We start from the raw sequence: 72,089 nt of genomic DNA on the forward strand, positions 1-72,089 counted from the left end.
AGAGTGGGATTGAAGAGAGTGTGGGAGTTTGTTCCAAATGTGGGAAAAAAAGAGGAATGAAAGAGTGAAGGTGAGCAGTGATTCTTTATTTTGGTAGTTTTACCAGAAGGGGATTGGGGGACCTTGAACATTCTGCAGAATTATAGGGGGGACAGAGCAGGGGATGCAAGGCCATAGAGGAGTCGGTAGAAGACCACTGACCTGCCTCCGGTGAGAGAGTGAAAGACCCAAAGACTCAGCTTCATCGTGGGAGATACCAATGATCCTAAAAGCTTAAGATTCCACAACGTGAAGCCGAGACAGGAGCACCAGCTGTGAGGAGAGAGCAGTACTCCATCAAGCTGCAGATGAAAGCTTTGTATGTGGTTAAGAGTTCAGGTGTGCCAAGGAAGGACTTTGCACTATGGAGGATGCCCAGCCAGGGACTGGCTTTGGAGACCAGCTTGGAAACGAGCCGTCCTTTTCGAGAGACACAGTGAGAGTGTGAGATTTATCAGGATTGAAAGACATGTTCCAAGTGTTTGGTCAGCTTGTGATTTTATCCCGGTCTGCAGAGTGAAGAGGCTACTGCCTGACAATCTGAGGAATGACAGATGGTATGGCAGAGGGTGCGGTCATCAGCAAAGATATAAATAGGATTTTCCAGCGAGTGTCAGACATTGATTATCATCATCACACCATTTTAAAGCCTTTTTCCCTGAGTAGGTGGTCAGCTTTTTGCGTGCTCCAAACATGGTACCCTTTCTTGTGGCAATGTTTTTACGGCCGGATGCCCTTCCTGACGCCAACCCTTTCGTCGCCTTCGACACGCAGGGATAATTACCAGTATACTGGTGCTCATTTCACTGACCTTGGAAGGATGACAGGCTAAGTCAACCCCCCTGATGTTAATTCAGTGGCCAGCAGGGCTCGAAGTTATGATCCCGAGGATCCCAAGCCACCACCCCAACCACTAAACCAACACCAGGCTGGCAGAGATTATTGATGAAGATAAGAAAAAGCACTGAGCCCAGAACACTGCCTTGAGGAACTCCAGCCTGGACAGGAAGAGTTGATGAGAGAATTCCACGAAGGGCCACATGTTGACTACGACAGGAGAGGAAGCCCGTGAGCCATGAGTGGATACCATAAGAAGAGAGTTTGGTGAGATTGCCTTGGATACCATAAGAAGATAGCTTGGTGAGCAGTGCAGGGTGCCAGACTATGTTGAAAACTTGTGATATGTCTCAGGAGATGGCTGTGATCTCGTGTCTGGCATTGAGGACATCCATCCATTGTTGGGAAAGCAGAAGCAGCATGTCCAGGGTAGAATGACCTGGTCTGAATCCAAAATGATGATCGGAAATCAAGCCATTGGAGAAGAGGAAGGATTTAATGTTAGAAGCGATGATGGATTCTATAACCTTGCTGATGATTGGGAGTAGCTGGGTGTTGGCTTAGTGGTTTGGGTGATGGCTTGGGATCCTAGGGTCCCAAGTTCAAGCCCCTATTGGCCACTGAATTAATACACCAGGGGGTTGACTTACCCTTCCGAGGTCGGCAAAATGAGTACCAGTGTGTACTGGTTGAGGGGCACTGTATCAGCGACACAATCACGCTTCCAAGAAATGATAGCTACCCCGGCGGCTCAGCTGCCATACGCAAGAAGATGATTGGCAGCAGGCTGATTGGTCTGCAGTTGAAGGGATCTGTTTGTGCATCTTTTATGTGAAGCTGTAAAGTGGTAATGTTTCCTGATTTCCGAATGGATGGCAGATGACTGAGCAAATGAGAGGGTGAATAGAACAGAGTGTGTGCAAGAGCAGCAGAGCAAGTTTTTAGTACACGTGGGCTGACGCTGTCTCGTCCGCTTGCAGAATCAGTGGGTTATCCATGGTCAGAGCAAGACTAGGAGAAGGAAAAATCTGATGTAACATTAATGGGCTGGAGAAGCTCATCATAGAGGTCATGGAACCCTTGATGGAGCAAATGCCATCAAAAGGCAGATAAGCTAGTATTAGCCAACAGCAACCGTTAAACTACACCCATACCATGGGGCAGGGCCAGATTACGATTTTGTAGGGCCCTGGGCTGCAGATACTGTGAGGCCCCCAGTGATAATAATTAACAAAAGCACGCAAATCGAATTTCGGATTCTTGAAATCAGTTTATTCAACTTCTACAACATAACGTCAACATGAGGCCCGCGTAGATGGGTGCAAGTGTAACACAACAAAAAGAGAAGAGATATTGTGATATTTTCAAAACTAAAATAAGTTTTTGAAATATCAAATTTATTTGACAAGACTTGACAAAATTTAAATTCAAACATTTGCTTTGCGTAATTTCTTGGTAACAAATTTCTCCAAAACATCAGTAAATTGTAAATTTTTGAGAACATCCTTTTCAATTGCCATGACAGCGAGTCTGTCAAGTCGTTCTTGTGTCATTGTTGACCTGAGTGCATTCTTTATATGTTTCAGCCTGGAGAAACTTCTCTCTCCAGTCTCTCGCATTAGTTATCATTAAACACAAGTCAATCCGTCGTGCTATTTAAACATTAGGGAATGAAGAAGTTAATCCATTTTTTTTTTTTTAGCACAAGGGTGTAGATATCAGAAGCTTGCGGTGTTTCATGCTTGTCCCTGAATTCATCAAAGTGCCCAACAATGTTTTTAAAGTGAACAATTTCTGGCACAAATTCAGGCTCGATGTCATCTGAGTGTAAATCTTCTGAAACTTGGCTGCTGTTGTTAAAATGTCTTCGTCGTTCATTGTTGGAAATTCGACCAGGAAACCAAACAATGAATGAACATTTTTATATGCTTCAATGCGATGAGAAAGAGCTGAGCATAACTTATCTACGATGGGTAAGATACGTTTCCACCTTAAACTTCTGGCTTCCTCGCAAAGCACCATCTTCAGCATTACCATCATTGATTTGTTTTCTTCTCCTATGCTCTCGTTTTTGTTCGTCGTGGTATTCCGTATTGTCTACTTCGGTTTTTGCTTGATTTTCAAACACTTCAAACTGATTCCGCAGTGACATCAAAAACTCCAGTAGTGATGCAAGAAGTTTAATAGCTGATTGAAGCTCCAGTGTTTCATGCTGATGTGATTTTCTGACTTGATTGAACCTCTCTAGTATGACAACCCAGAAGTCTGCCAAGAGAACTGTTTTCACTTTTGATAGCTGCTTGAGTATAGCTTTTGCCTCATAATGTGTGTCAACCATCTGATTTACATTTTCTGAGATTAACTTTGTATAAGACCAAAAAATGAAACTGCTCCAGTGCAGCTTTCCACAGCACATACACCTACCAAATTAAGTGAGTGTGCAGCACATGGAATGTAATGGACAAGATGATTGATGCCGAGAATATGTGCCTGAAGCCCTTTGTAGCATCCTGACATGCTTGATGCATTTTCATAAGACTGTCCTCTTAAATTAGCGACATCAATTCCAATTTGTTCAAAGAATTCCAAGACAATGTAGGCAAGAGCTTCTCCAGTGTGACTTGCAATGGGAATGAAAGCAACAAAACGTTCAACCACCTTATGATCTGATTTTCTAACATAGCGAATAATCACAGTCAGCTGATCACGGTGTGGTACTGTATGTCTGGCGTTGAATCAACACTTTGAGAAAAGTATTTAGCTTCCTTGATTTCTTTTACAACAGTTTTCAATACTTCGTTTCCCATAATCTCCATGACTTCCTCACATATTGTTGAAGATAGATATGAAGCTTTTCCTCGTCCTTGATTACCATATTTTGCTATATGAGAACTAAGAAAAGGATCATACTCAGCAATTAATTCAAGAATCCCAAGGTCGTTGCCATTCTGTTGAGAATTGAATACTTCTGTATCACCACGCATACTTATACTTTCATTCTGCATTTACAAACGAAGTAACTTTTCACAGTAAATTAATTTCACTTAATCTCTGGAGGCCCTCAGTTGGTGGAGGCCCCTGGGCTGCAGCCCATAAAACCCATGCCTTAATACAGCACTGCCATGGGGAAGAGGGTGGGCACACTGTTTTCTGAAGTCGTGGAAGGCTTGTTCCTTATCTGGTGGATTACATTGCGGTCAAAGTTGTGCCCCAACCACTTTTGTAACATATTTTCTTGGTACAAGTGAGCACAAGTTTCTGGTTTTCAGTGTTTATCCATTGCATTTTTTTTTTAAGTGACATTATAAGCCAGAAAAATTCCATGCTCCAGAATGCAGATTTGATTAAACTGGGAATCGAACTCAGATCCAGGTACCTCAAAGGCAACACACCATGCCTGAACTATTGTTACGAATCTGGCTGCCATGAGCACTCAACATTCAGGTCCCCGTAGCTCAGTTATTTCGTTAAGTAAATGTGGATAGATAGCTCCCTTTCCCCTATGTCGAATGGGAATTAAGTGTACGTGCGCTGCGAAGTTATTTTATAGATAGCATTTTTACCCCAACAACAACAACCCTCTGCTCGCGGTATTGTCTGCACTCTTCGCGTGCTCGCCGGCATGCGGGCGTGTGCGTGGGCGGAATTCCATGCCCCAGGCAGTGTGGATTTTGCACCAAATATGGTCAGGAAGCGTTTTGCTCTGGCTTGGCCCCAAATATGGGCACAGAGCGCTTCGTTCTGGCTTCGTGCCAAATAAGGGTATGCGTCATTTTCCGCCCAATGGGCGACGCGCGGACCAAAGCCGGGGCGGTCCTTTTCAAGAAGGCGGAGCCGCGACACGTCGTCCACCCAATGGGAGCAGGCGACGGGGGAGCGGACCCTGCCCCCAAAACGACGGAAAATGATTGATGATTGCGTCCCGTCTGCTCAAGCGCGGTTTTGTCTGGGTCTGTGGCTGACTGCATCCCACGCATCTGAGGCATCTCGTCTGGCGCATTACAACAAGCGGTCGACCATCTCATCATGGGAGATCACCTCGTCTCGCCTCCTCTGGGTTCGGCTGCCCTGGTCCGTCCTTAGGTGCCTGGTGCTCCTGGAAGGTGCGGTCGTCCAGCCGCGCGAACGCGGCCAGGTAGCCAGCCACGTTCTCTTCCCTCAGCTCGTCTTCCCTCCCGAGCTGAAGGGGCAATAAAGACCTCGAGGTCCATCTCTTTCTGGGGTATTTGTTTGTGCGTGTATGTGTCCGTGGGCCCTATCTTGAAGTAGAATTGTTCAAGGAATTGCTTGTACATTTGATTCCCTTCTTTATTCGGATAACTCTGCCCTTACATGCTCCCCTCATCCCCCGATTACTGTAAATAAATTTCCCTATTGTTGAATGTCCCAGCTTGTTCCCTGTCATTTCTTTTATTGACTTAGCACGGTGCGTGTTGAGAAATAGCGAGGCAGTAAATTGTTCATTTGGACCGACAGGCCTCGGTAACCATCCGCTCGGGTTACACACGGTTCGGGCACGGTAACGGCTCGTTCCGCTCGAGGTCTGTCGAGGGTGTGAATTCCCCGGTAGCTTTGCCGCGTGAGTACTTAGGTATATTGAAGTTTGGCAATTAACCCTACCCCACGCGGTCAAATTATTGGCGATTCATAGTCCTGTAAGGGACCCGTGCCTTTCGGACTTATCCGAGGGTCACGACCTAAATTCCGGGTGTTCGGTGGAGACAACTCTACTGCTCCCCCTAGCGGTCATGCTCACCACCGAGACCCGGCCCCACAACACGATATCCAACCAGTCTACCTTTCAATTAAAGAATAAAATACAACATTTTGAAATTTTTAGAGTTAAGGTTATTTCACTGCTTTGTATTTTTCATGCTAAGTCCAGAGGTAATAAATAATGGATTTTTCTTGTTTAAATAAGCAAAGAATATTAATAATAAATAATTATCACAACTGGAATGTTCTGTTAATAATTCTAAAAAATGAACACAAAAAATATCAATCAGAGATGGCAGACCCTCGCCAGGACTTGTTTTGTGTGGCATTTGTGCGGTTTTGTGTGGTGTATTTTGTGTGGCATTTGTGTACTGGTGTGTTTCATAATTAATGAGACATAATTACAACTGCCACTTTATACAGTAACTGCTGGCAGTTATCATAACCAAGACGTCTCGCTTTGATGCAAGCCTGCTTTGATCGGACACCTGACCCTGACCCATGATGTTTACTATTATTATTATTATTATTATTATTATTATTATTATTATTATTATTATTCAATTTAATTCAGAATGGGATTTAAAAAAATTCAAATCAAATGGGAGACCAAATAGGTACAGTCCTGCATTGGAATAATCAGAAGGAACCAAAGCAAGCAAAAAGCAAAGATGAAGTCATCAGGAGGAACCTGGATAGGATTCGCATTTCAGATGCTACTCCTCCACCCTCAAACCCATCCAGGCACAGCCAAGTGAACCGCACACAAAAAAAACAAAATAATAATCAAAACAAACCCAGATCAAAAAAATAAATAATTCTGGCTGCCAGACCATGTGTCTGATCAAGTTGAAATTTAAAACAAGTATTCCACAACACTACTAGATCGTAATTGTGAAGTTTCACATCGATTGATTAAGCGGTTCCAGAGAAAACATAATTTAATATTTTTTTCTTAAATCCAATATGGCTGCCAAACCATGTGACGTATCAATTATTCCTTAACAAACTTGTAAACTCATGGCTTGGGGAACATTTGTGTGAAGTTGATCTTCCCCTTGATATGTTCAGCCGTTCTGGAGAAGATTTTTTATCGGTTTTACGGTAAATACAATGGGGCTGCCAAACCATGTTACCTATGACGTCATACGTGTGAACCCTTCGTTCCTCATAGATAGGGGTAATATGTGTCAAGTTTCACCGAAACCTGTTCAGCCAATTCAGGAAAGAAGATTTGTGAAGGTTAAAAAAAAAATAAAAAAAACATGGCTGCCGAATCACGTGACCGATGACATCATCAAAACATTTTCTGTGGACAATTTTATCCCAAGATGACCCTCAAATTTTTCATACTGCTCAGATGTAGCGTTCTACATAAGCAATTATGACATCATAACGAAGGCACCACGTAACTTTTATAAAGCATGTCACAAATAGCATTTGATTACAAAACTGTGATTACCCTCGTCAAAGCAGAGGGTATTGCATTTGGGTCCATTTGTCTGTTTGTCACTTGGCAAAAAAAAATTCCCCCCAAGTATATTGGTCTGTAGCGTTTGTCTGTCTGTCTGTCTGTCTGTCTGTATGTCTAACGCGATTTTTGGCCACAGTTTTCAAGCAATCGTTCTGAATTTTTTTGTGTATATAGTTGACTGGTCAAGGACAGCAACACTTAATTTTGGTGAAGATCCGAATCCGTATGTGAGAATTTTTAAATTTTTAACCGATTATAATTCACCATTGAGAGGGAACGGCCAAAAATGATATATAGCACAATATCTCAAAAGATTATGGATGGATTCGGACGACACTTTGTGGACATTTTGGGTGTGTGACAAGGGACTAATTGATTCGATTTTTGTGAAGATCCAAATCCGGATCCAGATACGAGAATTTTTTCGAGCGATTCTTCACCATTGAGAGATCGGGTCAAAAACGATATATAGCACAATACGTCTAATGGTTATGGATGGATTCCACAGAAACTTTTTGGACAGGTTGAGTGTGTGAAAAAAGACTAATTGATTCTATTTGGTGAAGATTCGAATCCAAATCCAGATACGATAATTTTTTTAAACTGATTCGAGACCGTTGAAAGATTTGGACAAAAACTATGTGTAGCATGATATCTCCAAAAGTTGTGGACGACTTTAAAAAAAAAAAAATAGGTGGAAGAGTGACAGATGACAACAACAAGCTGATTCGATTTTGTTTCAGGTCCAGATTCAGATCTGGCCTCGGAGTGGGATACAAAATGTCAACTGTTCAGCCTGGTGGAGGCTTTTCTTTTACCTCGCTCTTCCCAGTCCTGTTCCGTTTTGCCAGGTGTAGCTGTACGAGTGATTTTTTGTTTGTTCGTTTGTCTACACAGAACTTTGGTGTTTTTCTCCACCACCACTTGTCGGATCGCGACGAAATTTTCACCACAGGAGCAACTACTCATGTAGCATGTTTTAATTGTAATTATGACGTCATATGTCACGGGGTGTGGCAGCCATGTTGGAAAAATGGAAACACTTTGGTCCTCTGTATTTCCGGAACCAGAGCAAGGAAAAAATTTAAACTTGGCAATGGCAAGTACTCCTCATGGGGAATAGGTGATTTTTTTTATGACATCATAGTTACCTTCGTTATGATGCCATCTTTGCATATATGTAGAACGCTACATCTGATCAGTATGAACATTTTTGAGGGTTATCTTGGGATAAAATGGTCCACAGAAAAATAATTGATGATGACATCGGTCACGTGATTTGGGAGCCATTTTGTTTTTTTAAACCTTCGAGAATCTTCTTCTCTGAAGTGGCTGAACACATCGAGGGAAAAACTTTACACGTATGACCGCCTATCCATGAGGAACAAAAGGTTCACACATATGACATCATATATCACATGGTTTTGCAGCCATATGAGATTTACCCTTAAACTTATTAAAAAAAAACTTCTCCAAAACAGCTGGACAGATCGAGGGGAAACTTCACACAAATACTCCCCAAGTGATGGGTGTTCAAGTTTCTTAAGGAAAAATTGATAGGTCACATGGCTTGGCAGCCATATTGGATTGAAGAAAAATATTAAATTATGTTTTTTCTGGAACCACTTTATCAATCAGCATGAAACTTCACAATTATGATCTAATCGTGATGGGGAATATATGTTTTAAATTTCGACTTGTTTGGACACATGGTCTGGAAGCCAGAATTATTTTTTGGGGGGATCTGCGTGTTTTTTTTTTTAATAAGGCCCACTTGGCTGTGCCTGGATGGATTTGAAGGTGGAGGAGAAGCAGTTAAAATGTGAATCCAATCCAGGTTCCTCCTGATGACTTCATCTTCTCTTTTTGCTTGTTTGAGTTCCTTCTGATTACTCCAATGCAGGACTATACCTATTTGGTCTTCCATTTGAATTGAATTGAATTGATTTTAATCCCATTCTGAATTAAATTGAATTAATAATAAAAATCGTCATGGGCCAGGGTCAGGTGTCTAATCAAAGCGGAGTTGCATCAAAGCGGTATGTCTTGGTACCCGGTCATCACTACCAGCAGTTATAAAGTGGCAGTTCTAATTATATCTCTTCTAAATTATGTAACACTAATACACAAATGCCACACAAAACTACATAAACACCACACTAAACAAGTCCTGGTGAGGGTCTGCAAACTCTGATTGCTCTCTTTTTAATTTTTTTTTTTAATAAATGTGGTTGTTTTAATGTGTAGATGTAGAAAAGGAAATGAAGAAGCCAACATAATGCAATCGGGTTTCCACTCCTCATGATGCTGGATCCCACGTTCAAATCCCATATGTGGTGTCGATTTGTCCATGTGTCCTTGTGTCTTGTAATCTGTCGAAGAGTACGATATCCATTTATGTTCTTGTCCTTCATTCAATATACAGTATATGCACAAGTTCATCCATAAACTTCAAACTGCAAAAATTGTGGTTCTTCATAAGGTTTTGCTGGTCAGGCTGAAAAAGCGAATCAGAACTGCTTGTACGAGAAGAGGAAAGCATTATCAGAGAAGTTGAAAATTGTAAACAGTACAAAGAAAAATGTCATGGTTGCCCTTTGTAACTGAAGACAGTCATTCAAAGGTCAGGTCAGGTATGGGAGCATGTGCCAGAACAGCGCGTCGCTGCGTCCACTTTCCGCCGGTACTCCAGAGGCCTCCGTCTGGCCATCCCCCAGGCAGATGCCAGGCCCATCCCCATCTCCTTGAGATGATGGTCAACCTGCTGTAACCATGAGGCACGTGGTCGGCCCACTGGCCTCCTCCACTCATGAGACTCCCTCGCTGAGAGAATCTGGTGAGCAGGATCAGCGTCAGGAAAACGAGCCACATGTCCATACAGCCGCAGCTGACGCTCACGGACCATGCAGGTAACAAATCTCATCCGAGTCTCTCTCAGCAACCGCTCGTTGGACACAAAATCCGACCAGCGATAGCCAAGGATTCTCCGAAGAGACCTGGTACCAAAGGAATTAAGTCTCCGTCTCAGATCCTTGGTCAAAGTCCAAGTCTCGCACCCATAGAGCAAGACTGGAAGTACCAAGGACCTGAAGACTCGGACTTTCGTCCTCCCGCACAGGTACCGGCAACGCCACACCCCATGATCCAGTGAATCCATGACTCCCCAGGCCCGACCCAGACGTCTATTGACCTCCGGCTCACAACCTGCGGAGACATGAATATCACTGCCAAGGTAAGTGAATCTATCCACGACCTCAACATCCTCACCACAAACAGACACAGACAGGACAGCAGCATCCAAGATGTCACCGAAAGCCTGGATCTTTGTTTTGACCCAAGAAATCCGTAATCCCAACGGCTCCGACTCCTCATTCAGTACCTCGAGGGCCCCCAAGAGGATGTCTAAAGTCTCCGCAAAGATGACTGCATCATCTGCAAAATCAAGGTCCGAGATCTTGACATTGCCAAACGATGCACCGCAACTTGATCTCTCCGACATCCTCCCAAAAATCCAGTCCATACAAGTGCTGAAAAGTGTGGGGGCAAGTACACATCCCTGACGAACTCCAGTAACAACTGGAAATAAGTCAGAGGCGGTACCACCACACTTCACAGCACTCTCAGTACCAGAGTAGAGTTCAGACATCAGATCGATCAGTTTCGGTGGCACCCCACGAAGACCAAGAATCCTCCAGAGGACATCCCGATTCACTGAATCGAACGCTTTACAGAGATCAACATAGGCTGCAAGCAGCCCCTGCCGAAACTCTCGTCTGCGTTTGGTGAGTACACGAAGTGCAAGGATACGGTCAATCGTTGATCTCTTTGGTGTAAAGCCTGACTGCTCTGGACGCTGGTGCTCAAGCAGATGGTGGCGAACCCTATCAAGAATTATCCGAGCAAAGACCTTGCCCGGCACTGAGAGCAGCGTCACCCCTCGGTAGTTGTTGCAGTCTTGGCGATCACCCTTCCCTTTCCAGAGAGGGACAACAAGGCCCCTCTTCCAGTCAGTTGGGATGATGCCTGTGTTCCAGGCAGAGCACAAAACTGCATGCAACGACGCGAGTGCAGCATTTCCACCAGCCTTGAGAAGTTCGGCATGGATGCCACAGATCCCTGGAGCTTTGCCCCGTTTCAACTGGTTCACCGCAGCCCGTGTTTCCACAAGCGATGGTGGACCACAGTTGATTCGAGGGTCAGCAACAGGGATTGTAACACCCTTGACGTCCAACTCGACAGCTGGGGGATCAGCCTGGTACAACCGCTCGAAGTAACCGGCCCAGCGGGCCTTCACTTCAGACTCCTCTGTCAAGAGCCTACCACTCTCTGCTCGAACTGCAGTGCTCCGAGGGATGGGCTTGGATGAACGTAATGCGCGAATTCCCCTGTAAGCGGGACGAGAATCACCTGTCCACAGGTGATGCTCTACCCCTCACAGATTCCTCGCACATAGGCCTCCTTGTCCACCCTCAGTGCACGTACAGTTTTACGCCTCAGCTCCCTGAACAGCTCGGCTCTGCCATTCAGCCTGGCCCTGCGACTCTGGTCAATGGTATCCAGTGTCCCTTGAGAGACAAAATTCTTCTTTGCCCTGCGGTGAACTCCAAGGCATCCACCGGCAACATCAAGGACGGTGGTCTTGAAGGTGTTCCACAACTCTTCAGGACCCCCAAAGCACCCAGACCCCCAAGTGTCCACTCAGCCTGTTCGCAAACTCCTCAGCTACTCTCTCATCCCTGAGCTTGGCAACATCCAGCCTAGGCTGGGATGGTACCATTCTCCAGGATTTAAGGTGCAGCTTTAGAGTTGCTACAACAAGCCTGTGGTCAGTATTGAGGAACTGAGCACTCCGGTAGACCCTGCAGTTCTGGATCATCCTCCAGCGACCGTCAATGAGGACATGGTCAATCTCCTTTGCCACACCGCCAGCGTTGGAATACCAAGTCCAGCGATGAGCTTGCGGGCGCTGAAACCATGAACCAGCCACCCTAAGTCCATGACTTCTTGCAAAGTCAAGGAACTTAGTGCTATTCTGGTTCATAGTTCCTGACCCATGGGGACCAACACACACCTCATAACCGTCCCTATCAGTTCCAGTCGATGCATTGAAATCCCCCAAGACTAGAAGTGTATCTCGTCTGGGGCACTGATCAACCACAGACTCGAGTGTGGCGTAGAATGCATCCTTCACGGTGAGATCACTCGCCTCAGTCGGAGCATAAATAGAGACCAGGGAAATGACACCTAAGGAGTGACGAATCCTTAATCTCATAATACGCTCGTTGACCGGTGTTACCTCAATTATCATTGGGGTCAGCTTATTGGACACAGCTACAGCAACTCCTTGGGTATGGTAACCATCAGAGCGACCAGACCAATAGTAGGTGTAACCACCCACCATTATCTCGCCGCAATCCGGTCTCCGAACCTCAGAGAGAGCTGCAATCCCGATGTCCAAACGCTTGAGCTCAGATGATAACAGAGACAGGTGATCATCCTCTCTTAGGGATAGGACATTCCAGGCACCCACCCGAAGGGACCGCCTCAGGTTAACCCAAGGAGACCGCCGTCTGGTGGACGACACCTCAGCACCACTCCGACACACTCTCCCGCAATCTGACCCAGGGATGTTACCCCGTGGTTTCCCTCCTATCAAAGATTGGGGGTCCCGAAGGCTTTGCCCCAATCCCATCATCCGGTGAGCTGCCCTGCGAAGGGAAGCTGCATAGGAGGTACTCCCACGGAGTGGGTTTTCAGATTTTTTTGCGTTTTTGCGTTTTTGTGTTTTGCGGAATGAAGCGTTTTACGGTGGCTGGAGTGCAAATCCTGCCACCAACCTCCTAATAAGAAGTAACCCAACTGCAGGAGGACGTCCGCAGACACAGTTGGGCACTAGATATGGATGGCCGTTGGCTCACAAGGAGCTCCTCCGCCCTTTGACAGGTTTTGTTTTTAATCCTGCTGGGTGTCCATATCCAAACACCCTCCTCACCAGAAAACCTGGTGGGGGAGACGGTTTAGTCGCCGACAACCCGACCATGGAACAGGTTAGTACAGGTTTACATGGTACCTGTAGCAGGTCACAGATCGAACCTGACCTGACTTAAGGTTCAAATTTTCAAATGTAATTTGAAAGTAATCAAATCAAATGTAATCAAATGTAATTCAAAGGTGGCATGTGAACATCCTGATAACATCAATTTGTTGATGGTGGAGGAGCCACTCTCCAGCCAAAAAAAACACTCTGAGATAGTAAGCAATGTAACCTGATGTCATGAGATTGGCAAGAACAACAAACTCCTTGCTCTGTGTCGAGACAATAATCTGTAATTTGTTCAAGGTACCAGGGATAACTCACCTATCCTTGAGGATATACACCATGGGATCTGAAACGTCCACCAACTATTAGTGTTCGTTTAAGTGTCCTCGTGCCTAACATCCTTTTGATGGACTGCACACACATTGATGCCTCATCTGACATGAAAACACGAAGACAACAGTTTATAGCAGGATTGAGATTCAAACCCAGGTGAGACAGCTCAGAGATACAGTAGGTACGCTACCTCAAGGCTATGTTGTCAGCTCTATACAAATAAAAATACGGTGTAAATTAGAATGGCACTCAGTAGAATGCATACCTCCGCCAGGCTGAACAGTTTTTGTTTTGTTTCCCACGGAGAGGCTGGATCTGCATCCGCACCTTGAACCAAAATATAATCAGCTTGTTCTTGTCACACACCCAACTCATCCACCAAGTTTTGTAAAAACCTCTCCACAACAACTTTTTTATTCCGTATTTTATACCAAAATGTCTGTTTCAATTTGATTTGAGATGTCATGCTATATATCGTTTTTGGCCCTGTCTCTCAATTGTGAAGAATTATTTAAAATTATAGTATCCGGATCCGGTCTTCACCAAAATCTAATCATTTCATCCTCGTAACACATCCAACATGTCCCCAAAGTTTACTACGAATCCGTCCATAACTTTTTGAGATATCCTGCTCACAAGCAAACAAACAGGAGTGAACACATAACCGACATCCACCTTCGGTGGTGGAGGTACATAGGTAACGCGTTGAAAACTTCAACATTACATTGAGCGTAAACTGGAAGTCCCGAGATATACAGAATGCATGTCAGAACAACAATGAAAACAAATCAGAACACATCAAAGAAAAACACTTGAGAACCAGAAAGGCTCGACCCGGTGCCAAGAATTCACACAAAGTACCGCATTTTATACCAAAATGTCTGTTTCAATAATAATCATCGTTTTCAGGTGCAACACAGTTGCGTTGAAATAGTTATCATGTCCAATAGATATCTGTGATCAGTTGGTGTCCATGCAACTAACATACGTGACTGCAGAACACACACGAGAAAACGACTTCAACAACAAACAAGCTGCTTTTGTAAAGTGATTTGGGCACATTTCCAATTGAAAGAGGAAGCTTGTGTGACCTCACCCACACTGAGAATAACAAGTTTATGAGCTGCACAAACACAAAGTAATCCACAACTCCCATTAAAAAAAACCCATTCCTTTCATTCCGTAAAGGTGCACAGGGCTGCTGAGGCAGTTTCATTGGCAAGGATTGCAGTCCTGGACGAGTCACCACTCTGAAGCAGGTTACCCCAAATAGTTATTACCCCAGTACATTGGTACTCGTTTCACCGACCTTGGAAGGATGACAGGCTGAGTCAACCCCACCTGGTGTTAATTCAACAGTTGACAGGGGCTTAAACTTTGGACTCTAAGGTCCCAAGCCAGCCACCTTTACAACTAAGACAACAACAGGCTCCACAACTCCTATATAAAGGATTTACTTCTGAAATTTGCAGCCGATTTTGGCCAGTGGAAGCCGAGAAACAAAATTTTGGTCCCTGTGTTAAAGTTGCATCTAGAGAAACTGTCCCACATAAAGGGAGGGGCGCTTTGTGCCTCCCTTGATATAACTCTGAAATTCATGTTGTTTCATATGCAGCCTGTGGTTGCTGGTTGCATCATTTTCTGGAAGTGAGGCTATGCCACTGATGCAGTGCCCCTGTTACCAGGAAGCTGGTACTTATTTTGTCAACCTCAGAAGGATGACAGGCTGAGTCTAAACCACCTAGTGGGATTTCAAACACATGACAGTGGTTTGAACTCAAGACCCGAAGATCTTAAGCCAGCTACCTTAACCATTAAGCCAACACCAAGCTTATTCTGCAATTAATACATTTAAGTGACAAGACCGGGCGCAGTGGCGTGCGCCTGTAATCCGGCTACTCGGAGGCTTGGGTTGGAGGATCGCTTGAGGACGGGTGCTCTGCGCTGGGCCGCGCTATGAGAGGGTGTAGGGCAGCCCGGAATCATGGTGAAACCCAATCCTTATCCCTGTGTCGTAAGAGGTGACCAGGGTTGCGTCAGGAAGGGCATCTGGTGTAAAACCTATGCTAAATCAGTATGCAGATCATAACGGATGATCCGCTGTGGCGATCCCTAACAGGAGCAGCCGAAAGAAAAACAACAACATTTAAGTGACAATGAGGCAGCAACCCCGATTAGATTATTGGATCTGACATTCGTGTTGCTGAACTCAAAATATAAAGTCATGTCATCCTAAAAGTTTTGGAAATGGATCAATTTGTATTTGTCAATGGCTTTGTACTGGTAATCATACTTGTGGCAGTGGTTATCAGGATGTGCTGAGTTGGTCGAGAGAAAGCTATGTAATTATTTTTTTCTTTGCAGGAGCAAGGCTCATGGAAAAGAAGGTAGAACTGACAGTGGGACAAACATCAAGGGAATTAATGACCAGGAAAAGAGAAGAAGAAGGAGGGGAGGAAACACTCCAACAAGTAAAGGATAATGGGCATAATAAAGATCATACGACAGAATTGGGGATGCCAAAATATGGTGGTGCACTGCTTATTTGAAGCAATGGGGGGAAGAGTGAGGCAGAACAGCCTCTGGAAGGTGGTTCCACAGATGACAGAAATTAGGAATAGAAGAGTTAAGGTGTGCAGATATCATGGATTTTGGAAGTTTAACTGGGGAGGCGGTGGGATACTGGGAGAGCACGTACATCGTGGAGACGATAGGGATGGTCGGAAGACTGAGAGAGCAGAGGGAGCAATATTGGAGAATATATGGTCAAAAAATAGTGAGACCATCAATCTGCCTGTGATGTGAGAGCAACAGACCTTGTGCTTTGGCCTCATCATGGGTTCTTCAAGTAATTTTGAGAGCTTTAGATTCCACAGAACCCAGGAGAAAGGGATATTATGCTGGGGTGCCAACCCATAATGGAGAGCATTACTCCATTAAGCTATGAACAAAGCACTGCTCAGTCTGCAGCTGGATTTGGAGGCCAGCTTTGCAATGTGATCAGTCCAGGAAAGGTGATGGCTCATGGTAAGGCCAAGAATTTCAAAACACTTAACCTCTTCCAGTGGATGACCAAGGAAATCGGTGGGTTTGTTTGATGATCATTCTGCAATGACATGTGATGCTGTGATTTTCCGGGATTGAAAGATATGGTCCATTTAGCACACCAGTGTCTCATAATTTCTAGATCAGCAGACAGAGATGCAAGTTTTCTGCCAAGCAGAGTGATGGGTTACTGAAGGACACAATGTGGAGTCATCGTAAAAAAGGAAGAAAGGGTTTTCCAGAGCATCGAAGAGGTCACATGAGGAACAAGAACAAGACTGAGCCCAAAACACTACCTTGGGAAACTCGAGCATTCACTGCTGGAGGGGAGGAGAGGCTTCCATTGATGGCAACACATTGACTTCAACATTGGAGAAAGTCAGGAATTGAAGAAAGAAGGAAGGGAATATTTTATGCCACCGACGGAGAGCTTGACAAGCAAAGCAGGAATCCAGACTGTCAAATGCATGAAATATGTTAAGGTAATTGGTCATAACCTCTTGTTTGAGATTATCAGCCTCCAACCATTGCTGAGATAGGAGAAAAAACATGTCCAGAGTTGAGTGATAAGGACAAACACCAAGCTGATGATCAGAGATCAGGTTGTTTGAAAATGGGAATGACTTGACATCATAAGCAATGATGGACTCGATGACTTTGTTTGTAAATAGATGCTTAATAGGGTATATAATTGGTAGAATATACTTTTGCACTCACCTTTGGATGGGATGATGTTTTCTGACTTTCATGCAGAGAGAAGATTGCAAAAAGAGAAGGACAAACTAAATAAGGCATCTATAGGGGAAGCAAGATCGAAAGAACAGGTTTTGACCTACCAGTGGACCCAGAACATGATTTATGTGTATATATATATATATATATATATATATATATATATATATATATATATATATATATATATATATATATATATATATATATATAAAAATCTCCAAACAAGTAGAGTGTGATGAGCAGTCCCCCAATTCCCATTGGACATGGACACCAAAGCGTCACCTCCAACACAGAGGCTTCGGCCCAGGGACTCTGTCAAACAAACAAAGATTACATCATCAACATCAGTTAAACATCAAACAGAGCCGCCTATCTGGATTTTGGGCTTATTTGCCCTCATCAGCATGGCATTCCCATAAATATCTAACCAATGATGACCATATTCATCGTTTGTTCATCAGACGAACCTCCTGACTGTTATGGTGAGCATCGCTGCGGATTATGTCTCACACTGTAAAACCTCATAATCGCCAAAGAGCAACCCATCTGTCTGTCAACCAGACGATTGTTCCCGCTAATGCAAATTATTCACCGATAAGGCACGTAATGCGATCGTCGGGTGAATCTAAAACATGTGGAGTCCGACGAGCACTCTCCAGATCTCCATTGGACATAGTCCTACATCAAACCGTCACCTCCATTCCAGATACCTTGGCCCGGCGACTCTGCCAAACAAACAAAGATTACATGGTCAACATCAGTAAAGCATCGAATGGCAAACAAGCCCGAAATGATGACGATGAGGGCAAACAAGACCGAAATCCAGATAGGCGGCTCCGTTCCGCCGATCCGGAAGGGCAGTACAACACTTTTGTGCACGAGAACAGAACAAAAGAACAGGAGAGTAAAACAGGATTGTACCTATTTGGTCTTCCATTTGATTTGAATTGAATTTATTTTAATCCCATTCTGAATTCAATTGAACAATGAATAATAATTTTAAAAACTGTCATGGATCAGGATGAGGTGTCTGATCAAAGCGGGGTTGCATCAAAGCCCATCGCTCTGATGACCCCATCGCTTTCTGTTTGTCCAAATCGCTTTTTTGTGTCCCAAACCCATCGCTTTCTGTACCCACCTTACCCAGTCGCACCAAACTGTCCCTGGACTCTGTGTCCTTTTCTCCTGCCAAGGTGGAGAGCCTGCTGTCAAACCTCGACTCAGATTCTGCAACCGGTCCCGGTGGCATCAGCGTACGTGTCCTAAAAACCTGCTCCTCTGCTCTTGCTCACCCTCTCTCTGCTCTATTCACCCTCTCATTTGCTCAAGGTCATCTGCAATCTGCTTGGAAATCAGCAAAAACTACTGCCCTGCAGAAAAAGGTGCAAAAACAGATCCCTGCAACTATAGACCAATCAGCCTTCTCCCAATCATCAGCAAGGTTATGGAATCCATCATCGCTTCAGACATTAAATCCTTCCTCTTCTCCAATGGCCTGATTTCCGATCATCAATTTGGTTTCAGACCAAGTCACTCTACCCTGGATATGCTGCTTCTGCTCTCCCAACAATGGATGGAGGTCCTCAATGCCAGCTGTTATAAAGTGGCAATTTTAATTATGTCTCTTATTAATCATGAAACACACCAGTACACAAATGTCACACAAAATACACCACACAAAAGCAGTCCTGGTGAGGGTCTGCAATCTCCGATTGTTATTTTTCTTGTTTTGTTTCGGTCCACTGCAAACTGGACCTCGGTCCACTGACTCTCGTCAGGTCAGGTTCGTTCTGTGACCTGCTACAGGTACCATGTAAACCTGTACTAACCTGTTCCATGGTCGGGTTGTCGGCGACTAAACCGTCTCCCCCACCAGGTTTTCTGGTGAGGAGGGTGTTTGGATATGGACACCCAGCAGGATTAAAAACAAAACCTGTCAAAGGGCAGAGGAGCTCCTCGTGAGCCAACGGCCATCCATATCTAGTGCCCAATTGTGTCTGCGGACGTCCTCCTGCAGTTGGGTCACTTCTTATTAGGAGGTTGGTGGCAGGATTTGCACTCCGGCCACCATAAAACCCTTCATTCCGCAAAACGCAAAAACGCAAAAAAAATCTGAAAACCCACTCCGTGGGAGTACCTCCTGTGCAGCTTCCCTTCGCAGGGCAGCTCACCGGATGACGGGGTTGGGGCAAAGCCTTCGGGACCCCCAATCTTTGATGATAGGAGGGAAACCACGGGGTAACATCCCTGGGTCAGATTGCGGGAGAGTGTGTCGGAGTGGTGCTGAGGTGTCGTCCACCAGACGGCGGTCTCCTTGGGTTAACCTGAGGCGGTCTCTTCGGGTGGGTGCCTGGAATGTCCTATCCCTAAGAGAGGATGATCACCTGTCTCTGTTATCATCTGAGCTCAAGCGTTTGGACATCGGGATTGCAGCTCTCTCTGAGGTTCGGAGACCGGATTGCGGCGAGATAATGGTGGGTGGTTACACCTACTATTGGTCTGGTCGCTCTGATGGTTATCATACTCAAGGAGTTGCTGTAGCTGTGTCCAATAAGCTGACCCCAATGATAATTGAGGTAACACTGGTCAACGAGCGTATTATGAGATTAAGGATTCGTCACTCCTTAGGTGTCATTTCCCTGGTCTCTGTTTATGCTCCGACTGAGGCGAGTGATCTCACCGTGAAGGATGCATTCTACGCCACACTCGAGTCTGTGGTTGATCAGTGCCCCAGACGAGATACACTTCTAGTCTTGGGGGATTTCAATGCATCGACTGGAACTGATAGGGACGGTTATGAGGTGTGTGTTGGTCCCCATGGGTCAGGAACTATGAACCAGAATAGCACTAAGTTCCTTGACTTTGCAAGAAGTCATGGACTTAGGGTGGCTGGTTCATGGTTTCAGCGCCCACAAGCTCATCGCTGGACTTGGTATTCCAACGCTGGCGGTGTGGCAAAGGAGATTGACCATGTCCTCATTGACGGTCATTGGAGGATGATCCAGAACTGCAGGGTCTACCGGAGTGCTCAGTTCCTCAATACTGACCACAGGCTTGTTGTAGCAACTCTAAAGCTGCACCTTAAATCCTGGAGAATGGTACCATCCCAGCCTAGGCTGGATGTTGCCAAGCTCAGGGATGAGAGAGTAGCTGAGGAGTTTGCGAACAGGCTGAGTGGACACTTGGGGGGTCTGGGTGCTTTGGGGGGTCCTGAAGAGTTGTGGAGCGCGTTCAAGACCACCGTCCTTGATGTTGCCGGTGGATGCCTTGAAGCTCACCGCAGGGCAAAGAAGAATTTTGGCTCTCAAGGGACACTGGATACCATTGACCAGAGTTGCAGGGCCAGGCTGAATGGCAGAGCTGAGCTGTTCAGGGAGCTGAGGCATAAAACTGTACGTGCACTGAGAGTGGACAAGGAGGCCTATGTGCGAGGAATCTGTGAGGGGGTAGAGCATCACCTGTGGACAGGTGATTCTCGTCCCACTTACAGGGGAATTCGCGCATTACGTTCATCGAAGCCCATCCCTCGGAGCACTGCAGTTCGAGCAGAGAGTGGTAGGCTCTTGACAGAGGAGTCTGAAGTGAAGGCTCGCTGGGCCGGTTACTTTGAGCGGTTGTACCGGGCTGATCCCCCAGCTGTCAAGTTGGACGTCAAGGGTGTTACAATCCCTGTTGCTGACCCTCGAATCAACTGTGGTCCACCTTCGCTTGTGGAAACACGGGCTGCGGTGAACCAGTTGAAATGGGGCAAAGCTCCAGGGATCTGTGGCATCCATGCCGAACTTCTCAAGGCTGGTGGAAATGCTGCACTCGTGTCGTTGCATGCAGTTTTTTGCTCTGCCTGGAAAACAGGCATCATCCCAACTGACAGGAAGAGGGGCCTTGTTGTCCCTCTCTGGAAAGGGAAGGGTGATCGCCAAGACTGCAACAACTACCGAGGGGTGACGCTGCTCTCAGTGCCGGGCAAGGTCTTTGCTCGGATAATTCTTGATAGGGTTCGCCATCATCTGCTTGAGCACCATCGTCCAGAGCAGTCAGGCTTTACACCAAAGAGGTCAATGATTGACCGTATCCTTGCACTTCGTGTCCTCACCGAACGCAGACGAGAGTTTCGGCAGGGGCTGCTTGCAGCCTATGTTGATCTCTGTAAAGCGTTCGATACAGTGAATCGGGATGTCCTCTGGAGGATTCTTGGTCTTCGTGGGGTGCCACCAAAACTGATCGATCTGATGTCTGAACTCTACTCTGGTACTGAGAGTGCTGTGAAGTGTGGTGGTACCATCTCTGACTTATTTCCAGTTGTTACTGGAGTTCGTCAGGGATGTGTACTTGCCCCCACACTTTTCAGCACTTGTATGGACTGGATTTTAGGGAGGATGTCGGAGAGATCAAGTTGCGGTGCATCGTTTGGAAATGTCAAGATCTCGGACCTTGATTTTGCAGATGATGCAGTCATCTTTGCGGAGACTTTCGATATCCTCTTGGGGGCCCCCGAGGTGCTGAATGAGGAGTCGGAGCCGTTGGGATTACGGGTTTCTTGGGTCAAAACTAAGATCCAGGCTTTCGGTGACATCTTGGATGCTGCTGTCCTGTCTGTGTCTGTTTGTGGTGAGGATGTTGAGGTCGTGGAGAGATTCACTTACCTTGGCAGTGATATTCATGTCTCTGCTGGCTGCGAATCAGAGGTCAATAGACGTCTGGGTCGGGCCTGGGGAGTCATGGATTCACTGGATCATGGGGTGTGGCACTGCCGGTACCTGTGCGGGAGGACGAAAGTCCGAGTCTTCAGGTCCTTGGTACTTCCAGTCTTGCTCTATGGGTGCGAGACTTGGACTCTGACCAAGGATCTGAGATGGAGACTTAATTCCTTTGGTACCAGGTCTCTTCGGAGAATCCTTGGCTATCGCTGGTCGGATTTTGTGTCCAACGAGCGGTTGCTGAGAGAGACTCGGATGAGATTTGTTACCTGCATAGTCCGTGAGCGTCAGTTGCGGCTGTATGGACATGTGGCTCGTTTTCCTGACGCTGATCCTGCTCACCAGATTCTCTCAGCGAGGGAGTCTCATGAGTGGTGGAGGCCAGTGGGCCGACCACGTGCCTCATGGTTGCAACAGGTTGACCATCATCTCAAGGAGATGGGGATGGGCCTGGCATCTGCCTGGGGGATGGCCAGACGGAGGCCCCTGGAGTACCGGCGGAAAGTGGACGCAGTGACGCGCTGTTCTGGCACATGCTCCCATACCTGACCTGACCTGACTGCAAACCAAAGAAATACATATGTGGATACTGTGTTAAACTGAATTGTTAATTTAATTTATAATGACTTAAAATGCCAATTAGCCTTAGCTGGTGCTTTACAAAGAATTTAATAAATATATGCTGGGAAAAGCAAGGAGGAAGGCTTGTACACATTCCTTAGGAGGAGTAAAAACCTTGTAAACCTTATCTATGGTCCATTAGCCCAGATGGCCTGGGCAAGAAATCACATTCTCTTTTACTCACCTCATTCAGACCACCGAGAGCAGTGATTCTCAACCTTTCCTCCGCCATTTACCCCCTTACTCCCATGCAAAAAAAATGCATAGCCGGCAGAAAGACACAGAAACAAAGAAGATGGAACAACTTTATTATTAAGGTTTTGCACAAAATAAACTTTGATAAACGAAATAAAAAAAACACACACAGTCCACATATCATACAAGATCAAACAAAAATACCAGAAGCATTATCAGTGGGAACTCTGCTGATTCATTGAGTCAACCAGTATATTTATTCGAGGAGACAATATTATTATTAAAAAAAAATCATTAGAAAAAAGAAAAAAAAACATAAAAAGAGAAAATTGCGATGGGGGGGGGATTGATTTTTGAGTCTGGATAGAATAATTTATATAGAATGTGGGAGTCTGTATGTTATAATGACTGGGTGTGCGCTGCTGCTCGCCACGTCGCCACAGGGCGAATCCCCCTTACCTGTGGCTAATATTCTAAACCACCCATTAGCCACTGTGGCTAATCCATGTTTTAGTGATTTTTTTTACCAGTTTTAGACCTAATTTTGGGTGATTTTAGCACAGAATTCAACCTTCGTTGAGATGGCTGAGACAGCCGCCATTTTGTATGTTTTGATTACGGGAATCATGCGTGATTTCGTACAAGCTTATATATACTAACTTTAGTAGTTTTAAACTAGTTTCTAGTAAAATAAAATCAACCGAAATTATGCATGATTCCCATGAAATTCTCGTCTCAAGATTTTATTTTCATTTTTTTGAAGAAAATTTTTTTTTTCTGGAATGATTCGGCGCTACATGCTTCGTTGGGTCAGTGGTTGCCAGGTGAGTTTTGACACAATCAGTAGTAGTACCTGTAGTATGACGAGTTTGTTTGGATGAGAGAGCTTGTTTGGATGAGTGAGTTTGATGGGTGACTTTGGTTGGATGAGTGAAGTTGTTGGGTGAGATTGGTTGGATGAGTGAGTTTGATGGGTGACTTTGGTTGGATGAGTGAAGTTGTTGGGTGAGATTGGTTGGTTGAGTGAGTTTGACGGGCATGAGGTTGGTCCAATCCTGGTCCACAACCACCCCCATCTCCCACTACCACCTACTAAAGGCACAACGACCATACCCCCCGCCCCCCCCCCCCCCACACACACACACAATCACCACCACCACCACCCCTCACAATCACCACCTCCCCTGATGGTCGTTCATTCAACCAATCTCACATGTCAAACTCACTCATCCAACCAATCTGAACAATCCAACTCACTCATCCAACCAACCTCACCCATACCATCAAACTCACACATCCGCCTTAAAAGTAACATGTTTTCATATTGCTAAAAAAAAAACTTTTGAATAAAATATGTGGCTATCTCCTTTCTCCTGTGGCTAATCATTCTAAACCTGGATTAGCCACAGTGGCTAATTCCTTTTGAAAGCCAGAGCACACCCAAAATGTATTATGTGTTGTCTCTCTCACATCACGATGATAACAGTGTTATTGATTTTGTATGAAGTTGCTAAAAAAAATCATCATAACTTAATCTTCAGGTATGATATATTTACCTCCTGCCATGTAAATTTTTACTCCCAAGGGGTAAATTTACGCCTGGTCGAGAATCACTGATCTTGAGCAAGCACAGATAACAGACCGTTTCTCACTCTGTGTTTGTGATTTTAACCTTACAAGTTCCATCTGGGCTTTCTCAAAAGACCTCTCCTTGTTCCGTTGATTTCCTTTGATGGATTAACCAGGCCCTGGTGAGATCACATGTACACTCGATGTACTCAATGTAAAATCAGGACTGCTTGAGACTTTGCTCCAGGCTATCTTCAGTGTACACGTGCTTCTGCCATTTATTTGTGACTGAATAAACAGCTTAAACTGAACGATAAAGTTCTTCATGTCTCGAGCCTGTCAAAAATTACCACAACAACACGAAAAGATTTTAAAATTTCAACATTTTCTGGAAGAAATGGTGCATTATTTGAAAAAGGTGCAAGGGTGCCAATATTTTTGGCCACGACAGTATCGATATGAATATAATTAACATTGGTATCTCTACTTTATAATTCAGGTGCAGAATGCTTCGTTGACATAATCTGCTGGAGAAACTCTTCAGATCTCGTCACCCACAAAGAGCGAAGACAGCTTACTATTAGAGGATTCCGACCCAGTGCATCAGTGTGGTTCAGATTGTTAGCTGTTTTGTATATATATATATATATATATATATATATATATATATATATATATATATATATATATATATATATATATATATATATATATATATATGTATGTATGTATGTATATATATATATATATATATATATATATATATATATATATATATATATATATATATATATATATATATATATATAGTTGCGAATTTGCGTCCCGCCGGCGTGCGAATGACCGCTTTTAACCAATAGCGGCCGCTTCGCCCACCGAATGTGCAATTCAGTCGTGACCCTCTCGGAACAACGCCGGGAGCTAGTCACGGGTGGGGGTTTAACATTACCACAACTCAGTCCGCATTCTACCCGCGCGAAATAGGGTCCGATCGCCGAATGGTCGATTTACCTAAGTATCCGCGCGGGTAGCGTACCGAGGAGTTGTACCACGCCGCAGGTCGACTCCGGACACAAACCGCTTAAGCGGCTCGTTCCGTACTGCAGGGATAATCGAGCGGAGTTATCGTCGACCTCAACGGTTCAGATTATTTATCGGGAACTTACACCCACTATCAATCCCTTATGTGATGCAAGATGGAAATTCAAACAAAGGAATGGACGCAGCGAAACGGGGAACAATTGGACAAGCACATTTATTCGCGCCACACGGCAGCACGTATTTCTAATAGGCAACAGTTATCTAGTGCCCATATCTAGTGCCCAACTGTGTCTGCGGATGTCCTCCTGCAGTTGGGTCACTTCTTATTAGGAGGTTGGTGGCAGGATTTGCACTCCGGCCACCGTAAAACCCTTCATTCCGCAAAACGCAAAAACGCAAAAAAATCTGAAAACCCACTCCATGGGAGTACCTCCTGTGCAGCTTCCCTTCGCAGGGCAGCTCACCGGATGACGGGATTGGGGCAAATCCTTCGGGACCCCCAATCTTTGATAGGAGGGAAACCACGGGGTAACATCCCTGGGTCAGATTGCGGGAGAGTGCGTCGGAGTGGTGCTGAGGTGTCGTCCACCAGACGGCGGTCTCCTTGGGTTAACCTGAGGCGGTCCCTTCGGGTGGGTGCCTGGAATGTCCTATCCCTAAGAGAGGATGATCACCTGTCTCTGTTATCATCTGAGCTCAAGCGTTTGGACATCGGGATTGCAGCTCTCTCTGAGGTTCGGAGACCGGATTGCGGCGAGATAATGGTGGGTGGTTACACCTACTATTGGTCTGGTCGCTCTGATGGTTACCATACCCAAGGAGTTGCTGTAGCTGTGTCCAATAAGCTGACCCCAATGATAATTGAGGTAACACCGGTCAATGAGCGTATTCTGAGATTAAGGATTCGTCACTCCTTAGGTGTCATTTCCCTGGTCTCTGTTTATGCTCCGACTGAGGCGAGTGATCTCACCGTGAAGGATGCATTCTACGCCACACTCGAGTCTGTGGTTGATCAGTGCCCCAGACGAGATACACTTCTAGTCTTGGGGGATTTCAATGCATCGACTGGAACTGATAGGGACGGTTATGAGGTGTGTGTTGGTCCCCATGGGTCAGGAACTATGAACCAGAATAGCACTAAGTTCCTTGACTTTGCAAGAAGTCATGGACTTAGGGTGGCTGGTTCATGGTTTCAGCGCCCACAAGCTCATCGCTGGACTTGGTATTCCAACGCTGGCGGTGTGGCAAAGGAGATTGACCATGTCCTCATTGAGGTTCGTTGGAGGATGATCCAGAACTGCAGGGTCTACCGGAGTGCTCAGTTCCTCAATACTGACCACAGGCTTGTTGTAGCAACTCTAAAGCTGCACCTTAAATCCTGGAGAATGGTACCATCCCAGCCGAGGCTGGATCTTGCCAAGCTCAGGGATGAGAGAGTAGCTGAGGAGTTTGCGAACAGGCTGAGTGGACAGTTGGGGGGTCTGGGTGCTTTGGGGGGTCCTGAAGAGTTGTGGAACGCCTTCAAGACCACCGTCGTTGATGTTGCCGGTGGATGCCTTGGAGCTCACCGCAGGGCAAAGAAGAATTTTGTCTCTCAAGGGACACTGGATACCATTGACCGGAGTCGCAGGGCCAGGCTGAATGGCAGAGCTGAGCTGTTCAGGGAGCTGAGGCGTAAAACTGTACGTGCACTGAGGGTGGAGAAGGAGGCCTATGTGCGAGGAATCTGTGAGGGGGTAGAGCATCACCTGTGGACAGGTGATTCTCGTCCCGCTTACAGGGGAATTCGCGCATTACGTTCATCCAAGCCCATCCCTCGGAGCACTACAGTTCGAGCAGAGAGTGGTAGGCTCTTGACAGAGGAGTCTGAAGTGAAGGCCCGCTGGGCCGGTTACTTTGAGCGGTTGTACCAGGCTGATCCCCCAACTGTCGAGTTGGACGTCAAGGGTGTTACAATCCCTGCTGCTGACCCTCGAATCAACTGTGGTCCACCTACGCTTGTGGAAACACGGGCTGCGGTGAACCAGTTGAAACGGGGCAAAGCTCCAGGGATCTGTGGCATCCATGCTGAACTTCTCAAGGCTGGTGGAAATGCTGCACTCGTGTCGTTGCATGCAGTTTTGTGCTCTGCCTGGAACACAGGCATCATCCCAACTGACTGGAAGAGGGGCCTTGTTGTCCCTCTCTGGAAAGGGAAGGGTGATCGCCAAGACTGCAACAACTACCGAGGGGTGACGCTGCTCTCAGTGCCGGGCAAGGTCTTTGCTCGGATAATTCTCGATAGGGTTCGCCACCATCTGCTTGAGCACCAGCGTCCAGAGCAGTCAGGCTTTACACCAAAGAGGTCAACGATTGACCGTATCCTTGCACTTCGTGTCCTCACCGAACGCAGACGAGAGTTTCGGCAGGGGCTGCTTGCAGCCTATGTTGATCACTGTAAAGCGTTCGATTCAGTGAATCGGGATGTCCTCTGGAGGATTCTTGGTCTTCGTGGGGTGCCACCAAAACTGATCGATCTGATTTCTGAACTCTACTCTGGTACTGAGAGTGCTGTGAAGTGTGGTGGTACCATCTCTGACTTATTTCCAGTTGTTACTGGAGTTCGTCAGGGATGTGTACTTGCCCCCACACTTTTCAGCACTTGTATGGACTGGATTCTAGGGAGGATGTCGGAGAGATCAAGTTGCGGTGCGTCATTTGGGAATGTCAAGATCTCGGACCTTGACTTTGCAGATGATGCAGTCATCTTTGCGGAGACTTTAGACATCTTCTTGGGGGCCCTCGAGGTGCTGAATGAGGAGTCGGAGCCGTTGGGATTACGGGTTTCTTGGGTCAAAACTAAGATCCAGGCTTTCGGTGACATCTTGGATGCTGCTGTCCTGTCTGTGTCTGTTTGTGGTGAGGATGTTGAGGTCGTGGAGAGATTCACTTACCTTGGCAGTGATATTCATGTCTCTGCTGGCTGCGAGTCAGAGGTCAATAGACGTCTGGGTCGGGCCTGGGGAGTCATGGATTCACTGGATCATGGGGTGTGGCGCTGCCGGTACCTGTGCGGGAGGACGAAAGTCCGAGTCTTCAGGTCCTTGGTACTTCCAGTCTTGCTCTATGGGTGCGAGACTTGGACTCTGACCAAGAATCTGAGACGGAGACTTAATTCCTTTGGTACCAGATCTCTTCGGAGAATCCTTGGCTATTGCTGGTCGGATTTTGTGTCCAACGAGCGGTTGCTGAGAGAGACTCGGATGAGATTTGTTACCTGCATAGTCCGTGAGCGTCAGTTGCGGCTGTATGGACATGTGGCTCGTTTTCCTGACTCTGATCCTGCTCACCAGATTCTCTCAGCGAGGGAGTCTCATGAGTGGAGGAGGCCAGTGGGTCGACCACGTGCCTCATGGTTGCAACAGGTTGAACATCATCTCAAGGAGATGGGGATGGGCCTGGCATCTGCCTGGGGGATGGCCAGACGGAGGCCCCTGGAGTACCGGCGGAAAGTGGACGCAGCGACGTGCTGTTCCGGCACATGCTCCCATACCTGACCTGACCTGAACAGTTATACAAAACAATACACGTATACAGTCAAGCAAGAAAACACAAGCAAGGAATGATGCAGACCTACAACTGAATAAAAGGCAATGTACAAGCACTTAATCAGTTTCTACTTTACGGACTGGCGCCACACACACACATTTACACAGAACCCCAAAAGAAAAGCAAGTCGCGACTTCCCTGAGCATGTCGTCGAGTCCTCCTTTGCGCAACCTAAACTCCGAGCACCTCCGGCGTGGTCCGCGAGCTCGTACCTCGCGCCGGCACGTGTCGCCGTTCAACACCACGAACGGGGTTCGGGAACGAACGGACGGAGCTTTCGCAGCTATCCCGGTGCGGACGGGGGGGGGAGGATGGCAGGCGCTCCGTCCCACCAGCGGGGTCTCGAGACCGCACCGACTGACCCTCTGACACCCACAATCCTCCGACTCGACAGTCGGGAACAACAACCGGGACCACCGACCAGGCAAGACCAAGACAAAAACCAGACCCAATTTGATGACCAGCTCTCCAGCCGCCTTGCGCTCGCCTTTTTGTAAGGCGGGGCCCCGCCCTTCGCTCCGCCCCATTCCTTGCTCCACCCCCCTTCGCAGCGTTTCCAGAAAAGTCTCGAAGTGGGGCGTTCCTCCTCCCTGGCCACGTCACACCGCGCATCCCCCAATCGGGAGCGAGCTGCGCCACCCCTCCCCCTTCTCACCAAGAGCGACGACGATCTGGCTCAAGATTCAGGCGGGAGAAATTTGGGTGGGAGTTGTCTTTCCGTGCCCTTGCTGCTGCCACCCCGCTCCTTTCACCCGTCCCGCGGAGATCGTGACTGCACGGTGCGCATTGAATGGCGAGTGGCGAAGATGGTGGTGGTGTAGTTGTTGAAGGTGGCGTCGTGGTGTGAATGGCGTCGTTGTTGAGATGTTGGTTGTGGAGATGTTCATTGTTGTGTTGTTGCACCAAAATAACGACATCAAAAGAAAAACGGCTAACTGAAAAATCGCAGCCCGAATGGATCACATATATTCCCTCTATACAACGGGTTTGGGCTAACTACACATGAACTTAGCGTCATAACTGATCTAAGGAGCCTTTATGGTGTATTGCGAATTTCCACAGCCGTAACAATATATATATATATATATATATATATATATATATATATATATATATATATATATATATATATATATATATATATATATATATATATATATATATATATATATTCTTCTTCTTCTTTCGGCTGTTCCCGTTAGGGGTCGCCACAGCGGATCATCCGTATGATCCGCATAGTGATTTGGCACATGTTTGACGCCGGATGCCCTTCCTGACGCAACCCTGGTCGCCTCTTACGACACAGGGATATGGTACACCTATTTTAACTGGGGTATACACCGGCCCAGTACACTGGTACTCACTTCGCCGACCTCGGAAGGATGACAGGCTGAGTAAACCTCCTGGTGTATTAATTCAGTGGCCCAACGGGGCTTGAACTCAGGACCTTTTGGATCCAAAGCCGCTGCCCTAACCACTGCGCCAACACCAGGCTATGATATATATATATATATATATATATATATATATATATATATATATATATATATATATATATATATATATATATATATATATATATATATATATATATATATATATATATATATATTGCCATCGTCTCGAGGTTACACACCTCTCCATTGAAATGAAAGATAGGACAGAAAGTGCAGCAAACGTGTTGAAATAGAAAAGGGGAAATGAAATATAAATACATTTTGCAATGTGGTGAACAATGCAGTCGGCATGATAGTATCGACAATGTGCCATCTGATAATAAGGATTACATGTGGAAAAAGGCTGAGAAATGGCAGGGACTATACAGGTTTGGACACGTCTATAAATATTTTGAGTGGGAGAAGGGGCCAAATGAGCACCATATGCATATATTCATGATATGCAATGCTGTCAAGCAAAGATCATATTTCTAAGGCTGAGCAACGCTTCGAGAAAAGGAGGAAGGGGGCAGGGGATAACAATGATGTTGTTGACATAGTCCCCAGGCTTGAACCCAGTGCTCGGAGAGTCCCTATCACAAAAATAATTGTTGGGTATGGTGCATGAAGGTCGAGACTCTCAGCTGCAGCTCCTATCAACCACAGATGTATGGTATAACTTTAGGAGACATACAGTACTTCTTGAGGATGAAACCATGTGAGACCGAATCTGCACATTGATAGATGCCACGCCCGGCCCATTCGCCACAGAAATTCGCTGACATCGTGGTTGATGGAAAAAGTATATCAGTTACAAACTGTTCACAGACAAATATAGAGGAGAGAGAGATTGGGACCATACTCGGTGCAGAGCATTGGTGCTGCTTCAGCAGTCTCCTTGGCTATTGGGCACAATCCTAGACATGAACATAGACATCTCCAGCATGTCAATTTCTGAGAAGCGCAGTCGATGTTCGTAGATTACGTCTACAAAGTCGTCTTCGCAGACAATGAGCTATGCTTGCTGCAAAGTCTGCCGGCTGATTACAGGAGCATTGTAACAAATTTCGGCCATAATGCTATTTTCAAATCAAGCTACTTGAAAGAGCTTCTTGTGAAAGAATTTGGGTTAAGCATCGAATTCCATGAATAAATTCAGAAAAAAATATGAGTGAACTCATCCATGATACTGCTGCAGAGAGCTCATACATTGAAGCTGTAATGTCTTCCTTTGGTGTCAACGATGAGCAGCTGCTCAAGAATGTTACAAGACAGCTTCGAGCGCAGGTCCTGAATACCAAGACAGTACCATGGCCACATTTGTCAATGAGCTAAAGAACGAATACGACCTGAATGAGTTACTGCATGTTGAAACTCTTCACTTGGATGAAACACCCCAACAAGTCTAGTTTTGACGACAGCCCGACTCTTCATTCAACTTAGTCGATAATGACTAACTATATTACTGGAAAGCAAACAACATTTGAGACAAACCTACCTGAGATGCTGCACGAATTGTCCATGAGTTGTGAGATTGTTGACATGATGCACAAGGATGGTGTGGGGATCAACTCCAATGACGTCTTGATGCTTCGAGTCTTCTGAGTTGTTAATGACTTACGTAGATTGCTAACATGCTCTTTTCATATTGCTGAAGGTAAACCAGTAAAAGCAATTGTCGACACCAATGATTTCAAGTGTGACACCTTGACTGGAGCAGACTAACCACATCGCATTAATGTGATGTATGTGCAGATGGAGTCTTTAGAAAACCCGCCAACTGTTGGTTCCGTGGGTGAAGATCACCCAGTTGCAGATGCAAAACTTGCATCCTCACTATCTACTACTCTTAAGCAGCTGGGACCGGAGATGCTGCAAACCAAACCATTCTTCAAGAGGGCCACCATGGCAGACATCTTGGACTTATAAGTCAAGATAGCCTCCAAAGTGTAAAATAACCCTCCCATTAGGTGTACCATCATGAAATTAGTTGAAAATGACACCTCATTCAATCATTCATGCATATTGCTCATCTGGTTCCGAAGATATTGAATTTATGGTTTTTCAGTGGCCTTTTTTTCAGTGGTTTTCATATTTATGTATTTCAGGTTTTCACCAAGGTGAGGTCTCACTAAATTCCTGTGTGTGCAATGTTTACACTACAAACACTTGATTTGGTATGATAAGTGCTGTAGCTATCTTACCTCAGCCACCAAAGGTGGAAGGAGGTTACCCCTCTCTGTTTGTTTGTGTGTCTGTTTGTGTGCAGGATATCTCAAATAGTGGTGGGCGGATTCGGGCGAATCTTAGTGGACACGTTGGGTGTGTAACAAGGAAGAATTGATTCAATTTTGATGAAGATCTGAATCCGGATCTGATAATTTTTAAGTGATTCTTCACCATTGAGAGATCAAGCCAAAAATGATATATATAGCATGATATTTGAAAAATGTATTGGGCCCGATATGTTCTCATGGATCAGGCATTGCGTGGCAGAGGTATGTGCTCTACCGAGTGCCCTTCTAGTTTGCTATGATTTGCTCCCGACTAATATCATTATGAAGCAGATAGCACACTCTGCTGGCAAGCATTTACACACACTCAAAACTCCCTCTACTCATCTTGATGATAATGGGCAATGGATATTCATCACCAGGAAAAATGTGAAGACTGGGTGTGGCTCAGGACTTATCAGCAAAGTATGTCCAATAGCTTATAGTTTTAGAAAATGGTGTGAAAATGTGATGTAGTTTGATGGCGAAACTAAAGAGGGAGGAAGACTTGAATTATTCTTTAAAGATTTTGCAGACCATTTGAAAATCTTGCCAAAAAGTTGGCAGAAGTTGATTAAAATAAGATATTTGCCAGAAGAGTCACTTAGGCGTAAGGTTCAGCCTCTTGAAACTCTCGGACTATCAGCCACGATCGCCCTTGGGCTGAACACATCACAAATCTAGCATGTAAAGTCAACCGCAGACTGAGCATCCTCCGTCATTTCAAGTCTTTCCTTGAAAAAATCATAACTAGTCACCGCCTAAAGTGATTTGTCCATTGCTCAATGAAGTATTGCTCTCACCGGATGAGCTGGCATCACACCTGTCTCTCCTGGGTGGTGTGGAATCTAAAGCTCTCAACATTATTAGCATAACCAAAAACATGATTCAAAATAATAATGGTGTTAATAATAACTAGTACTGTAGGCAATGCTGTCGGCATGCAAACTGTCCGAATCTGCCACACACATCGAGCCCCTGTTATGTTTAGGGTTTCACATGTTTAGAAAACAGCAGACATCATTGGGAGTTGCTAGAAATGAGGATGTGGTTGTTCCATTTGAGACAGAAAGTTAAAGAGACAAGTCAGAGAAGGGCTATGAGTACTTGATAAAGCAATTCATAAACGATAGACGTTTATAAATCCCAGTAAGTATTGCGTCCTTACTGCATGTAACATTATAGGGTCATTCCGTGCCAACTCACCGAAGGGTCCCCAGGTCACCTCCTCAGATTTTGCTGGAAAAATTCTTAAATGTAGATCTATATGGCTCTGCCCACCATGCAAAAGATTAGCTTTCAATTCCTCATAGTTTAAAAAATATCTATCTCTAGAAACCTTTGAAATTTGGCCCTAAAAATGCCAAATGTGAAAACACATTTTTTTCCAACTTCAGTGGCTTATAATTTTATAATGGACTCCTCTAGAAAGTTTATATTGAAAATATTGTTGCGGATTCGCGCCCGCCGGCGTGCGGACGGCCACGTAACTCGAATCGCGGCACGTCGCCCACCGGACGGACAATCCAGTCGTGACCCTCTCGGACTAACGCCGGGAACTAGTCACGGGTGGACCTTTTGGTCTCACCGCGATCGTGCCAATCGGCCCCCGCGTGGGATAGGGTTGCTCGCCAAATTCGACCTACCTAAGTACCCACACGGAGGGTAGACCGGGCGATTGCACCTCGCCGCAGGTCGACTTCGGACACGGGCCACTTTAAGCGACCCGTTCCGTACTATCGGGATAACCGAGCGGTGTTATTCGTCTGCCTCGACGGTTCGATTAATTATCGGGCGTTTTAGCCCACGACCAACCCTTTACGTGAAGCAAGATGGAGATTCAATAGAGGAAAAGACGAAGCGAAGCGGGAAAACAGTTCAACAATAAGCACATTTATTTCGCGATGAACGGAAAGCACACATATACAATTCCACCAAAAGCACATGTAAAAGAAGAAGACAATGCAATATTACACAAAAAGCAAATGCAACAATGCAGATCTAACCGACTACCGGGCACACGGCAACACTTATACAATTTTACTTCACAGACGGCGCCGACAACACATATTCCCAAAGCAAAAGAAAAGAGAACCACCCTCCAGGATGAGGCGGGCCTTGGGCCGAGACCGGGTCGGGCCTACCCGTCTGATGATGAGACGCGAAGTGGCGGTGGTGCCTCAACTCCGCGGGCCTCGCGGACAGTGTCTGGTAGGGGGTGGGAAAGGGGCCCCCTTTGTCGCACTATCTCAGCGCGGGGGGAAACAGGAGGGGGTTGCTGATGCTCGGGGGAAGGAGGATATCACCCTGTCTCGGGTCCCGCGGCGAACGTCTCCTCCTCGACCTCGGTCGCGTTGCTGGCCTCTCCCTGTGCAGCTCCCGGCAGCGACGCGAGCACCCCCTCGTCCGCCGTCACCTCTCCACAGCTCCGTCTACTCACCCTCTCCGTCTCCTCTCTTGGCTCGTCCCAACTCTTCACTCTTGACTTCTCCCACTTCTTTCCAGCTCCACCGCCGACTCTCTTGAACTCCGCACAACTCTGCCTTTACTGACGAACGCAGTCGTTTATATAAGCCCCGTGGCTTCGCTCTTTCACCTTTGACCCTCTGCCTCCGACCCTTCACCTCCCTAACTGGCTCCCCATTGGACCGAGGAAAAGTGGGCGTGAATGCTTTTTGATCCATGAATTTGCATATAGCGTCCTCACTCCAACGCCCTGGAGGCGGGGCCAAATCGCCCCTCGCTCACCGATTGGATGGAACAAAAGTGGGCGTGAGTCGTTTTTGATCCGTTTTTCTTCGGAAAGTCTGTGATGTCTCTGAATACGCTGCTCGGTGCGCGCCCTGCACGAGTCCAGTATCGGTGCCCACGAGTGGCGCGAGATGGTGTGGATGCGATGGTGGCGAGTTGTGACGGTAAAGGTCGTGGCTGTTGTTGTGAAGCGGCGTTGTGGTTGCTGGTTGTTGTTGTGAGGCGGCGTTGTGGTTGGTGGTTGTTGTTGTGAAGCGGCGTTGTGGTTGGTGGTTGTTGTTGTGAAGCGGCGTTGCGGTTGGTGGTTGTTGTTGTGAAGCGGCGTTGTGGTTGGTGGTTGTTGTTGTGATGGCTGTTGAGACGTGGTTGGTGGTGGTAGTAATGGCGGCTGGTCCAAAATAAAGATAGTAAAAGAAAAACGGCTATCCTGAAGAGTCGCAGCCCGACTGAATGACATTTATTCCCTCGAAACAACGGGTTTGGGCCTAACTACACATATACTTACCGAGATATCTCACCTAAGGGACCTGAATGGTGGTTTGTGGATTTCGTCAACCACAACAATATTTACGAATTGGCATCCAAATTTTTCAATTATGGCATCAGATAGCTTCTGGGATGCATATTTCTCACTCTATAGGAAGCTAAAAATGGTTTTTTTGGCCAAAACGAGCTAAAATAAGGTGAAACTATAGGAGCCCTCCTGAAAATATGGAACAACTTAGAATTTTTTCCTCATAACACAGTGATTATAGGGTCATTATCTTTCCATAGATACATTTTTGCTGGGGTAATACAGTTAGGTGATGAATTATAAAAGTTTTTACATAAGCCCTTGCCTCCGAGGGCTCTAAAATGGACCAATTTTGTCCCCTGGTTTGACCATGTGGCTAGGGGTTTAGGATCTTCATTTTTTTTTCTAAAGATTTCCTCATATAAGATGTGTCTACTGACCGAATAATTTTATCTAACGCCCATGGCTTCATAGTAAAATACATTTTTATTTAAATGCACGTTTTTTTATTATAATTATTCACTTTTTTCACATTCAGAAGTTTATAAATCTTAAATGGAACTATCCAGGAAAGAGTTACTGCAGAATTTTATAAACTGGTATACAAAATTTCAGATTGTGGCATCAGAATGTCTCTAGAAAGCACATACTCCTAGTTTTAGGAAGTCCTAGTCCAAATGGCAATTTGGCCCACTTGGTACAAAACAAGGTGAACTTGCAGGGGCGCGCATGAGGCTAAATTATGCTTCTTATTAGACATTAGTGATAAGGATGTTATTTATTCATAAATTCATGCTAATGACTACTTTCGTAAGTGATTGCAAATTATCAATCAGTACAAAATTGATTAGTCGAGTAGCAGCTTTTTTATTTACAGGTATACAGAGACAATGAATATTAGTAATTTTTAAGTAATTCCTCATCTCCATGAAATCAATTCTTGTGACTTCTTCTCCAAAGCAGCAACTTGTTTTAGCCCAACCTTCCTTGTATAATAGATCTTGTGGCACTCCTGGTCTAATTTGGTTCCAACAGTGCATCTACTTGTCAAACTTGTGCCACTGGGCCCAGGTTTTTCTGCATCCATTTCCTTTGTTTCCTCCTCTCCTTTGTTCTCCAAACAGACAAACAGACAGACAGGTTGACTGTGCTGCCCCTAGTGTTGTGACAGACCATTACTCCATCTAGTGGTGTATGTCATAACTAATGACTTCAAATAGAGAACTGTGGGACATGTTTTTGAAATTAAAACCCAAGCATATGCTTGGATTATCATTACAAGAATTTATTTTTGAATAAAAAATGTACTTATAATTATTAATTTATGAGAAGAATAATCTAAGTTGTTACATAACCTCAGTTAATGTCCCCTGCATATTCACCATTTTTGGTCAAAGTGGCATTTTCAACTTCCTACAGATAGAAACATATGCATTTATCAGGCATTCTGATAACAGATCCTTAAATTTTATATGCCAGTTTATAAATATCTGCAGTATCACTTTACTCGAGTGTTCAGTTTCAGATTTATAAGCTCATGAATAAGAAAAAAGTGAATGATTATAAAACACGTGCATGTAAATAAAAATTTATTTTAATATGAAACCATGGGCGTTAGATAAAATTATTCGGTCAGTAGACACATCTTATGTGAGGCAATCTTTAGAAAAAAATTTAAGATCCTAAACCCCAAGCCACATGGTTAAACCAGGGGACAAAATTGGTCCATTTTAGAGCCCTCGGAGGCAAGGGCTTATGTTAAAAACTTTTATAATTCATCACCTAACTGTATTATCCCAACAAAAATGTATCTATGGATAGATAATGACCCTATAATCCAGCGTTTCTCAACCTTTTTACCCTTGTGGAACCCTTGAAATAGTTTTCATGTCTCAGGGAACCCCTGCAAAAAAATTATTATACACCATTATTAATATCTAGCTCTTTTATATTTTTATCGTAGTTCATGTGGTAAATAAAATATTTTTTTTCGGATACCTGGTTTAAGGAAAAAATGACGCCCTTTTTGTCAAATTTATTGGCAATGAAAAAAAAAACATACTGCTCGTTTATGAGACCTAACACCGAGGTTTTAATTCACAAAAAAAAAAAACATTTTTAAATGAAAAGAAAAAAAAAAAACACCTCATGTAACTTGATAAACAAAACAAATAATGCTGAAGCAATAAAGGTAAACAGAAGAACTAACCTAGAGAGAGAGAGAGAGAGAGAGAGAGAGAGAGAGAGAGAGAGAGAGAGAGAGAGAGAGAGAGAGAGAGAGAGAGAGAGAGAGAGAGAGAGAGAGAGAGAGAGAGAGAGAGAGAGAGAGAGAGAGAGAGAGAGAGAGAGAGAGAGAGAGAGAGAGAGAGAGAGAGAGAGAGAGAGAGAGAGAGAGAGAGAGAGAGAGAGAGAGAGAGAGAGAGAGAGAGAGAGAGAGAGAGAGAGAGAGAGAGAGAGAGAGAGAGAGAGAGAGAGAGAGAGAGAGAGACTTCGCACTAGGAAGTACAGAGAAGATAGATGGACACCGTGCATGCGTCCCGTACTGGAGTCAGTCACTCAATGATACACGAATCCGCCGCGTACAGGACGTCCACTAACCAGTGAGGGCAGTTTCACACTGGCGCCATATAGACATCGTTAAATACATTCCCTATGGTTGTTATAATTGTAAATAATATAAGAGGTTGAAGCGTCTATTATGATAAATAATAACCAAGGAGTTTCCAACAATATGCCATGCGTGTATAGTAAAATTACGAATATTAAATCAAACAAAAACTACTCAAAAATACATCAGCCTATTTATTACTGTTTCTCGCGGAACCCCTAGCGACCTCTTGCGGAACCCTCGGGTTCCGGGGAACCCCGGTTGAGAAACACTGCTATAATCACTGTGTTATGAGGAAAGAATTCTAAGTTGTTCCATATTTTCAGGAGGGCTACTATAGTTTCACTATATTTTAGCTCGTTTTGACCCAAAAGCAATTTTAACTTCCTATACAGTGAGAAGTATGCATCCCAGAGGCTATCTGATGCCATAATTGAAAAATTTGGATGCCGATTAGTAAATATTTGCAATATTAACTTTCTAGAGGAGCCCATTATAAAATCACAAGGCCCTGAAGTTGAAAAAAATGCGTTTTTCACATTTGGTATTTTTAGGGCCAAATTTCAAAGGTCTCTAGAGATAGATATTTTTTAAACTATGAGGAATTGAAAGCTAATCTTTTGCATGGTGGGTAGAGCCATATAGATCTACATTTAATAATTTTTCCAGCAAAATCTGAGGAGGTGACCTGGGGAGGTTTTTGAAATTTAGGTGAGTTGGCACGGAATGACCCTATAGGCCTTTTGAAATGACGAATGAATACTTAACGAGGCCTTTTGCGCATGTGCTGTGTGTGCGTTTACACCGACTCGGTTCTGCTCACCGTGCACTTTTACCCGACCGTTTCAAGCGTAAAATTTGTAATTCAAATCATCTTTTAAACAATATTTTCAGCATTGAGACGAAAGAGTGGAAATTTCAAAATCGTTGACCAGATTTGTTCTGTTCATGAATGCAAACCGGACACGTGGAAATAAAGGAAACGCGCCAAATATCTGTGGATTAGACAGAGTGTTGAGTTCTTATAATTATCTGTTAACACAAGCCAGCCGCCAGTGATTATACACAGTACTGTACAAAAAACAAAAACACAAACATGGGCAGACACTTCTCCTTCGAGTAATAGATGCAAAACAGGCCTCACAGCTCTGGAGCTCCCACCTCTCCCCACCCCCTCCCAACATGATTAAGAGTAAGTATTATCATTTTAAACTTACCACGTACATTCACAAGCCCCAGGTATGTCCTTCCCATTGGTGTTCAGAAGTACCAAATCCGAATACACAGTCATTCACTGGTCGCCATCCATCGGATCGCCCATCCACTCAGGCCTCGCACGGCTCACATGGTCGGGAATTTGCAGTACAAGCAGCTTCCCGTTTGACGAGCTGAGAAAGTTCTCCAAATCTTTCATCGTGCAGAGGTTCAGCCCTTTCTCTCAGGTACTTTTCCAAGTATTTTCAGCTTCTTTTCCAAGCTTTGTGAGCCATTTTAGGTAATAATCCTTATCTCCCACACAGGATATACTTTATGACACCCTGAATGCCACCATTTCCTGGGGTTTCTGTGCATGAGCACCAAGCATTCTGGGGAGGCATACATCATTTTTTAATTTTATATTTTCAACACTACAATACGAATCGGAATGTGGATCTGAACATGAATCTGCAGTTTGCCATACTGTGCTTCTGAATTTCGAAATTGCAAGGAGTCTTCCCCCGAGCGCACATACGCACCCATGATAATGCATTTGGTTTTGTCTGTCTGTCCAGCATTCGTTGCTGGTCTTTAAAGATCCCACGGTGTCCTTCACAAAGAGAAGGCGAGCTATCGCCGGTGAACAAGTTTAAAAAACTCCCCGGTTCAAAACACTCTGGAGTGTTTCAAACTCGGTTCAAGACACTCATATCAAGCTCAAAACACTCCGCCATGATGTGTGCATTTCAATTTGAATTGACTGACTTTTGTCCGGCCTATAATACATGTACATACATTATATATCACATATCTAATGGTTATCCATGTTACATTTTGCACGTTATTGATGATTATGTATATCTACATATGAATGATTATATCCACAGAGGCTGCTCGTGCTAGAAAGTGCCTTAAAACATAGTGTGTAAAGTTGGAATATGACACCCTGAATGTGATGTGTGTGATGTAAAGTTAATTTGGAGTAGGGAAAAGAGGAAACCTTATGTCCCAAGGAGAAGGGTATGGAAACTAAGACATTAGAATGTAAAAGCACATTTCTAGAGGGAACTTTTGGAAATTAATCTTGGAAACGTTATGGTAGGAGAGGATGGAGAGTGTTGTTGAGACACTTTAAAGGATGGGCTGCTGCGTGCTACTGATAGGACATGTGGCTAGTCGAAGAGCCCAGCTCAACATGAGGCATCATGGTGGTGGAAAAATGAGGTGGATATGGCGATTCAAGAAAAAAGAAAACTGTTTAGGATTTGGAAAAAGGGAGGGGATAAGGAGGAATACTTAGTGGCTAAATATAGGGCAAGAAGGGAAGTTTACAAGGCTAAAAAATTTGTACAGGATTCACTTTCAGATGTGACAAATAATGCAGATAGTCGGGGGGAGAATATTTAGAATAGCAAAGCAATTGATCAGTCAAAATAAGGATCTCATAGGAGAATGATGTGTGAAGGATGATATGGAAAATGTACTGGTTGACCATGGGGAGATCAGAAATGCTTGGAGGAGGGATATTCCGGGGGCAGTGGAGCCGGAGCAAGGCCCACCACCTGAGATTAAAAAAAATAAATGGGTGAAGAAAGCCATCGATGAAATGAAGAATGGTATAGCGGTGAGCAGCATTGGTGTTGTTGCAGAGATGGTGAAGGCATCTGGTGATATTGGAGTGAAATTAATCAATAAATTGATAAATGCAACTTTAAGGAAGACATCTGTCCCAGATGAGTGGGTGAAGAGTGCAATGGTGAATATTTATAAAGGGAAGGGTGACGCCTTAGGTCAGAGAAATTACAGGTGTCTGAAGCTGCTGGACCATGGAATGAAAGTGGTAGAGAGAGTCATGGATGAATTGATAAGACACAGTGCTAATATACATGGAATGTAATTTGGTTTCATGCCAGGAAGGGGCAGGATGGAGGCAATTTTTTTTATAGTTAGACAATTATAGGAAAAAATATCTGGGGAAGAATAAACAACACTGTACTTTATATTTGTGGATTTGGCGAAGGTGTTTGATATGGTGCCTCAGGAAGTGGTGCAATGGTCCATGAGAAAGTTACGTGTCGAGGATTAGTTAGTTAGGGTAGTCATGGTGATGTATGATGGTTCAAAAACTTCTGTGAGGGGAAATGGAGTGCAGAGTGAGGATTTTGAAGTGAAAGTAGGTGTTCATCAGGGGTCAGTCTTGAGCCCAATCCTGGTCATTATGATTTTTGAGGCTATATCCTTACTATAATTAATGGATCAGTGTTTGTGTGCTTGTTTGTTTGTCGTGCTACTCCTCTTACAGTTCTGGACCAATTACCAATCCAGACTTGCTATGTAGGATCAGCATGACCCCAATTAATGTATAGGGGTGCTTTTTATCTTTGCCAGTGGTCTTGAAGGGTGGGGGTTAGAGGGAGGTGAGACGCCATTACAAGATGGACGCCATTACAGGATGGGTTTGAGTGTCGAGGGTGCATCGGCTTTTTCCGGTATTCTGTATCCTGTCTTGCTTGTATTACGGTCGATTCTCAGCTCAATTGGCCAAGTTAATCTTCCGGGGTGCCAGGAGGAGGTGATCAAGGAAGATCAGTGTCTGGCGAAGATGACGAGAGTTCATCTTGGTCAGTTAATCGACAAAGGAAGAGGGGCAGGCCACGGTGGGAGAGTACCGATGAGTCAGAACATCCCAAAGTGGTTAAGGCCACCGCTATCCCCGATAAGCACCATGCCAGACTATTGGTCATAGTTTCGGCCTCCAATGGCTCTAAACCCTTCAGCCCCGCCAACCCAATTAAAATGGCTACACCGATTAAAAAAAGATTTCAGAGATGTGTCCAGCGCCCAAAAGCTCAGATCCGGTGACCTTTTCACTGAGTGTAAATCAGTCGCTCAACAGGAGACGGTGATGAGAGCCTCGTATTTTGGCGGCGTCCGGGTCATGTGTCAGATTCCTAGGTCTCTGAGGGAGTCAACGAATCATTTACGGGATTGATCCCTCCATTGAAATTTACCACATCAAGAGCCATTTAGCAGAAGTGGGAGTTGTTGACGCCTACCGTCTCACCACAGTCAGGGATGGAGGTCAAAGTCAATAGCACCTCGGTGGTTTTATCCTTCGGCAACCCAGTCCTTTCCCCAAAAGTTTTCCTGGGGTATCAAGCCTTCACTGTACAGGAATACATTCCAGCCCCCTTAAGATGTTACAAGTACCAAAAGTTTGGTCTTACTGCTCCAGCCTGTAGGGGCAAACAATGCTGCAGCAGATGTCATGGAGAGCACGAATACGGAAGCTGCACTAGTGAAAAAATGTCTTGTGCTATTATTGTGGTGGGGATCACAGTGCAGCCTTCAGAGGATGCCTTGAATTCCAAAGAGCTGCCCAGATCTTTTTTTTTTGTACACCTTGTCGAGGCTCGTATGAGAGCTAACACACAACGCACAGCAAGGGGGACATGAGACAAGAGAGGCGGGAGTGGGAAGGACAAAACAGTGGGGGACAGAAACATTAGGAGATCTGTGGAAGTGAGAGGGATGGGGCGGGGAACATCTAACAGGTAAAGATGCAGGGGAAACTGTCTGATGGTGAGGCTATCCTAATAAGCCCCAAAATTAAGACCCCAGTAAACGTGATTAGTAGCAAGACCAAAACTGAGGGCCCGGTTAACGTACTAAATCGGTGGGAGTTCAGACTGAGATGAGAGATACAGAATGCCAAACTGAGAATGCAATCACCGACGTGGATATGAAGATTACAAAATTGGGGCTCATTGGTTTTTATCACCGGAGTCGTAAATTGTGCAGCTCGAGCAGAAAACCGATCGGAGAAAATCAATATTATTTCCGCCGCAGCCATCAAACATTTGGGCTGGGAGGGGTTTTCTTCCAAGACATTGAATAAAATATTCGGCCAATCAGGCCAGAAATGCAGAAGGGAGGACTCAAGTCTCAGGATTCCCCTGATGATTAATGAAAATTATCCAATGGAATGCAAAGAGCTCAGCTGCTCATGGGCCAGAGTTTATTAAATACATCAGCGATCTCACATCCAAAACCGGATATAATCTGTTTTCAAGAAACCTGGTTAAAATTTCACAACCGATTTAGGATCCCCAGATACACCCATATACACAGGGACAGAGCAAGTGGAGATGGAGGTGGGTGTGAGTCGTTTGTCAAGCTTGGTGTTCCCTTCATAGAAATCGATGTCAACACCCAGCTTGAATGTAACGTCATCAAACTCCCTCGCACAAGTGATGTTGTCCCAATTGTAAATCTCTACAATTTGTGCCTACCCCTCATCTACAACACGCTCCAAGGGGTCTTATGCAAGTGTGAGGGGATAATCATTTGGTGTAGCGACTTTAACAGCTACAATATTCTTTGGGGCTATAATCGTCACTGATAGAAATGGAGAATTCATCGAAAACATCATCGATTAATTCGACCTGGTACTTATAAACGGTGGTAGTAGGAGCTTTGTCAATCCATCCACTGGGCAATCTTCCCCTTTTGACCTCCCCTTTGTCTAATCCTCTACGGCTGCGAGGGGTGAATGGTATATTCACTCTCACAGTCTGGGAAGCGATCACTTTCCAGGGATCACCAGCCTCAAATTGGAGAGGAACCCAGTTGATTTTGACAGATCCCCCTTGTGGAACTTTTCCAAGGCCATCTGGGTGCAATTTTCATGCCGCTGCTCTGAGGAAGTGACAAATGGACATTCCAATGAGGACATTGACCATTTTAACAGTAATGTTGTCAATGCCATAAAGACCATTGCCCTGGGTTCAATCCCCTTCTGCAAAAGTTCAGTTGGTCGGAGAATCCAAGTCCCCTGGTGGAATGATGAATGTAAACAGACGATCAGGACTAGGAGGGCCACTCTCAAAGGAGTAAGGAAATGCCTGTTGATTCACGATGCCTTGGAGTTCAAAAGGAGAAGAGTTCAAGCCCAGCGAGCAATCGAGCAAGCCAAGATTGCGTCTTGGCGTTCCTTTTGTGCATCCATCAACCCGGATGTCTCCCTGTATCCCATCTGCTAATGACTCCACCCTCTGCCGCACCATCTGTCATCCCTCAGATCGGCAAGCAGCAGTCCTCTTCACTCTGCAGACCTGGATAAAATCACAAACTGGTCCAACATGTGGAACATGTCTTTCAACCCTCACAAATCTCACACTCTCACTATATCTCTCCGAAAGGACCGTTTAGAACACCCCCCCCCCCAATCTATTTTCTCAACAATGCTCTTGAAGAAGTCTTTTCATTCAACCTTCTGGGTCTCATTATCTACCATGATCTTTCCAGGGAACGTCACATTTCCAAACTGGCCTCCAAAGCCAGTCGCCGACTGGGAATCCTCCGTCGTGCAAAGTTTTTTTTTGGCGCACCTGAGCTCCTGATCACATGCAAAGCTTTTGTCCACAGCCTGATGGAGTACTGCTCTCCCCTCTGGGCTGGTGCTCCTGCCTTTAACCTTTCTCAGCTTCAAGCTGTGGAAACTAAGGCATTTGGGATCATTGGAATCTCCTGTGATGAAGCTGAGTCTTCAGGCCTCTCACTCACTCACCACAGGCAGGTCAGTTGTATTTCTGTCTTCTACAGTCTCCTCTCCTGTCTCGTCCCCCTTGCTCTGTATGCCATATGTCCCCACTGTATTTCCGCAGAGCGCTCAAGGTCTGCCAACAACCCCCTTCTGGAAAAACTACCAAAATCTCGAATCACTACTCACCTTCACTCTTTCATTCCTCTTTTTTCCCAACCTTTGGAATAAACTCCCACAGTCTGCTCAATCCCATTCTTCCCTCCAGGCCTTCAAAACAGTTGTTCACCACCACCTCTTATCACCCCCCCCCATCCAAATCCTCGATCTTTTCTACCCCCGATAATCCACCCCAAACCCACCTCCTTCAAATTCCCTGCTTTCCTTCCTGAAAGTCCCTGTAATGTCCATCTTCTATTCCCCATGTTCCCCGCCCCATCCCTCTCCCTTCCACAGATCTCCTAATGTCTCTGCTTCCCACTGTTTTGTCCTTCCCACTCCCACCCCTCTTGTCTCCTGCTCTCCTTGTTGTGCATTGTGTGTTAGCTCTCATACGAGCCTCGACAATGTATACAAAAATAAAAATAAAGTGGTAATTTGGCCTGAAGAAACGCCTCGCATCCACCTGGATCTATGGGGGAAAACCAGTCGGGACAACATGGTTGTAACATGAAATCAGGCCGTCTGAAAGCGTTACAGTCCCTACACTCTGGATGTAGGCAGAACCTGGTTCTTGAGGTGCTTCACCTTCTTCACATGGCCATTTGGAGGGGGCACGGTCGTTGACCTGTGCTGGATCCCTGCACACGTGGGCATTCAGGCAGCAAAATGGACACCAAGGCTCTGATCTCGTGAACCCTAACCCTCTGGGCCCATCAGAACTCTCCAATTTAATTATGGTCTTCATCAACAACAAAAATGGCAATCTCAGTAGGTGACCTCCACCGAGGGTAGATGGTAGGGTCTAAATCAACAACAAAAAATGGCAATCTCAGTGGGTGACCTCCGCCGAGGGTAGATGGCTATTTAAGGTCCACCCTTCGGTCAAGTCCACCGTCTCGTTTCCTCAACTCTCCCGAAAGGTCCAGAAAATCCTCCACAGACTCAGACTTGGACACTGTGCACGAAAATCCCATTTACGTGGGATAGGATGTCATCCGACAGGGTTCTGTTTGCAGTGTGGGGTTCCTGAAGACGTGGAACACATTCTCACTCAATGCCCTCGGTATGGAGTACCCAGATCGTGTCTGGTTGTCGTATGACAGCTTAGCTGCCAGGGTAGCTATCATTTCGTGGAAGCACAACTGTGTTGCTGATGCAGTGCCCCTCCACCAATACACACACTGGAACTGGTACTCATTTCGCCGACCTCGGAAGGAAGACAGGCTGAGTCAACCCCACCTGGTATTAATTCAGCGGCCGACGGGGCTTGAACTCAGGACCCAAGGATCCCAAGCCACTGCCTGAACCACTGAGCCAACACCAGGCTAGTAGAATTGAGTATGAAGAACCCTCGACTCTGAAAATCGGTCTTAAAATTCATAAAGGAAAAATAAAGGAAACATTCATAAATTCATAAAGTACAGTATAAAGTCCCTGGCATTTTTTATTTTATTTTTTGAATGTGGCTGTAAACCGATGAGTTTAGGTGCGTGATGCTTGTAGAGCCTCGCGGCTCTGATAACACGAAGAAGAAGAAGAAGAAGAAGAAGAAGAAGAAGAAGAAGAAGAAGAAGAAGAAGAAGAAGAAGAAGAAGAAGAAGAAGAAGAAGAAGAAGAAGAAGAAGAAGAAGAAGAAGAAGAAGAAGAAGAAGAAGAAGAAGAAGAAGAAGAGGAAATTTCTGAAGAAGAAGAAGAGGAAATGTCGGAAGAAGAAGAAGAGGAAATGTCGGAAGAAGAAGAAGAGGAAATGTCGGAAGAAGAAGAAGAGGAAATGTCGGAAGAAGAAGAGGAAATTTCTGAAGAAGAAGAAGAGGAAATGTCGGAAGAAGAAGAAGAGGAAATGTCGGAAGAAGAAGAAGAGGAAATGTCGGAAGAAGAAGAGGAAATTTCTGAAGAAGAAGAAGAGGAAATGTCGGAAGAAGAAGAAGAGGAAATGTCGGAAGAAGAAGAAGAGGAAATGTCGGAAGAAGAAGAAGAGGAAATGTCGGAAGAAGAAGAGGAAATGTCGGAAGAAGAAGAAGAGGAAATGTCGGAAGAAGAAGAAGAGGAAATGTCGGAAGAAGAAGAAGAGGAAATGTCGGAAGAAGAAGAAGAGGAAATGTGGGAAGAAAAAGAAGAGTAAATGTGGAAAGAAGAGGAAATGTTGGAAGAAGAAGAAGCTTAACAGTATTTGCGGTAATAACATCCAACATGCTTGTAGAGGCAAGTTTGGCGCAGGAAGCCGTTCCTCCCATCCTTCGTGCGCTGCACAAACCCCAGATACAATCTCCAATGCACACACCCCAGATACAATCTCCAATGCACACACAATCTGTATTTGCAGATCAATGATCAACCATTATCCGAGCGCACCGCATCACGATCTGTATTTCCCGCCTTCCTCGTTCTCTCACTCACCGATAAATGGATATGACTACGAAGATATCGCTCGAGCAAAATCGATGTGCCTCGACGGTAAAGAGAAACATTCAACGATGGCAAGATAATATAATGAGGAAGAAACAAACAAAAAAAATCATAAGAGGATGAATCGTGTACTTCCGGTCACGTCACGTGACGCGCGCGCGCGCGCGCGCCGGGGATCTCGTTGACGTTTCGCTGCGCGCGCAGCGCAGCCTCTTGTTTCCCCTCTCAGGATTAGGGCGACACCACCACACGGGATTCGAACACCCGAACGACCGACAAGACATTTAATCGATATCGGGTGAGTTTACGGATAAGTGTCTAATCCGTCCATTTTTGGTGGGGGAATCATCGCCCAGCCTCTCCTCACGGGTCGACTCGTCCGTGTCTACGTAATCTTGTTTTGTGACGTGTGAGCTCACAATTCCGTGGACTTTCGTCATTGGACGATGAATGTAAAATGGTAAAATCCTTTTGATTGTGCTCCGTGGACGTCACCGCTTTATTTTGGAAGTACTTTACTGATGTTTACTTTTAACGTCCTTCCAATTGTGTGTGGTGTTTATTTGATGTACCATGAATTCCTGACTGGTGTTGTACCGTGCATCAAAGGTAAACTAATGTCTGTCTTCCTTTTATAACCCTGCTTACCTTCCCAGGAGCGACGTGGCATCTTGCATGGCTGTGAGCTCCTCCCCCCTCGTCGACTGAGCCAAAGGGCGGGGGGGAGGGAGGGGTTGGGGGGGGACAAGTTTGTTGACCTTTCCCTTTTGTTGCACCAAACAGACTTTTTGTTGAACCTGAAGATCTTGTTTGTAATTCCACCCCCTCTGGATTTGACTTTTTCTTTGCCGGGATCTTTGTCCTCGTCTATGTCTTCCCCCATTTCCCCGCTCTCCCAGCCATGCGTCGCTCATGCCGCATCTTCATTTTTGCTGTGTTCGCCTCTCACCTTGCTCTTCTGTTGTTCCTGTTCTCGAGGGCCGGCTCTCCCTCGGCAGCCACCTTCCCTGAGCAGCATTTACTTTCCAACTCGTTTTCCCACCTCACCTCGCACCTCGAGCTCGAGCTGCAGCAACAGAAACGCATCTTGGATATGCTCAGGCCGATAACGAACAGAACTTCCAAACCGAGGCAAAAGTTTCCACGAGCCGACGCCGGCGTCGCCATCCTGGTGGTCGCGTGCGATCGCCCGTCGATTTCGCGCTGCCTGGATTCGCTCCTTCACTCCCGCCAGGAGCTGGTGGCGAGGGGCAGGGACTCCGAGTCGCGCATCCTATCCAGGTTTCCAATCTTTGTCAGCTTGGGATGCAACAACAGACCCACCGCGCAGATGATCATCCGTTACAAGGATAAAGTGACGTTACTTCAGGCACCCGAAGAAGTAACGCAGTTTGAACCCAAGCTGCCTCCAACGCAGAAGAAGCTCACGGGCTATTACCGCATCGCAACTCACTACAAGTGGGCCCTCCAACAGGTCTGTATGCTCATTCGGACAATCCCCGTGATGTCCCACAAAGTGCGCCTCTTACCTAAGATGCCCAACACGTCCCAGCTCCTTTACTCAAGTGCATTGCTTCCTTCTGCCTCAGATTTTTAATGTGATGGAGTACGAGGCAGCAGTTGTAGTTGAAGATGACCTGGAGGTTTCACCAGATTTCCTGGAGTACTTTCTGGTAAGACCGGTGGACGACTGTTTCGCTCTTATCTACCATCTCCTTCCTTGCCGCCTCTGTGGTTGTGAATTGATATATTGAAGAAAAATAAACTAGCCGGGAGGCGACGATGGTTCGCGGGCATTATTGAACAATGCCACGATAGGTACAATTGAGTTAGTGGAAGCTTTTGAGGAAGCCCTACCGTAAAAACCTATCTCTTCCGTCAAAATTGGCCAAATCAAATCGGATTTTTTTTATATGTTGTACTTATGGACATTACGCACAGCTTCTAGGAAATGAAATTTCGAGAAAAAAAAAAGTTAATGTGGGCGTGGCTCCACCCACAAGGGGCGTGGGATGCCCCTCATACAGAAAGACACAACTAGACCATGATATCTAGCTTGTGTCCAAGTTTCATCAAGATCACATCAAACATCACGGAGCTATGCTCTGGAGAGAGTCACAAACAGCCAGACACACAGACACAACAAAAATAGTGGTCACTGCTGGTGCCCACGAACCAAAAATTGGCAAATACAAAAGGTATCAACCTTTTCATCCAACTCAGAACAAGCTTGCAAAAGCACTTGTGATTGGCACGCACACTTTGTGTTGAAAAACACGGGGGGGGGGCGGGGGAATGAGACCGTAGCGGTTCACATTGATTTTGAGATGACGTTCAGTTTGCTTTGAATCTCGTTCACCATAACTCAAATTCAATGTAATTTAACTGTAAATATCCAACTGAGTTGAAGCTGTGAGTAATTGAAGCTATGAGTAATTCCGCAGTCAATCGTAGGTCGGATATCGTGACTTAAATAATAAACCTTGAAAAGCAACTGAAGAATATGTTATTAAATGGTGTTTCTGCATCATTGTCATCATCATCGTACCCTGCCTGCTCTTTGGAGAGTGTTCTTGCTGTCGAATACTCATTTGACGGGGGTTGTGCATGGTGGTTTGCTGTTGCCTTCCCAGCAGTCAATGATGACAGGTGTTGGTCATTTGTTTAAGGTGCTGGCAATAACTCGCCTACTCTTTATAAAATACACAGTGGGATCTTCACTGTCTACCAACGACTAGTATTGGCAGACGGTAAAAAAATGTAATTGCTGCTGCCAAAAAACAACTAGTGGTCTGCATTGGTGGCACAATAATAAAAACATGAGAACACAACACCCCGCATACCCGTGGTCAACTATATACTTCAATTAAAAAATATATATTTTTCAAGATCGTTTTTAAAAAATCTAGAAGTTTAGCACTACTGAAGCAGTTTTATAAGACGACGTTGAGTCGCAGTTGAGGAGATGGAGGCTTTATTGATGACCATATAACGCAGCATCAATCGGCATCATGCATAGCCTTATCGGCGACTTCTTCTTGACCCATACATGTACGCTCTCACATGCCTACTCCTTCTCGTGCTATGTATCGATATATGTGTTTATTGGACGTATTATGAAGGTGATTTTTGTTCTCGTGGTTAAGTATATAATTCAATTTAAATAAAGGCTTAAAGAGGTTTTAAGGCGTACAAATAAATTAATTCTCGGTTTTACCCAGTGTCTATCACATCACCCGATCTAACATGTCACATTAGTTATTCGTGCCTGTTGTTTGTGTCCTTTATAACACCCTTAAAACAGTAAGTTTCCTGTTTGGAATGATTTTCAATTTTGTTTGACTGCCAGGCAGGCAGAGAGAGAGTAAAAATATTATCTCGTTCCTCTCTACGCACGCGTGTTCCCGGGCAAATTAAAATTCAAGGCACGTTCAAACGGAAAATTTGTCTTCCTATCCATGTTCCGATTCGTGGTCAAAATGTAACGTTCGATTTGGATAAGTTGTTCCTCGATCATAAACTGATCAGACGGACAGACATGAACCAATTGCTTAACCCCACTCTTTACTTCACGTGTGCAGGGTAAAATGGTTTGAGTTATTCACAATGAAGGATCACTAAACACTGACATTTTGGCCTTTACCCCTCGTCAAAGATAGCTTTCTTTTGATCTGATGTCTGGTAAAGCCAGAAACGTCGGTGCTTTGTGATGCTTTATGATTGATAACGCTAACCATTTTATTCTCTGGTAGCTGGGTACTTTGGCTTAAACTCCATCTAATTGACGATGCACACATAGATGTCTTGCCCTGGACGCAAGACACCAAGGTGACTTTTTGTTTTTTTTTGTATTCATAGTCGAGGCTCGTAGAAGAGCTATCATTTGTACACTGAATGTATCAGGACACAAAAGAACAAAATTAACAGCTGAGAGAGGGGGGGGACACCAACAGCAGAGTTGAAGGCCAAGATAGAATCGGACTTGGGCAAACAATGGGTGTGGGGAGGAATATGGGGCAGGAGAGGATGCAGATCTGAAATTGTGGTGAATGGCTGTCTCGAAGACCTAGAAGGATGAATGGGATTTAAGAGAATGTGGAAGTTGGTTCCACAGGTGGGAGAAAAAAAATGAACCCTGGATTTAGGTAGTTTAACCAGAAGGGGTTGGTGGTGGACCATGTGTGCCCTGCAAAAACCTGGGGTGGGGGTGGGGGGGGTTACAAAGCACGGAAATAGCAGATGAGGTGGTAGAAGACCGAGAGACCACCGACCTTTCTACGATGGTGTACTTATTGACCCATAGATGCAGCTTCATCGCAGAGATTCCAATAATCTTGATGGCCTTGGTTTCCACGCTATCGAGCTGAACAAGGTGTGAGGTAGGGGAGTCAGCCCAGAGGGGAGAGCACAATTACATCAAGCTTGTGGATGAAGGTCTTTTCGATGGATAAGAGTTCAGTTGTGCCATGGAAGGACTTTGTACAATGGAGGATGCCCAGTCAGTGGCTAACTTTGTTTACAGCTGAATTGGGATGCAATCCCAGGCTAGACAGCTCTAAAGGTCAGTGTGCATACCTCTAGGTTATCCTACCATCTCTCTCTTTATACACAGTTATGCAAAAATTTTGAAATTCCACGCATGTCGAGCTTAGAAGATCACTGCATTTGTTGTTTTTTATTTTAATTTTATTTGTCAACATCTGATTTGCTTGAATGTGATACAATTTCATCTTTGGCTGGCAATGACGTGGCAGTGCACAGGAATATTTGTTCTTTTCCAAAGATAGCAAACATATATCGCGTGATGACATTGGCAGTGTAAACTCTAGCAAAGTCGATAGTGTGTCATCGCAAATCCCCTGACTCCCCACTGAAAGCAAAATTGAAAGATGGCATAAAGTTCCACCAGGGACAACCCAATATCAAATTTTGAGTTAAAGTCCCCCCCCCACCCCATTTTGATCCCTGTGACAACTGTTGCATGAATCAGGGTCAAATCCAAACGTTCCATATCTCGTGCGTCTCCCAATATTTATTGCATATCCAAAGTTTCATTTAAAAACGTGCAATTGCATTTTTGGGTATTTGACCTTTTGACCCTGTCCCAAGGGGTGAGGCAAAAGTGACACTGCTCTTGCATCTTCATGCCATGTGGTGATCATAACGACAAGTTTGGGGAATTTCTGAACAACCGTTTAGGAGATAGCATGATGGATGGATGGACAGACAATATCTCCCCAATTTTTGTTGTTTTTTCAAAAACCATGGGGATAAAAACAAGAGCCACCACAGTTTTGCAAATATAAAAACTCCAGACACAAACAGCTAAGGATGTGAGAATAAATTTCCATTTAATTGGTTTATGAGGAGGTCAGTCTTCATTTGGACAATTGATTGCCAACAGATGTTTTATTTAAATTCAAAAATACCAAATCTCCACATTCATAAACAATATTCACTGCCAAAATGACCTTTTAACTTTGCACTGCTTTCAGAATCCCAAGTTGTAATCCGATGTGCAACAATCTTTGAATGTACAATCAAACATGGAGACTGTGTATACCTGCAAGACAGTTTAAAGATAGAATAACCAATACAGATTAATCATCGCATTTGGAAGATTTGTCTAAATCAGACTCATTGGCAAGAATAGCCAGACACTGGATTTCCAATACAAAAAAAACACTTTCAATTTCCAAACCCAAATAGATGATGCAAAACAAGATATAGAAAAAGAATACTGTCAAGAGTCTGAGGGTTTCAGTAATATAATTTTCCAGCATACAGTTGCTAGCAGGTATAAAGTGGCCTTATTCATCTAAGTTCGTTACCCCATTCATGCAAAGCAAAAGGTGGGGTTAAGCAGTCTGTTCACTTTGTCCGTCTGTCTGCCCTTCTGATGGAACCATCAGTTTATGATTGAGAAACAACGTGATTTCAATTGAATGTTATATTTTGAACACAACTCGGAACATGAACCTGTAGCTTAAGAGTACTTTGGCTCTGAATTTGTCCCAATCGTACTTGTGCAGAGAGGAGTGAGATTAACAACAACAAAAAATTCTGTCTGCGTGTCTGGCAGTCAAACAAAATTGAAAATCATTCCAAACAGGAAACTTACCGTTTTTAAGGATGTCATAAAGGACACAAACAACAGGCACGAACACCAAATGAAATGTGTTAAATAAGGTGGTGTAAAAGACGGTGCATCAATGACGGTAAACTTCCGAAAAAGTTTTTTCCCCTCGAGCCTTTAAAACTTTTATTTTATTTCATTGACTTATATACTTGTACACTATCCTCCAAGACAATTTCTGTATATGTGTGTATATATATATATATATATATATATATATATATATATATATATATATATATATATATATATATATATATATATATATATATATATATATATATACACAGTATATGCAGTATATATCTTCTTCTTCTTTCGGCTGCTCCCGTTAGGGGTCGCCACAGCGGATCATCCGTATGATCCGCATAGTGATTTGGCACATGTTTTACGCCGGATGCCCTTCCTGACGCAACCCTGGTCGCCTCTTACGACACAGGGATATGGTACACCTATTTTAACCGGGGTATACACCGGCCCAGTACACTGGTACTCATTTCGCCGACCTCGGAAGGATGACAGGCTGAGTCAACCCCCTGGTGTATTAATTCAGTGGCCCAACGGGGCTTGAACTCAGGACCTTTTGGATCCCAAGCCGCTGCCCTCACCACTGCGCCAACACCAGGTAAAAGACACTACATCTACTCTGGTAAATGTCTAAAAAAAAGAAAAGAAAAAATGATACGGCCTTTAAAATCTTTATTTTATTTCAATTGAATTGTGTACTTGAACACGAAAGAACACAAATCGCTTTTTGGCACTTTCAAACCCCTTCCGTTTGGCAGTACTTGGACAAAATATTACAGCATTTTACATCATCTCGACCAATCAAATTTGCCGCTTACAGACCCCGCCCATGTCCTAGTTTTTCAAGACTGTGTGGGGTAAGGTGTTCTGTGTGCGTATATGTGTACGTGTACATTCATGTGAATGTGTGTGTCAGATGGATGCATTTTCCTCATTCACGTTCTCTTCACCTTGTATTATTTAGGCAACGTTGCCCCTGCTTTCCACGGACAGCAGTTTGCTGTGTGCATCTGCCTGGAGCGACAATGGGCGCCCGGAGTTGGTTGAGGTTTCACGTCCTGATCTTTTGCACCGCACAGACTTTTTTCCTGGCCTCGGTTGGCTTTTGCGTCAGGAGTTGTGGCAAGAATTGGAACCAGTTTGGCCAAAGGTCTGAGTCATTTACTCTGACTCTTCCCCCCCCCCCATGTTTGCATTTATCAGTTTTGATTGTTTCTTCATCGTTATCATTGTTCTTAAGCATCTACTTCTGTGTATTCTATTTCCGCAGTGCAATTTCTTTTAACTGGGGTTGCTCATATCACCCTCCCCTATTTTGACTCTCTCGTGGGTCCCATGTTACTGTTGATGCCACATTTTGCACACTGCGGAATGAAGTGAGCTGTGCCAAACTGAATCCTGCTACACACAGCAGGAGATAAATACACTGACAATTATAAAGGGGTGTATGGCAAACGGGGACAGCTAAAACTACAAATGATCTGCCGTACACAGTAGGATTTGGTATGCCACAGCACAGTTCACTTTGCAATGCCAAACATGGTTGAGGTTGTTCCTTCTTTCTCCTCCATCTCTTCCCTGTCTTCCAATTGGAGTGAACAAGTTATTACTTGTACAAAGAGGAGGATGGCATTAACTGAGAACATTTCCACCCACCTCTCCTTCATGTTGTTAGGCATTCTGGGACGATTGGCTGAGAGAGCCAGCACAAAGAAAGGGCCGGCAGTGCTTGCGCCCCGAGGTGCCGCGTTCCGAAACCTTTGGGAGGTCTGGAGTCAGCCAAGGCCAGTTCTTTGACCGACATCTACGCTACGTCAGACGCTGGCGGGGTTATGTATCCTTCTCAACATTAGCACTTGATTATTTGGAGCCGAAACGCTACGCGCAAGAGATGGAGCAGAGGCTGATGGCAGCCAAAGAGGTGAGAAGAGGGTATATTTGGGAATTGAGAGGCAGGTAAGGAAACGGGCCACCTTTCATGGGAATGAAGACTAATTGGGTTACGCTATCACAGGTTTCCTCCCTTTCCGAACTGGAAACTGTGGCACAGCAAGATGGTAATGAAGAATTGGTGCTTCGTCTCTCCGGACAGAACAACTTGGCAGGCGCAGTGCGGGCGCTCGGCATTATGGGAGATCTGAAGGCTAACATAGCCAGGAACAGCTACCGTGGGTTGATCCCATTGATGTACCGTGGAAGGAGACTGTATCTGATCTATCAGAAACCCTCAGACTCTTGACAGTGTCTTCTTTTTCTGTATCTACTTTTGCATCATCTGTTTGGATTTGGAAATTAAAAGTTTGTTTTCTAATTGGAAATCCAGTGTCTGGATTTTCTTGCCGATGAATCCGATTGGGCAAATCCTCCAAATGTGATGATTGATCTGTATTGCTTATTCTATCCTGAAATTGTCTTGGAGGTATACACAGCCTACATGTTTGATTGTACATTTAAAGAATGTCAAACATCGGATTGTAACTTGCAATTCTGAAAGTGTGAATTTAAAAGTTCATTATTGCGTTTATGAATACAAGGAGATTTGGTATTTTTGAATTGAAATAAAACATTTCTTGGCAATTAGTTGCCCAAATGAAGATTTACTATACGCATACACTAACTAAAATGGAATTTTCTTATATCCTTGGCTGTTTGTGCTTGGAGTTTCTCGGTTTGTAAAACCGTGATGGCTCTTGTTTTTATTTCTGCAGCTGACGTCATCGCACACAATCATGAGATGGAAACTGTCGCCTCCTGAGGCTCCGCGAACACAGTATGCTTCAGGGCCGGGACCCTTCGTCCTGGGAAATGGCCACACGGTCTCTTACCGCACTGCGTTCAATTAATATTCTTTACCATTCCTCAAGGTTGCCCAAAGGAGCTACAATTGATGGCACACACACGGGAAGCAGATGACTCGAACATGTTTTCTTACCTTTTAAAGGGGTAAAGAAAAGTACAGGGAAGAGGGTGTATGAGATGCTATAATTAACAATATGAATAGACACAGATAGGAATGAGTGGGCACACAAACTTGTGTACAAGAAATAATAAATCTATCTCACTAATCACCTATCTATCATAAACTTACATGGAGAACTAGAAGGGCACTCGGTAGAGCGCATACTTCTGCCACGTAATGCCTGATCCACGAGAACGTATCAGACCCGATACATTTTTGAAATATCATGCGATACAGTATAAAATCATTTTTGGCCTTATCACTGGTCAAGAATCACTTTAAAAATTAATTCTCGTATTGAGATCCACATTCGGATCTTCATCAAAATTGAATCAATTCTTTCTTGTCACACACCCAACATGTCCACCAAGTTTCATCCGAATCCATCCCCAACTTTTTGAGAGATCTTGCTCTATATCGTTTTTGGCCCTAATCTCTCAATGGTGAAGAATCACTTCAAAAAATCTTATAGTCGGATCTGGATCTGGATCTTCACTAAAATCTAATCATTTTGTCCTTGTCACACACCCAACCTGTCCACAAAATTTCATCCGGATCCGTCCACAAACAGCCAGAAAGGGGTGAAAACATAACCTCCTTCACCTTCAGTGGCGGAGGTAACAATGGGGCAAGTGAGGTCTTGGATGGCACAAAGCGACTGGTATATGCAGGTCGTTGGAACACAAGCAAAGTGTTGCATGGGACAGGCAGTGTCGCAGGAATGATCAAGTTGAAGACAGAAGATGATGCGGTGGAAGACCAGGAGAGAAAAGATGGTGGCCAAATCGAGGGAAGGTGAGAGGTGATTGATTAATGGCTTAAAGTTCAGCTCCAGCCTCCAACTCTCTGTGCGTGTCCATCTCCAGTCCTCTAGCCGCCTTCCATCTTCGGAACTGCCTTTTCCTGCCGCAGGCCCCTCATTAGTTTCCAGATCGTTGTGGGAGGTCCATACTCCGGGATGTCCCACCCATGGGGCGGCCCCAATAAAAAATATTCTTCCGGACTCCATAGCCTATTTTACTGCCATTTGGCTCGCACACATTGGCTGAACAGATCATGACGGTCCTACCAAGCTGCTTCTATGTGCCTTGAAACTTCCAATTCCTCGCCTGACCCCACCTTTCAGAAGATAAGACATTTTACAGCCTTACTCTCTATCCTGTCTATAAATTACATACGCTTCCTCCTCAGTGTCACGTGTAACAAATGACTTTCTCTGACAGGTCCCTGTTACATGGCAATCAGACCTACAATACTCGAAACACGGACCATACTACACTTATCACAGTCTATCTATGGAGCCCCCTCCCCCTTCCATGTGGTGTAGTCATGCCCGCGGGGAGGGGCATGATGATGATGCATGATGGGCGTGATGGTTGGAGGAGTGGCCGTGGGGTTCGGCGAGGGATATGAGGTGTGCACGCCGTCTGAGGCGTGGTAGTAATACTGGAGTCGGCCGGCTCGTGAGTGTACCGCGTACGGAATAAAGGAGAGCCGCGGGCACAGTACGCCCTGGCTCGCACTCGTGCAACACAGCCCGGCTCGACTGTTCCTCCGCTTCGTGTCTGCCTGCTAAGCATCTCCCAACCCAGTACAGTACAGTGGCGACGAGGATCGGATGATCGACGTGTGTAAGGGCGGCAAATGACCCGTGCGGTTCCAGGCTACGGAGCCAAAGGTCTCGCCGGCGCGAACATGGCAAAGGGTCGGTGCATGGCAAACGTACGCGTGCCCGCCTTCGTCGGAATCTACTTCGGCCACGTCGAGTGGGCAACGTTCGTTCATTTGGTTCATTTTCTTGTTCGTTTTGTCGAGGATACGCGTTTCGGCTCGAACGCGGCGTTGGACGTCGCGCAAGCTCTGGAGAATATCCGAGGTCTCGATGGTCGGGACACAGCAGATGGTCTAGGGGTCATCGCGATAGGCCAGGCACGCACGGCCATGCGCACGGTCTGCGGCGCGGGTCGTGGGCGAGCGTGGCAATGCAGTCACTCGGACGGCGGTCTGGGCTCTCGAGGTCGTCTGCGGTGTGTGGGCCGAGGGTCATCGCCCATTGTTACGGTCATAGATGGCGGTGTGCGAGGCGATCCTTCCGTCCCGCGTCGAACCCTGCTTGCGATTGATCCGGAAATGACAAGATCAGTGGCAGGGGGGGGGAAGTGAGCGAGGCACGGATCGGGTGTCGAGTTGAGTCCACTCGTGCTGGCCGCGCATCGCATTCGGCTGTGCCGTGCAAATTCACGGCAGAGGAGCATCCAGCACGGTTCAGAGATCATTTTATTTCTGGTCTGCGAGCAGCCATTGCCATTGTCTGCGAGCAGCCATTGACCGACATCACATTCGACTCGGCGATCGCGACTGTTTCATCTATCGAGCAGACACCGGTGACCGCGCAAGTCCGCGCGATGGCTCAAGTGCCGCAGGGTGCTCGCACGCCTAGCGGTGCGGGACGAGAGCGCGCACCGCAGCACGAGCGCACCGGGAGCGAAGGGGCACCGCAGCACGAGCGCACCGGGAGCGATGGGGCACCGCAGCAGGACCCCAGTGACCTGGAGATCAGCCTGCAGCCGGGGCATGATGATGCCGGCGAGCCGGAGCAGGAGCCGGGCTCGGCGAGCCGGACCACTTTGGGTCGGAACGGGTTCCGGTTCGTGCCTCCAGATGTGCCAGTGCTCTCTTCGAGGGACCTTCGTCGAATACCGAGGGCGAGGCGCTGGCGGCGGGGGCCGCGTCGATGCAGCGGGAGCCACCGTTCGTTGCTGCCTGCGGCGTGAGGTGCGCTCCAGGAGCGGCGAGAGCCATATCAGCTTTCGCGATGAGTTCCCGCGCTTCGTTCGCGATGAGTTCCCGCGCTGTGGCAAGGTTCGTGAGGCAATGCGCATCGGTGTGGTTCAGGCAGCTTCAACAGGTGGCGGTGGGCCCGTGGCGTTAAAGGGAGTCGCGAGTCGCAGCATCAAGTCGACAACCAAGAAGCGGACTCGTGATGTGGGTTGTGGGTTGTTGTTCATGGCATATGTGTTTTTCCTTGCTCTAGTGATGCAGTTTAACGTTGTTGAAATAAATGCCAGCAGTTCTCATGTAAAAGTGGATGTGGCGGAGATCAGTCAATGGGAGTTAGATTATGGTCAATGTGATGTGGGGGCGAATAAAGAAGGTTTGTTAGCCTCCAGTTGCTCCAGGCCGCAGGTAATTGCTTTGTCATGTGCTGGGATTTTATCAAAAAAGCGCGCTGTACGGAAAAATGAATTTACGATGCTTCGAATGTTATTCCTATTGATTTATAACGAGCTTATGGTTGAAGTGGGGTTTAAATGGAATTACTACTGTCTAACTGCCGTGTGGGTCTCGGAGATCGACTCGGGGCCGGGACTCGTGCGCTGGTCGGCGTTACCCCCACCTCTGCTTTCAGCGAGGTCAGACGTGCCTGGCGCCTGGGGCGTGGCTCTCTGGGTGCGCTCAAGACCGTTTTGGACATGCGGTGGAATCTTAACTGATTATGGTGCATGAAGGTTGGGGAGTATTTGTTGCTTCCGGCAAAGGTTGCTGTTCAGCGCCCCCACCAAGGTCGGTTGGGTCTGGCGGTGGCGCCGCGGGTTCCAGACAGCGGGGGTCCGGCCTCGAAAGGTTTATCTGTTTCAGGTCTGCCTGGGGGCGGGTTTGCTGAGTCGTGCTGCTGTGCTTCTCCAGTAGCTCGCTTCCACGCATTATATGATGTGATGTGCTATTATACTTTGTTATTTTCATTTTATTTCCATGATTATTATACGAAATCCTTCGTGTTCTGCATGCTTCTTATAATACTGATCATTTAATAATCATACTTTTAGGAGGGAGGAGTGTGGTGTAGTCATGCCCGCGGGGAGGGGCATGATGATGATGCATGATGGGCGTGATGGTTGGAGGAGTGGCCGTGGGGTTCGGCGAGGGATATGAGGTGTGCACGCCGTCTGAGGCGTGGTAGTAATACTGGAGTCGGCCGGCTCGTGAGTGTACCGCGTACGGAATAAAGGAGAGCCGCGGGCACAGTACGCCCTGGCTCGCACTCGTGCAACACAGCCCGGCTCGACTGTTCCTCCGCTTCGTGTCTGCCTGCTAAGCATCTCCCAACCCAGTACAGTACATTCCACACGACAATATGTTTGCTATCTTTGCACTTTTCTCTTCCATTCTTCGATGCACAACTTGGCTGTAATGGTGTCTGTATTGAAGTCAGCAAAAGTGCATGGTTGAGATAGGAGTCCACGGATAAGGTGTTTCAGATTTTTCTGTGGCTCCATGGCTCACAGTCACATATTGCACTCCCAGCACCGTTATTGAGTCCCCGCTTCTGCATCACCACCCTTCAATGACCAACACCAGTTCTGAAGTAGTTAAGACTGTCAAGTAGGCCATCCCACAATGAAGCTGAGTCTATGGGACGATCACTTTCCCGTTGCTGACAGGTCAGTGGTCTCTGTCTTTTACCGCCTTCATTATGGTTTTTTCCTCTGCTCTCTCCTTGCTTTGTTGCCCCCCCCCCGCCCCCCACTATCATCTTTCTTCAGGGCACACATGGTCGACCATCAACCCCGCTTCTGGTGAAACTGCTATAATCCAGAATTACTGCTCACCTCCACTCATTTGTTCTTGTTTCCCGATTGTGGAAGAAATTTCCTCATTCTACTCAATCTCATTGTTCCCTCTATGTATTCAAGACAGGTATTCACCACCATCTCAGATCACACCCCCCCTCCATCCAAAACCATGATCTTTTCTACCCCCATTAACTGCCGACCTCCTTCCAAATTTGCAGTTTTTCCTTCCTGAGAGTTTGCTTCTGTATCCTTCTTGTCCATCCTCTTCTCTGCATCCTTCCCCACCCGTCATTCCTCGAGCCCACCCAATCCCTTCGTTGTCCAAGTCTCCAAGTCTATTTTGTTCTTCAAGACAATGAGCAAAATGGCCACCATCGTCGGATTCAAAACGATTGGTGGTTATTTCTTCAGTTCCACTCATTCTATCATCGAGAATGATATTTAAACGTGCATTTCATAGTCGTTATTGTTACTTCTAATTTTCATCCAGATTCTTTAAAATCTACAAACATGCAAAAACCCCTCCACAAAATGCACAGTGGAGGGTCTATAGATAAGCTTGGTGGGGGACTCCCCCTTCTGACTTGTCATTGAGATATCTCTGCCGCTGCTAACAATTAATTCGTTTGGGGAAGTTGTTGCCAATAAGATGATCGAGTAAACTAAAAACAACAACGCGGCAGCATGTGTTCGAGTCCCAGTTTTCAAGCGGTTAAGACTTGCACAGTTTCCCTTGTGCGCCGCCATGTTGTTAAGCGGTGTCGAGCGCTCCGTTCCGTCCAAGACAAGCCGCTTGCTAACGGAACACACCCCAGGTTTTGCAGTCTCAAATTGCCGAAATTGCATCTCAACTTTTTTCAGACAACTATGACGAAATGCTTCTTTTTTAGGAATATGCGTGATATAATAAATCATTTGGGGTCTCGTATCATCAAATATTAAAATTTGAATTTAAAAAAATCCGCCCGCTCTCTTCATCAACCTTTTAATTGTTTGTGCTGCCCGGAGGGCGCCATATAGCGGAAGGTCTGCTCAATGTTAACGTCAATTGCTGCCTGCAAGGTATCAGACCTTTTATAAAAGTCATTGGCAATGGCGCGTCAGGGTGCAGAGCTTCAGCGGTTTAACAACGAGCTGGCGTTGGGTGAGCGCCGGCTCTTTATTATTACGATAAACAAGTCTGAAGACGACGATGGTTCACGAGCGGTATTTGACGATGTAGATTGTTTCAGAAGTCAAGGATGAGACAATGTGATAATTTTTGACCAAGTTATAAAAATGATCAACATGATGTGGTACGAGTGACAGGTTATTCGCTGCAAAATGTCGAAAACCCGGTTTCGTTCAACAACTCTAAAAACTTGACCTTTGCATAACTTTTAAAGGTCACAAAACAATGTTGTGGATGTTAAAATAAGGAAATAGGATACGTGCTTTCGCTTATTGGAGTTAGTTCGTCGAAGAAGGTCGAAAACCCGGTTTGATTCCCACAACTTTGAAAATTTGACCTTTGTGAACTTTAAAGGTCAAAGGTCAAGGATGATGACCTTTGGTGCAAAACTTCCTCTGGAACATTCCAGGAACAATATAACGTCATATAGGCTATATGGCATTTCACACTCCTCGGATTATCCATACTTTGATGAAATCAGCGTAAAAACAAACTTGAAGGGAGCGCCACAGGCAAGGTGTTCGAGATCGAGCAAAATGGTTTCAAGACTTTAGGTGGGGAATGACCTCAAGATTATGCATAAAAAATATTGTCATCCGAGCTCTCAAAGTTTGGGCGGTTGTATGATTTTTGTCAAAATTTGCAATTTTCCAAGTTTTTGACCTTGTGAGCTTGACCTTTGAACGAAAATGAAAAATTGGATGACGACGAATTTTAGATAATTCATTTTGCTATTCAAATACTGAAGAACTCATTCCATTCAGTCAATTCCCTCGGAGAAGATAGAATTTTAATCCGACTACCCCCTAAAAATGGCTATTTTTTGGGCGTGGCTCCACCCACATTGGGCGTAGCATGCCCTCATCCAGGAAAACACAACTAGACATTGATATTGAACACATAACCAAGTTTCATCAAGATCGGATCAAAGTCCACGGAGTTATGCTCTGGACACACAGACAAGCCGGTAGGCGGACATAGCAACGGTTCTCATTTGCACACAACTCGGTCATGGTATGAACCTCCCAACCAAGTTTCATCGAAATCGCCATTGTACTGACAGAGCACTAGACTGAACAGACAGACAGACAAGCTGGTAGGCGGACATGGATAGTCGACTACCCAATACAACCTGACGTGATGGGCCCGTTTGATGGGGAATGACCTGGGGATTAAGCACAAGAAAATTCATGATTCTAGCTTCAAGGGTTAATGCTGCAGATTGTTTTTTTCGTTAAAATACCCCCACATTTAGAGGTTTTTTGACCGTTGCTAGGCAACAGAGGGGTCCATAGCAACGGTTCTTTCTCACACATAAGTAGGACATACCATGAACCTACCATACCAGTTTCATATATATCTGACTCATAGTCTCTGAGATATAACGAACTTCGTTTTTTTATTGTTTTCGACCAGGGTTCATTCAAAGTCTATCTTCTCCGACAGTTTTCATAGGATCCAGCTGGAAATTTTTGACAATATGGCTGAATGTACTGCCCACAGTCGCTCGTGGCCCGATTTTTGATTTTCGAAAAAAATAATTTTTTTATGATTTTTCAAAAAATTCAAAGTCCCGTTGCTCGGCAACAGTGGTCTCCATAGCAACGGTTCTCATTTGCACACAACTAGGTCATGGTATGAACCTACCAACCAAGTTTCATCGAAATCGCCATTGTATTAACGGAGCACTGGACCGAACAGAGGGACAGACAGACAGACAAACATATCAACGGAAAAAAATGATAAGGGTAGAACAAATTTGAAATTTTTATTTTTTGAATTTTTTTTTTCGACTAGATCGACTACCCAACATATCGACGGAAAAAGTGATTAAGGGTAGAACAAATTTCAAAATTTTTTTCGACTGGATCGACTACCCAACAGATAGACAGACAGACAGACAAACATATCGACGGAAATACTGATAATAAGGGTAGATCAAAATTTTTTTTTTTTTTTCGACTGGATCGACTACCCAACAAACATATCGACTGAAATACTGATAAGGGAAGAACGACTAGATCGACTACCTAACAGACAGACACAGACATAACGAATATAGTGGTCACTCTGGCTAGTGCTCATGAACCAATGATCATCATCATTCCCTCACCTTCTCTCTTTCTCATTCCTTTAATCTCAGGGAAACTCTCTCTCACTCGATTAAATCAGGAGACTGGTTCGGCAAGACCGACGCTCTGCACAGATTACGGTCCCGATGGATGGATGGATTAAGTATCTGGTCTACGTGGTCAGTGATGACATTGATGATGTTGATACAGAAGGATGGATGTTGCATGCCTGACCTTACCATGCCTGTACGTTCTCGGATGGACACCTCTTGGTGGTTGAAAATACGGACCTGGACCCGAGCCTTGCTAGTTGTGGAGGTGCTTTCATTTCTGAGTGTGGATCCTCCCATGTACAACCAGCTTTGTGTTTTTTTTGTGGACGAGGCCTCTGTGCCGCACAGTTTTGTGATCTCTCAGCCTTCTGTCAGCTGAAAGTTCGCCTAATTGGCATTCCCATCTGAGCACACAACTCGACGTTGGAATCCCAGGTTTAGATCTTATCTCCCATTTTGATTTGTTTGTTTTCTCCTCATAGTAGTTCCCCACGTCTTTATCCTGCATGAGGTGTGTGCACAAAGCCTTCCCTGAGCTTGAGACTATGAAAATGTAAATAATCCTACACCTTGTGCTCTTTCTACGAGTACTTCCCTTCCCTCTGCAGCCATCGAAAGCTGTATAGAGTAATCTAACAACACGTTTGTTTGTCTATAGATTTGAGTACGAGTAATGCACGCTCCTGCTGGCAGTGAAGTATGGTGTCAATACCCCCCCCCCTCCCTTAGGCAGGGATCGGTGGTTCCATTTGCACAATTCCACATGTCAAGGAAAATAAATTGCAAGTCGTCCCCCCACAGGGATGAGGTGGGTGATGTTTGTGCAAAGCAGCAACACCTGTTGGGCCATTCCTTCCAGGAGCAAAAAAGGTGTCAATACCTGCTCCCTCCAGCAGGGGTCAGTAAAACATTTGCATGATTCGTGTACAATCAAAAATTGCAAATTTTCTTGTTGGGAGGAGGAGAAGATTGGGACCATACTTTGTGCAGAGCATTGGTGCTGCTTAAGCAGTCTCCTTGGCTATTGGACACAATTCTGGACGGATCGCCACTCCGACACAGGATACCAGCAAGCTGGCACTCATTTTGCCGACCTCAGAAGGATGACAGGCAGAGGCAAACCCCACCTGGTATTAATTCAACAACCGAGTGGGATTTGAACTCAGGATCTTCCAATCTCCAAGCCCACCACCCTAACCATTAAGCCAACACCAGGCATAGTGGGGGGAGGGGGGTTTATTTTGTACCCATGATGTGACACTCGGTACCCCGAGCATGTACGCAACATTCGGTGAAGATTGGCCCACCTAAGCATTTTCAATTCTATTATTATCAGACGTCCATACAGAGAATTGCCTGATCTATATTAAAATAAAAAAGAAGTGAATTTGTATATATTGTTACAGGTACGTTGCCTGGTCATGAGTGGCCTCTCTCGGACATGTTTCCCAACCTTTGACCCTGAATCCGACAAACGGTGGATAACCCCACGACCTGACAGGTTGCTAAGCAACCAAGGATGCCATCTCAGGTGACTAAACCTGGCAGGGTCCCCATGCCAAACTCTCGCGTTACCTTCCCTGTGACTGAGTTACCTCACGTAGGGACCATGTTCTCTGCTCCCCACCTTTTATGTATTTATTACGTGCGGCTGATCAAAACCGTAGGTGGGATGCTGCCTCGACTAGCACAGCGAATCATTGGGGTCAACCCCCCCGTGTACTTATGACATCTGCTGTCTAACCAATGCAGGAAAATAGACACTGAGCAGTTTTGGAAAACGCAAGTCCTGTATTGATTTTAGCAAAATCCACGAATTTACACCAAGTTGTGAGCCTTGGTGTTTGTGTGTGTCGTGTCGTCTCGTGCCGGAAGTCATTTCTACCGGTTTGGGAAGCCCCGCGTATGGCACCTTTTGCGTCACCAGGATGTGGGGAACGCTCATTCCACTTGGCGCCCTGTTTAGCACCCTTGCTTCCTTTAGTAGCCTCCTCGAGCTTGGTGCCTTCTCGTTCGGCTTGGCGCTCTGGAAGCTGGGTCAATTCGTCCAGGACTCCTCCCCTCAGGATCTGGGCAGCTCTCATCTCCGACTGACTGACCGCCAGATCTGCACATCAACTCCACTCCAAACATTCCGTCCCGGTTTTTTATTGTCACCTGCACAGTGTCTCCAATCACGTCCGCTTTTGGCAACCTACCTAATTGCCTGAGGCACGCTGCAATCCAGCAGCTGGGATTTGTTCCATTTTGTCTGGGTTGCTGTAATGGTGAAGTGTTGGGATAATTACATTGCTGGAGTTGGTGACTATTTGGTCGAAACACTGGTGAGGTGATGTGGTTTGAGAATGTGTTTCTGAGAACGGGGGTTCGAGTCCAGGTGTTGGAAAAATGTTGGTTTGAGAATGAGGTTGGAATACGAAGTTCGAAAAATAAGGTTTGGAAATGAGGAAGAGAACAATTTGGAAGGTTCTACCTCCGATCACAACGCATTTCCCTTTCCCGTGATACGAGGGGATGGGTAACTGAACTAAACAATCACTCTGGAAATATCTAAACTCCAGGGTTCTTTTGTGCGTTGGATGTAACTCCCCGGGGTCTTTTCCATTTAACCGCAACAATATGTTTACCTCGTGGTCGGAGGTTATGTCTGTGAGCAGGATATCTCAAAAGGTTGTAGACGGATTCAGACAAAACTTGGTGGACGGTTTGGGTGTGTGATGAGGAATCATTGAATCGATTTTGGTGAATATCTGGATCCGGTCTGAGAATTTTCAAACTAATTATTCACTGGCATTGGGATGGGGCGATAAACGATGCACTGTATCACGTGATATTTCAAAGACGGATGATGACAAAACTTGGTAGATGAGTTGGTGAGATGACCATAACAAGCTGATAAGATTTTGGTTAAGGTCCAGATGCAGATCTGGCCTATTGGTGGGATACAAAACCGAAACCGTTCAGCCTGGCGGAGGTATGTGCGATACCGAGTGCTATTCGAGTTATTTGTTTTTTTTATACATGCTTCAAAAACTTATCAACCATATTTTGTATGTTTCCTAAGGGTACCCTGAATATGGCTTCTGTCTGAGTAGCATATCTGGGGGAGGGAGGTCAAGGTGGGGAGAAGACCCCCAATTCTCTTGATATAAATGTGTATCATATGGTGGTATCTGCTGTTATAAATCTTCTTGTATAAAGAAAGTTGAAACAACTTAACGATATACATGATGGTGATGTTGAAATCTGAGAATGAGACATTTTCAAAAATGTTTCATTTCATTCATTTTAAGTGGAGGTTCAAAGCAAAGCAAACACTGAGCTTTGCAGCGAAGCAGAAGTGATTTTCGCTCATGCCATACATGTATATATAGCAAAGATGGCTGATGAAGGTGTCAGCCGACTTCCAAGCAGATGGAAGATGACCTCAGGCAAATTATGAGTGAATAGAGCAGAATGTTTGTGAAGTACAACTTCTTGTCTTGATTAAAGCGACAGGTAAAAAAAAAATACCTCGTTTTGTCAACGAAGGAATGACAACGGTGTGCAAACTGCCCTCAAAGGCATTTCATGCGTTATCCCTTCATCTGAGCATGAGATGGACATGGGCCTTGACAAAGTTGAGTGCAACTTCTTTTCCTTTTATATAAATGTGGAACACCTCTCTTTGTCTTTTTCTGTTCCATCACTTTTAGGGTTGGAGGAGCTGAAGACTCGACGCAGTCGCATTGCCCAGCTGCTTTCTCGTGACCAAACCGAGAGGACGCAACTAGCCTCTGAGTTGTCCAGCCTTACAAACCGCATCTCTCGTCTCGATGCTCAGATAGCACACAAGCTTTCTGCTCAACGTGACCTCGATTCTGCCATCTCACAAGCCCAGGCTGCTTACCTCAAGGTGTGGATCTTTGTATTTTATATTAAACAGTCCACAAGATCAGAAATGGATTTTTGTTTTTTTCATTACCTCTGCCACCAAAGGTGAAGGAGGTTATGTTTTCACCCCCTTTCTGTCTGTCTCTCTGTGTCTGTAGACGGATCCGGATGAAATTTTATGGAGAGGTTCATTGTGTGAGAAGGACAAACTGATTAGATTTTGGTGACGATCCGGATCCGCATCCAACTACTTCAATTTTATAGTGATTCTTCACCATTGAGAGAATATGTTATCGTGGATCAGGCATTACGGGGGTGGAGGTATGCGGTCTACCGAGAGCCCTTCTAGCTTTTTGATGTGATTATATTGATGTGTAATTTTTCATTCTACCAATTTTTGAGGTGTTAAAGTTAAAAGCTAACCTGGCTGCTACCACCCCCAAAAAATTACACAATACCTCCATGGTCAATGCGTCATCGATGTGACGTCGTCGCCAATATATGATTGTCTGGTCGCACAACTCACTTCAGACTCATCAGAATGTGAATTTGACGAACAATTTTCTGATCAAGGTGCAGTGAGACCGTACATGCATGAACCTGAGGTGGGAATTGGGGATGAGTTGGGAATTTACCATCAGCCTTCTCCCAATCATCAGCAAGGTTATGGAATCCATCATCGCTTCAGACATTAAATCCTTCCTCTTCTCCAATGGCTTGATATCCGATCATCAATTTGGTTTCAGACCAGGTCACTCTACCCTGGATATGCTGCTTCTGCTCTCACAACAATGTATGGAGGTCCTCAATGCCAGACAAGAAATCCGAGCCATATCCCTCGACATATCACGTGCTTTTGACACAGTCTGGCACCCTGCCCTGCTCACTAAACTCTCTTCCTATGGTATCCAAGGCCATCTCCACTCATGGCTCGCAGACTTCCTCTCCCGTCACAGCCAACGTGTGGCCCTAAATGGAATTCTCTCATCCCCTGTTCCTATCCAGGCTGGAGTTCCTCAAGGCATCTTTCTGGGCCCTGATATTTTTCAAGTTTTAATCACTGATCTCTCCAACTCTCTGGAAAATCCTCTTTATCTCTTTGCTGATGACTCCACCCTCTGCCATACCATCTGTCATCCCTCAAATCGGCATGCAGCAGCTTCTTCGCTCACTACAGATCTGGATAAAATCACAAACTGGTCCAGCATGTGGAACATGTCTTTAAATCTGGACAAATCTCACGCTCTGACTATGTCTCTGTGAAAGGCCCGTTTGGAACCCCCCACCATCTACTTTCTCAACAATCCTCTGGAAGAAGTCCTTTCCCTTCAAGCTTCTGGGTCTCACCATCTGCCACGATCTTTCCTGGGAAAACCACATTTCCAACCTGGCCTGGCTTCGCTGACTGGGAATCCTCTGTCGTTCAAAGTCCTTCCTTGGCCCACCTGAGCTACTGACCACATACTAAGCTTGCGTCCGCAGCCTGATGGAGTACTGCTCTCCCCTCTGGGCTGGTGCTCCTGCCTCCCACCTTTCTCAGCTTCACTCTGTGGAAACCAAGGCATTTAGGATCATTGGTATCTCCTGTGATGAAGCTGAGTCTTTTGGCTTCTCACTCTCTCTCACCGCAGGCAAGTCGGTGGTCATTCTGTCTTCTACCGTCTCATCTCCGGTCTTGCCCCCCCCACCCCCGCTCTTCTGCGATATGTCTCCAAATATTTCCGCAAGGTGCTCAAGGTCCGCCAACAACCCCCTTCTGGTAAAACTACCAAAATCATGAATCGCTACTCACTTTCACTTTTATTCCTCTTTTTTTCCCACCTTTGGAATGAACTCCCACACTCTCTTCAATCCCATTTTTCCCTCCAGGCCTTCAAAACAGCTGTTCACCACCACCTTTTATCTTCCCCTATCCAAATCCTCGATCTTTTCTACCCCCGTTAATCCACCCCAAACCCACCTCCTTCAAATTCCCTGCTTTCCTTCCTGAAAGTCCCTGTAATGTCCATCTTGTATACCCAGTGTTCCTTCCCCATTCCTCTCCCTTCCACAGATCTCCTTATGTCTCTGATCCCCAATGTTTTGTCCTTCCCTCTCCTGCCCCTCTTTTCTTAACCCCCCACTTGCTGTGCGTTATGTGTTAGCTCTCATACGAGCCTCGACAAGGTATACAAAATAAAAATGGGGTAAGCGGGGGGATGCGTTACTAATGTTTCCACTTCAGGTATTATATTTCGCTTTTTACCAATGATGTTATCCTTTTTTGATTAATGACAATTACATTCAAGTACACAAATGTTTAAATAAAATAATAACACAATTACCAGACATATTTAAGTTAAAAATAAACCTCTTCTGGAAGCGGTCGAAAGTGGTGGTACGTCGTCTTCCTCCTTCAATAAACGTCAGCATATTTATCGATTGGAGGCAAATTTAATAACCCGGCAACATCAAGAGCACATTCACCTGCATCCATTTGACGAATGACATCTAATATCACTTCGAAGGGAACACTTTTACAATGCTTCATAGCCAATCTACAGCACCGCACATCTTTTTTAATGCACAAACCAAAGTACAGTAGTTCTTTTGGCAATTTTGCGATCTCCATATTTGGTAATTTAGTGGTGTATTCTGACATCTTTATCAGTCTTGTAGGTTCTGAAAACGCTCAAGAATAAAAGTTTGGGCTTTTGAAACGACATGAGTGTGAGTTGAGATGATGATGATGATGATGATGACGACAGATATCGAGAAGTGGTCTTCATAATGTGACAACATATTTGTGAAACGACATAAAAAGGGGCGACGTAAACCATGGTATTACCATTACATGCATTTGTTCCATGATACGTCGACTATACATGATACGTCATTTGGGAATGTCAAGATCTCGGACCTTGACTTTGCAGATGATGCAGTCATCTTTGCGGAGACTTTAGACATCCTCTTGGGGGCCCTCGAGGTGCTGAATGAGGAGTCGGAGCCGTTGGGATTACGGGTTTCTTGGGTCAAAACTAAGATCCAGGCTTTCGGTGACATCTTGGATGCTGCTGTCCTGTCTGTGTCTGTTTGTGGTGAGGATGTTGAGGTCGTGGAGAGATTCACTTACCTTGGCAGTGATATTCATGTCTCTGCTGGCTGCGAGTCAGAGGTCAATAGACGTCTGGGTCGGGCCTGGGGAGTCATGGACTCACTGGATCATGGGGTGTGGCGCTGCCGGTACCTGTGCGGGAGGACGAAAGTCCGAGTCTTCAGGTCCTTGGTACTTCCAGTCTTGCTCTATGGGTGCGAGACTTGGACTCTGACCAAGGATCTGAGACGGAGACTTAATTCCTTTGGTACCAGGTCTCTTCAGAGAATCCTTGGCTATCGCTGGTCGGATTTTGTGTCCAACGAGCGGTT

At 45.4% G+C, this 72,089-nt stretch overlaps 2 protein-coding genes, 1 long non-coding RNA gene and 1 pseudogene across 4 annotated transcripts in view; 3 read left to right on the top strand and 1 right to left on the bottom strand.

The window, feature by feature from the left end:
* Positions 1–8,749: 8,749 nt before the first annotated feature.
* LOC147011593 (uncharacterized) lies at positions 8,750–47,949 on the bottom strand. The gene is made up of 2 exons (XR_015052002.1): positions 47,811–47,949; positions 8,750–9,438 (listed from the first exon to the last, which is right to left on the bottom strand). It is a non-coding gene; the product is annotated as an uncharacterized LOC147011593 (long non-coding RNA).
* LOC147011594 (signal recognition particle RNA) lies at positions 15,303–15,443 on the top strand (annotated as a pseudogene).
* Position 47,950: 1 nt separating the features above from the next.
* On the top strand, positions 47,951–56,559 carry MGAT1 (alpha-1,3-mannosyl-glycoprotein 2-beta-N-acetylglucosaminyltransferase). Its single transcript, XM_085858301.1, has 6 exons — positions 47,951–48,117; positions 48,476–49,293; positions 49,409–49,492; positions 54,947–55,132; positions 55,658–55,903; positions 55,997–56,559. The coding sequence occupies exons 2-6, from the start codon at positions 48,721–48,723 to the stop codon at positions 56,219–56,221; spliced, it is 1,314 nt and encodes a 437-aa protein (XP_085714427.1). The 5' UTR covers positions 47,951–48,117; positions 48,476–48,720; the 3' UTR covers positions 56,222–56,559.
* A 5,956-nt stretch (positions 56,560–62,515) lies between these two features.
* The window catches only part of LOC147011596 (microtubule nucleation factor SSNA1-like), an 11,417-nt gene continuing 1,843 nt past the window's right edge, over positions 62,516–72,089 (top strand). Inside the window, exons 1-3 of one of the 2 annotated variants that reach the window (XM_085858310.1) lie at positions 62,516–62,659; positions 68,507–68,706; positions 68,843–71,735. In XM_085858310.1, the coding sequence (XP_085714436.1) occupies positions 62,608–62,659; positions 68,507–68,706; positions 68,843–68,911 (321 nt within the window). In that variant the 5' untranslated portion in view covers positions 62,516–62,607 and the 3' untranslated portion in view covers positions 68,912–71,735. Of the gene's footprint in view, positions 62,660–68,506; positions 68,707–68,842; positions 71,736–72,089 lie in introns of those variants that run through there. The other variant, XM_085858309.1, reaches the window with a different exon arrangement.

The sequence above is a fragment of the Eptatretus burgeri genome, chromosome 15, assembly GCF_056783735.1.
Source record: "Eptatretus burgeri isolate ZD-2024b chromosome 15, Ebu_testis_v1, whole genome shotgun sequence".
NCBI lineage: Eukaryota > Metazoa > Chordata > Myxini > Myxiniformes > Myxinidae > Eptatretus > Eptatretus burgeri.

Bases quoted from the DNA above. Each gene is read 5' to 3' on its own strand.
- MGAT1 (XM_085858301.1), top strand. From the start codon at position 48,721: ATGCGTCGCTCATGCCGCATCTTCATTTTTGCTGTGTTCGCCTCTCAC. The intron at 49,294-49,408 runs GTCTGTATGCTC...CTTCTGCCTCAG, and splicing joins ACAAGTGGGCCCTCCAACAG to ATTTTTAATGTGATGGAGTA. The intron at 49,493-54,946 runs GTAAGACCGGTG...TGTATTATTTAG, and splicing joins ATTTCCTGGAGTACTTTCTG to GCAACGTTGCCCCTGCTTTC.